Source organism: Oryctolagus cuniculus, chromosome 12 (genome assembly GCF_051225735.1).
Source record: "Oryctolagus cuniculus isolate XC-2025 breed Fujian yellow rabbit chromosome 12, ASM5122573v1, whole genome shotgun sequence".
NCBI classification, from domain to species: domain Eukaryota; kingdom Metazoa; phylum Chordata; class Mammalia; order Lagomorpha; family Leporidae; genus Oryctolagus; species Oryctolagus cuniculus.
This window is the reverse complement of record NC_142878.1, coordinates 5,149,690-5,221,778: the sequence shown is the minus strand read 5'-3', so window position 1 is coordinate 5,221,778 and position 72,089 is coordinate 5,149,690. Positions and strand designations below refer to the sequence as shown.

The 72,089-nt window shown below is 40.3% G+C and overlaps 1 long non-coding RNA gene across 1 annotated transcript; it reads left to right on the top strand.

Moving 5' to 3' along the window:
• The first annotated feature begins 29,059 nt into the window (after window positions 1-29,059).
• LOC149122922 (uncharacterized) lies at window positions 29,060-67,186 on the top strand. The gene is made up of 3 exons (XR_016218678.1): window positions 29,060-29,197; window positions 61,716-61,873; window positions 66,398-67,186. It is a non-coding gene; the product is annotated as an uncharacterized LOC149122922 (long non-coding RNA).
• Window positions 67,187-72,089: the final 4,903 nt, after the last annotated feature.

Genomic DNA, 72,089 nt, shown 5'->3' with positions numbered 1-72,089 from the left:
AGAAGATCTCTATCCCTTTCTCTGTTGCTCCCTGTCTGTAACTCTGCCTTTCAAATACATTAATTACTCTTAAAATGAAGAATAGAAAGTGGTGTGTGAGAAGTACACTTCTTTGATTGCTAAGGAGATTCGATTTTTTTGTATTTGTTTTCTGAGATTTACTTCTTGGAGTGCTTTACAAACTTCTCAGTAGAGTTCCCTCTTTTTCGAATGTTAATTATTTTATATGTTAATTATATTTATGTATTATATGACATAATATATTGGCTGTTTAAATGTTACAAATATTTCCTTAATTTGATTAAAACTTTATGCTGTTGTCAAACAGAAATTCTTTAAGTTATAATAGTCTGTTTTGAGATAGTTTTTATTGTGAATTGACTAACTGTACATACTTGTGGGATATGATGTGATGTTTCAATACAAGTATACAAGGTATAATAATCAGCTCAGAGTTCATGGCATATCTTTCACCTCAGACACTTGGATTTCTTTGCATTCGGAACATTCAAAGATAGGTTGCAATATACAATTAATTGTTTCAACCACAGTCTTACTACTGTGCTCTGGAACACCGGAGGCTGTTCCTGTCAACTGCATCCCAGTATCTGCCAACCATCCTGCTTCCAACACTCCCTCCCCAGGCCCGGGTAGCCCCTCTTCCATCCCCTGCCTCTCTGAGATCCACTTTTCAGCTTCCATATTTCACTGAGTACATGCGGTATTTGTCTTTCTGTGCCTGGCTTATTTCGTCTGATGTATGGTCCTCCAGGTCCATTAATGCTGCTGCAAATGACAGAATTTCATTTTTTTAGGACTGAATAATATACCAATGTGTACATATACCACATTTTCTTTATCTATTCATCCATTAAGGGACATCTTGGTTTATTTGAGAACTTGGATATTGTGAATAGTGCTGTAATTATTGTGAAAGTGCAGATATTTGTTTGACAAATTTGTTTTATGTTTACTGCATATTTAGAAAAAAATCATATTTTAATTTTACATGAAACCATAATTTCCAGTGACTTATTTTACAGTGAAATGTGAGGTAGATATCTTATTTTACCTCACCTCTGCCAAAGCTCTCTTTCAACAAAGCTTACTTAAGTCAACCCGTCCTAACGTGTATGCAGTTACCATTGCTATTGAACAGGAGCTAGGTGGCATATATATCTACTCCTGAATAATATAAAGCCAGTAATATCATGCATGAAATTAAATGGCATTGGGAAGTATGCATGAAGTTACTTTCAATGCAAAAAAAACCAGATAATATATATGAAACAATACAGTTCCATTTATGTAAAATCAGTACACATACAAGTATTTGTAAGAAAGATTAGCAAAGAAGTCCAGAATGATAAAGATGCTTATCTCTGAGCAGATGGAGGGAAATGAAGAGTTTCTATTTCTTCTTCAATGTTTTCTGTGCTTTGGAAATTATCTACAGTAAACATGTAATATGTTTATAATCAGAAAAGAGTGAAGAGAAAACCTACAGAGTGGGAGAAAATATTTGCCAACTATTCTTCTGACAAGGGTTCAGTATACATAATATAGAAGATACTAAATAAAAAGCTAATAATAAAGAATAAAAGACAAATAATCTAATTTTTAAAAAGAAAATAGCCTAAATAGTTAATTTCTCAAGAGGAAATATGCAAAAGGCCAACAATTATATTAAAAAATGTTCCACATCATGAACTATTGGGGAAATGTAAATCAAAACTACATTGAGATGTCATTCGCCCAACTTAAAATGGCTGTAATAAAAAAGACAAAACATCAAAATTCTGGTGAGCATTTAGAGAAAAGAGAAATCTTACACATTCTTACTTGAAATGCAAATTAATTTAACTACTATCAAAGACAATTTGGAAAATCCTAAAGAAATTGAAAACAGAACTCTCAGAAGCAGGTCGTGAGTTTAGCAGTCAAGATTCTAGTTAAGAAGCCCGTGTCACAAACTGGAGTGCCTATACTTGATCCCCGGCTCCATTTCCTGGCCCCAGCTTCCTGCTAAAGCAAACCTGGGAAGCAAGCAAGCAAGCGATGGCTCAAGCAGTTGGGTTTCTTCCACCCATGTGAAAAAACAGAGTTCTTGGCTCCTGGGTTTTGGCTCAGCCCAACTCCAGCATTAGCGGGCATTTAGGGAATGAGCCAGCAGATGGGAAATTTCTTATCTATCACTCTGTCTCTCAAATAAATGAACACACAAACTAAGTGACTAACATATAAATAGAGCTACCCTATTATCTAGCAATCCCACTATGGGGTATATAGTCAAAGGTAGTGTGTCAAAGACATACCTGCACCTCCATGGTTATTTTTACAAAAATATGGAAACAACTGAGATGCCCATCAGTGGATGAACAGAAATTGTGGAATGTGTGCACAACGGATATCATTCAACCACAGGAAGGATAGGCCTTGTCATCTGTAGCACTATGGATGCACTTAGGGATCCTAATGTCGGGTGGAGAAAGACAAATGCTGAATCACTTCAGTAGATGCAGAATCTAAAAACAAGTTGAGCTCATCGAAGTGTAGAGCAGAATAGAGGCTGCCAGTGTCTGGGGAGGGGTGAATGGGGAGAGTTTGGGTCACAGGTACAAAGTCACAGCTAGATGGGAAGAATGAGCTCTATGCTCTATTACACAGAAAGGTGGCTGTAATTAGCAACAATGCACTATGTAATTCAAAGACAGGACTTTGGATATTCTCATCATGAAGAAAAGGTAAATGTTTGACAAGATAACTAAGCTAAGTACCATGAATTGATCATTGTATAACGTATAAATGTGCTGAAACATCATACTGTACGATATTAACAGTTATCTGTTAATCATAAATAATTTTAAAAAAACAGTAAAACTAATAATTTGAAAATATTTACTAATAGAACTCCAATTTATTGGATTAATTGTATTTTAAATAAAATAACAAACTATTATATTTTATTAGTAAAATATTAATCAGTTTTTACCTAGCAAGAAAATTAATTTAAATTGTCTTCCCTTTTTGCTCAAGAAAGCCATTTCCTAACAATCTCACTACTGTTCCCAGGAGTAGGATCTGTGCTTTGTTTACGAAGCATAATTCTTGATGTCTTCGTAGAAATAACGGAAGACCAAGAGCAGCTGCCTCCCACCCTTTGCTTAGGGAAGTTGAGAATCAAACCACGGCTATGGTTATGCAGTTTTGCAAATTCTCAAGACAAGGTGTGGAGGGGCCAAGCTACTCAGTGACTGCACTCTGGAAAAGGACATGTCTACCATGTGGGTGCCATGGTCTGAGTGCCCCTCCAAAACACCACTGGAAATTAAATAGCCATCTAATGTGGCAGTATGAAGAGAGGGGCATGTAGAGTGGATTAATGCCATTGTAGCAGGAGTGGGTACTTTCGCAGAGTGAGGTCCCGATAAAAAGGATGAGCATAGCTCCATTTTTCTCCCCCTGTTCTGCTTTCTACCATGGCTGATTTAGTGCAGAGGTCCTTGCCAGATGCTGAAGCTTGTAGACTCCCAGCCTACAGAATGGTGGGTCACATAAACTTCTACCACTTGTAAGTTCTCCAGCCTCCAGTAGTCTGTTATGCCATCATGAAACAGAGCAGCAGAGTAGATAAGCATCACCTGATGTCTTTGCTCAATCCCAGAAGCACATCTCAGCACATCCAAGGCTCTGAGGTAGCAAAGACAGAAATTTACTATGGTCTGTTCTGCCAGGGATCAAAGTTAATTCTACTCTAAGTGAGTCTTAATTATGATAGTGAAGTTTTGAGTTTAATAGGAAGAGCTTGTTCATGGAAACTGTAACTTGCATTGTACAGACTAACAAAGATTTATGGTCAACGTTGTTTTAATAGTGGTGAGCATAATTTGAAGCTACAGTATCACTTTGTGAGGCAACAAACCCTACATATCTCTTTAAGAATTTTCAGGTCATTGTCATTTCCAGTCTGTGAGAAAATTTGCCTTGGGGAAAATCCACATCTTCTAGGAAATAGTTAGCTCTGGTTTACTGAACTTGCTGTCTTTGTATACTCAATTTGTAATTCACACTTATTCTCTATATGGAGTATATAACATAACAACCTTGTCAACTGTAGTTTTTCTCATGGCCAGAAGCCATCATTTTCTGAATGCCTACCATGCACCTGGTAGTAATCATGTGTTTTGCAGAATTTCATTTTAATTATTGTAACTGTCTTGTGTGGGAGATGGAAGCAATTCCATGACTTAAGATGATTAATCTGAGATAAAGAGAAGTTAAGCAATATGTCCAATGTTATACACTATGAACTGGGCTTCCAACCCAGCTATTTCTGATGATTGAGCTGGACACTGCTTCCAATATTTTATCATCTCCTGCAAGGAAACCAAAATCTAATTTCACTCATTTATCATTGGGTTAGATTACTCTGGTAGATGTACAATTATTGATAACTACTTGTGATCTTTGACAAATTTGATCTAGGTGCCAGTGCTCATGTGTGGACAGGACTATCCTATGTTTACATGTTAATAGGCAGACAGGTGTATAACAAACACAATTTTTGTGGGTTACTAAATTAACAGTGTGTTCTGTTAGTCCACACTGGGTTTTAATTTTCATCACCAGTAAATTCATTGGTTAAGATTTTTATTTCATAGTAGCCTACTGAACTGCAGAAATATAAAACATGCCTTGGATAATTACACTGTTAATACGTGGTAATGCACCTGCAGTGCAGTTTTTCAGCTTAGATGGTTTTCAGCTTGAGAGGAAGGTAAGAGGAGAAAAGAAGGGGAAATAATTATCAAAACTGGTGCTGTGTGGTAAAAATTGAGTAGTTATGTTCTTAACCCAGATGACTGGAGTGACTTGGAGAAGAGAGAGTCAGTACGTGACCAGAAGGTGACTGAAAAGGAAAAAGCAGCAATGGCCCGGGTTCCTGAACTCCAACTTCTCAGCTGAGCCAGAAAAGGAGCTTTTTGAGTGGAGAACAGAGTGGGTTTCACTGGGTGGTCTTGATTAAGTCACAACTTCGCTAAACATTTTGCTTCCTCATAGGGGTGTTAATAATAACAATACAGACATCAAGGGGCTGCAGGAAATGTGGCTGAGGCCCTGTGTTCAGCAGTGTTCCAGGGCTGATATTGTCAATACCATGCAGCAATGTTATGATGGTGCTCCCCTCTAGGAACTGAAGCAAGAGAGAACAAAGGAAATGCACATAGCTGAATAGTCATTCTAAAATGCCTTAGAAATCAAATTCCATTAGTTAATCTTCTGAAATCTACTTGCTGATGTAGGAGACCACCTATTCTCTGTTACCTTCCAGTCCTGATTATATACTTTGCAGGAGATAGAATATAGTAACTGACTCACCAGCTGGAAGGAGACCACCCCACACACCTGCCCTTCCTATTGGGTAATGAGAAGCACCCTTCCTTCTCTTTGAAGTGGTGGATTGTCAAAACCATCAATAATTTAAGGATCTTTCTGAAGAAAACCTCTTCTTGAAGAGGACCCAGCATTAGGTTGACAGCAATCCACAGGTTCCATCCACGAAAGGAGCAGTATTAGCAGCAACAAAATGCTTCTAAGCAAGGAAGAATCAAATGAGAATTTCTCTCTCTGTTTTTTTAATCTTCATGAAACTGATGGAAACAAATCATTGACATTTTTCAAATGAGGCATCAGCAGGGGCAAACAGGTGGGAGTAGATAATCCTGAGCTAGGTAATTTCAAGGAAGCATCAGATTCAGCAAGAAATACAGGAGACTTGAAAGCCCAAGCAGTCGTCACTTAATCTTCACAGGTATCTATTCCTTTAAGGGGCTTTGTTTTGGTTATTTTTTACTTTGAAAAAAGTTAGTGTTTTCCTTTTGAAATAATTAAAGGGAAAGGAAGTCTAAAGAGAGTCTGAGTGACATTCAATATTCCCTAATGCCCTCCTGTTGCTCTAGGTGATTTGGTGTGCTTAATTAAGGAGGGTCCTGAGTCTATCCACCACCAGGGCCTGACCCTGGTGAGAAGGAGTGGGCTGAAACCTGACCCGAGCCCAGGTGCGTGCCTGCAGGTCACACACTGAGAAAACATGTGGCCTCTGTAAACCCTGGCCAAGTCTGGCCATGCCTTTAACTCTTTCAGGTCCTTCTGCAATGCCCACATTCTCTCGTGCTTAGACAATGTTAGCATGCTTTCCCCAGCATGAAGATTTCCAAGTTGGAAGAGGAATTATGTAAGATTAAGGGACTCACTTAAGGCCATAGAATCAAAGATGGCAAAGGATATAACTCAGTTCCTCTGGCTTTTAGTTACTGTACGTCATGAAATAGGATGTAGCGCCACTTAGCAGGCCAACTCTTCTTCATTCACAAACAACAGTGGTTTTAAGAAAGGCTTTCTTCCTTTAGAGAATCACCTTCCTTCTTCCCTCCCTTCCTCCCTCCCTCCCTCCCTTCCCTCCCTCCCTCCCTCCCTCCCTCCCTCCCTTCCTTCCTTCCTCCCTCCCTCCCTCCCTCCCTCCCTCCCTTCCTTCTTCCCTCCCTTCCTCCCTTCCTTCCTTCCTTCCTTCCTTCCTCCCTCCCTCCCTCCCTCCCTCCCTCCCTCCCTTCCTCCTTCCCTCCCTTCCTCCCTCCCTTCCTCCCTCCCTTCCTTCCTTCCTTCCTTCCTCCCTCCCTCCCTCCCTCCCTCCCTTCCTTCCTCCCTCCCTCCCTTCATTCCTTCCTTCCTCCCTTCCTTCCTTCCTTCCTTCCTTCCTTCCTTCCTTCCTTCCTCCCTCCCTCCCTCCCTCCCTTCCTCTTTTCCTTCCTCCCTCCCTTCCTTCCTTCCTTCCTTCCTTCCTTCCTTCCTTCCTTCCTCCTTTCCTTCTCTCTCTCTCTCTCTCTCTCTCTCACGCACAAACTACTTTCCCAACATTCCAGGAAACATGGTCCTTATGCATGCAGCCCATGGCATTAAATAAAACCCAGTGGCAGATGGCCTCTGTCCCCTATGGATTTTCCAGTCCTACAGAGGTGTTTTTAATAGAAACACTGGATATATGGGGGAGGCTACAGAGTCCTCTACACACAAATAGAATTAGTCCTGTAGACACTTCTTATTAATTTCCCATGCTAGGTGAATGCTTACTCCTTGGGCCACTGCTCTCTGTGAGGAGCACTTCCAGTCTCGCTGTTCCATGTGTCCCATTCCACTGTCATCCTTCAAAGCCCTTTCCTTTCTCTTTTTCCCTTTGGTGTTTTCTGTTTCTTGCCCCCAAGGAATATTTTCTAGGAAACACAGCCACCAATTAAAATGCTCTGCCCCTCTGGTTAGAGAGCTGATTATTTGGTGCTCTGATGCGTCTTTACTCACTGACTGCTCCAAGAATCTACTCTGACCACCAGGAATGCTTTTACAATTCCCTCACCCACACTCCGCACCTCTCTCTCTCTCTCTCTCTCACACACACACACACACACACACACACAACACACACACATATCTATCCTTGGGGAATGCAACAGATTTTTAATCTTTCTCTTCTTGAACTAATATACCAAAACAATTCAGATAACCTGGATTGCAAACATTTTACAAGAAGAAAAAAATGCTGAAAATTTACTTTCTATTCATATCAAGAAAGTGGTCATAGCTCTGGAGAGAATTATTCTTGATGGGGTAACTGCAAGCAAGAGCATGCATCCCATGGACCTGCAGTCATCATTATTGATTAGAGTCCTCTGCTGTCTACATCTGGCTGCTTCCACTGCAAACATTTTAAAAAGGGACAATGTTAGACCTTTCCAGTTTTCACCAAAAATTCAAAATGCATGTGCTATTCAGGGTGCATGCCTTTAACTCTGTCTGAAAGTAAGACCAAGGGTAGATCAGCTTTTTTCTTCTTTAAAATCAGTTCAAAGTCATGAAACAATTGCTTGGATTGTAGCACAGAGTAGAACGTTTACTTGCTTCAGTCTCAGAACCTTGAGTCACTGGGTATTAAAAACTTTCCTAGTGAGAGTGGAGAAACTAAAAATCAATGCTTGAAATAAAGTTTCACGGACAAGGAAAGGAAGGGAAGGTGGGAAGAAGGGAGGGAGAAAGGAAGGAAGGACAAGAAGAAGGGAGCAAGAAAAAACATGATCATTATTTGGACAAAGGGACTTTTATGAGACACCCAAAATCAGAACACACTCATCCAATTCCATATTGTCTTCTGGTTGCCTTTATAGTACAATGGGAGAGCTATATGATTGCTGCAGTGACCACATGGCTGGGAAAGACAAGATTAATTATTTTCTGGCCTTTTAAAAAACATTTGCTAACACCAGGATTAAGCCACCTTGTGTAGGGTAGTGAGAGGAGATCTGAAACATTTTATAAAGTATAATGAGTGTCCACACCTACTCTGAGGTTCCAAAGCCAAGGTCACTTGGAAGATTCGGTTGCAAGCTTCCTTCTACCAACTACAGGGTTGTGATACTCAGGCAGTCACTCACCTTCTCTGAGTTTCAGCTCCCTGTGCATGAAACAAGGCTGTCAACAACACCTACTTTTCAGACTCCCAGTGAGTGTCCTAGTATATCTGAATATAATCTATAAAATTTAACCTACTTCTTTTTTCCAAAAAGTTATTTATTTGACTCATTCAAGTGACAGAGACTTATGAACAGAGCGAGGAGAAGTTCCCATGTGTCCCATGTGCTGGTTTGCTATGCAAGGGCCCACAACATTTGAGCTGCACCAGGCTAAAACTAGGAGCCAGGAATAGAGTCATATTATTCATCTTAATAACGTTCTTAGGTTCTTCTCCTTATCATCACTTCTTTGTTATATTTATTTTATTTTTAAAGACTTGTTTAATTATTTGCAAAGCAGAGCAACAGAGAGTGAGTTCTTCCATCTACTGGTTTATTCCCCAAATGGCCACTATCCAGGTCTGGGCCAAACAAAAGCCAACAGCTGGAACTCCACATTGGTGGCGGGCACCTAAGTATTTGAGCCATCTTCCATTGCCCTCCTAGGCACAATAGCAGGCAGCTGGATTGACAGCACAGTAACCAGGACTCAAACCACACTGTGATATGGGATGCTGGCATTGCAAGCAGCAGCTAATCCACTTGGACATGAAGCTGGACCCATCTTTAATCATTTCTGTCACAGAGAAGGTGAGGAGGAGTGAGAGAGAGCTCTCCCAAGTGCTGATTCACTCCCCAAATATCCACAATGGCTGCAATGGCCAGGACTGGGTTAGGGTGAAGCCTAGAGCTAGGAACTCAATCCAAGCCTTCCTCATGAGTAGCAGGAATCCAAGTAATGGAGTTATCACTGCTGCCTCCAAAATTCTGCACTGACAGGAAGTTAGGGCCAGGTACTCTCACAGGGGATGCAGTTATGTTGACCATTAAGCTAAACACCCACTCCAAAAATTGTCTTTAATTTTAATGAGGTGAATCTCACAGTTCCCCCAAGTACATTCTCATGTCAGATATGGAATTACTTTTAACCAATTAATTAAAAATCTAGGGGCCAGCACTGTGGCATAGTGGGTGAAGCTGCTGTCTGCAGGGCCAGCATCGCTTACGGGCACTGGTTCTCTTCCCAGCTGCACCACTTCCAATCCAGCTCTCTGCTATGCCAGGGAAGCAGTAGAAGATGGCCCAAGTGCTTGGACCCCTGCACCTCTGTGGGAGACTCAGAAGAAGCTCCTGGCTCCTGGCTTCAGATTGGTTCAGTTCTGGCCATTGAGGCCATCTTGGGAGTGAATCTGCGGATCTCTCTCTCTCTCTCTCTCTCTCTCTCTCTTTTCTCTGCCTCTGCCTCTGCCTCTCCATAACTCTGACTTTCAAGTAAACAAATAAAATCTTAAAAAAAAATCTAGAGGTCCTTGTTCCCAGATTATTTTAGAAGAATATTATTTTCATTTGCATTTCTACATTTAGCAATTGGAAATTCATCTATTGAATTTCCTTGATAATAAAGAAGGCTTCCCTTTGTATCCTACTTTATATTATCTTTCTGTAATTCCATTTAACATCTTGTTCTTTCTACTTTTACCTTTTCTTCCTCCTTCCTGTTTTTCAAATGCTGTCAGACCTACTATTACTTTTACCTTATTAAGATTAATAACATGATTCTATTCTGTTAGAAATATTACAGAGCCTATATTTTTCCAAATAAAAAGCTTTTTAATAGAGTAATTGAATATATACATTTATGATATATTATAAAATGGTCAACGGGCTACTTAAAATATTTAATTAGTAATGGAAAATCTATGCAAGCATATAATGGAAATACCATTAATTTAGAAATATTGCCTTACTTTCCTGTTTCTTGGGAATGATTCTTCTCACAGTATTCACTCACAATGTCACCCTTTCCTGGACCACCTGTGTAGCAGCAAAGGCCGCTTTCAGAATCCTCCTTGCTTCTCCGTTACCTGTTTGGATACAGACACATTTTGAATCTCTACAGTACAGTCACTGTAATTCTATCCCACACTGCACATTATCAAAAACAAATGTGATTATCTCTATAATAAAACCACTCACCATATTACTTTTGAGAGTCACCTTCAAAAGGTTTGCTTTCAGAATCTTTCATCACTTGCACATGTGAGATCCATGAGTGATGGCTTTAAGTCTGGGATAAATTTCTTCGCCTCTACTGTTGCTGGCATGATGTTTCATCCAGAGTAATCATAGCAACAGTAACAGTAAACAGATCTTCCCCTGTTTCTCCTCTTCCTCTTTCCATATTTTTTTAAATTTTTTAAAGATTAATCATTATTGAAAGGCAGAAAACACTAAGAGACAGATGAATAGAACAAGAGAGACAGAGGGAGAGAGAGAGAGAGATCTCCCGTCCTGTGGTTCACTAACCAAGTGCTTCGGCAGCTAGAATTAGGACAGGCTGAAGTCAGGAGCCCCGAACTTGATGTGGGTGGCACAGACCCAGGTACTGTGCCATCATCAGCTTCCTCCCAGGTACAATAGCAGGAAGCCAGGACTTCAACCAGGTACTCCAATAGACATGTGGGCTTCCCAAACAGCTTAATCCTTTGTGCACAATGCCCATCACTTTGTGCATGTGTAGATCACCTAGAATCTTCCAGTCTGTAAACTTCTAAAAAGTTACATTTTCATCTCTGGTGATCTATGATTTCACATGTGCAGATCTATGTTTTACTGTATTTTTATTATTCTTGTTTGCCATTTGAAAAATGCATGTCTTTCTGTCTTGAGGTAATTCTCCTTCCTTTGATTTCGTAATTCTCTCACTCTTTACAAAAGGGTACACTTTCTGAGGCTACCATTTTTTGCACATTTTTGTCTTTGCCTGTTTCCTGTTCCAAAACAAGGATTTATCTTCCTTACCTTCATCCTTCATTCACTTTTATTTTCCCCAGATCATCTATTAAGTTCCAAGAATTCCAGCTTTCCATTGGTTCATTTTTCATAGCATACTGTTCTTGTTTGATCAATACATTATCTTCTCTCATTTCTCTGAGGACAATAACCACACTTTTCTTTTTTATCTGCTTCCCCAAACGATGGTCCATTTTAAATCGTTATGTGCCTGTTTGTTTTTGCATCTGCATTGGTACACATCAAAATATTCCCAACTTGCTGGAGATTTACCTGAGAGCTACTCAAGCATGAGGAATGAGTAAGTTTGACCATAAGCTGAGCCCACAAGTGAGGCTTGTTGACTGCTGGGCTTTGGCTGAGGGCCATAAGCAAGACTGCTATGGCTACAGAAACTTTTCTGTCATCCCAGACATCCTCGGCTCCCAAGTTCTTCCTAGACAGTCTCATTTATTTAGTGACTGACTCTGTAATTTTTTAGAATTTATTTTAAAATTCTGGATTAACATGTAATGCTTGTACATTTTAAATACATACACTACTTTTTAACACTTGTACGTAACTCAAACTGATATAAGGCAACCAGCATTTCCATTTCTTTATTTTTTCTCTGGTTGGAGCCAATCTACTCCTCTGATCCAGTTCTTTCTACAGAATATTACAATCACCATGAGCCAGTGTCACTCAACTGTTCTGCAAAACAGAACCTATTACATTCAGTCTACTATATTTTAGTGCCCATGATCCAATATCACCCATCCACTCACCCCTCTATTTCCTTTTTTTTTTTTTTTTTTATCTTTTATTTAATGAATATAAATTTCCAAAGTACGACTCATGGGTTACAATGGCTTCCCCCCCCCATACCGTCCCTCCCACCAACAACCCTCCCCTTTCCCACTCCCTCTCCCCTTCCATTCACATCAAGATTCATTTTCGATTATCTTAATATACAGAAGATCAGCTTAGTATACCTTAAGTAAGTATTTCAACAGTTTGCTCCCACACAGAAACATAAAGTGAAAAATAATAGATGATTTTTTTAAAATGATGATGAAATCAGATCAGACCTATTGTCATGTTTAATCCTAGTGAGAGTCAAGTTGGGAATTGAAAATTTCTTTTTTTTTTTTTTTTTTTTTTTTTTTTTTTTTACAGAAGATCAGTTTAGTGTACATTAAGTAAAGATTTCAGTCGTTTGCACCCCCATAGAAACACAAAGTGAAATATACTGTTTGAGTACTCGTTATAGCATTAAGCCTCAGTGTACAGCACGTTAAGGACCGAGATCCTACATGAGGAGTAAGTGCACAGTGACTCCTGTTGTTGACTTTACCAATTGACACTCCTGTTTATGGCATCAGTAATCTCCCTATGCACCAGTTATGAGTTTCCAAGGCTATGGAAGCCCCTTGAGTTCTCCGACTCTTATCTTGTTTAGACACGGTCATAGTCAAAGTGGAGGTTCTCTCCTCCCTTCAGAGAAAGGCACCTCCCTCTTTGAAGACCTGTTCTTTCCACTGGGATCTCACTCACAGAGATCTTTTTGCCAGAGTGTCTTGGCTTTCCATGCCTGAAATACTCTCATGGGCTTTTCAGCCAGATCCGAGTGCCTTTAGGGCTGATTCTGAGGCCAGAGTGCTATTTAGGACATCCGCCATTCTATGAGTCTGCTGAGTATCTCACTTCCCATGTTGGATCACTCTCCCCTTTATTTATTCTATCGGTTGGTGTTAGCAGATACTAGACTTGTTTATGTGCTCCCTTTGACTCTTAGTCCTTTCATTATGATCAATTGTGAACTGAAATTGATCACTTGGAGTAGTGAGATGGCATTGGCACATGCCACCTTGATGGGATTGAATTGGAATCCCCTGGTATGTTTCCAACTCTACCAATTGGGGCAAGTCAGCCCGAGCATGTCCCAAATTATACATCTCTTCCCTCTCTTATTCCCACTCTTATGTTTAACAGGGATCACATTTCGGTTAATTTTCAACACTTAAGAATAACTGTGTGATAATTACAGAATTAAACCAGTCATATTAAGTAGAACAGACAAAAAAAAAATACTATGAGGGATAATGTATTAAGTTGTCCATTAGCAGTCAGAGCTACCCCTCTATTTCCAAACTCTAATAATCATTGTTTTAAATTTGGATGGAACGTGCTGGTGTTGTGGCACAGTGGGTTAAGCCTCTGCTTCTGACACCAGTATCTCATATCAGAGTGTCCTCTTGAATCCCAGCTACTCCACTTCCAATCCAGTTTCCTGCTAATGTTCCTGGGAAGGCAGCAGAAGATGAGCAGGTAGTTGGGCCCCTCCCATCCAAGTGGGAGACATGGATGGAGTTTGCAGCTTTTAGCTTTGTCCTGGCACAGACATGGCAATTGTAACCATTTAGAGAGCAGACCATCAGATGGAAGAACTCTCTGCCTCTCCTTGTCTGTCACTCTGCCTTTCAAGTAAATAAATCCTAAAAATTATTTATAATAATTATTTATTTATAATAACAACATTATTTTAAATTTCCACATATGAGCAAACATGCATTATTTCTCTTTCTATGTCTGGCTTATTTCACTTAATGTGATGATCTTCACTTCCATCCATTTTGTGGCAAATGTAAGGATTTCATTCTTTTTCATGGCAGAATAATACTCCACTGTGTACACTTAACATATTTCATTATCCAGTCATCTTTTGGTGGACTCCTAGGTTGAATCCATATCTTGACTACATTAGAATATGGTTGTCTCTTTGATTTGCTAATTTCCTTTCCTTCAGACATACACTCACCAGGGGATAGCTGGGTCATAGGAGGAGAGATGGTTGGGGGAGAGAAAGTTTGATTCAATGAATACATGTATCTAATTTTTCTTGTCACAGTTATTGAAGAGGTTGTCTCTTTAGCTCTTTTGCAAAGACTGATTGTAGATATGTGAATTTATTTCTGGGATTTATTTTCTGTCTCATTGGTCTCTGTGTCTATTTTTATGCCAATTATATGCTGTTTTGGTTACACTCTATCTATATTATGTTTTGAATATGATATTGTGACACTGAACTTTGCCCCTACTGTTCATGATTATTTTAACTTTTCTGTATCATTTGTGTTTACATGTGAGTTTTAGGATTGTTTTCTCTGGTTCTGTGAAGAATCTCATTAGTATTTTTATGGGGATTGCATTAAATCTGTGAGTTGCTTTGGGCAGTATGGACACTTTGACAATGATTATTCAAATCTATGAACATGAGTGGTTTTTTCATTTTGTGTGTGAGTGTTGTACAATTTCATAAATATTTCATAATTTTCACTGTAGAAATGTTGCTCATCCTTGGTTAAATTTATCTCAAGATATTTTAATTTTTTGGTAGCTTTTGTGAGTGGTATTACTTATAATGCCTTTCTCAGTGGGTTCATTATTGGTGTATACAAGCAACACTGCATTTTCAGCATTCATTTGGTGTACTCCAAGTTTCCTGAATTTGTTTATCAGTTCTAAATGACTCTTGCTGCAGGCTTTTGGTCTCTACATATGGAGCCATATAATCTATAAATATGGATAGTTTGACTTCTTTCTTTCCTATTTGTATGACTTTTATTTCCTTGTCTTGCCTAATGCCTCTGGCTAAATCTTCCAGTACTTTTGTTGTATATGAGTGGTGGGGCTATTCCTCCTTGCATGGTTCCAGATCCTTAAGGAAATGTTTTCAGCTTTTCCCCATTTAATATGATGTTGGCTTTGGAATTAGCACTTAGAACCTGGATTGTGTTGAGATTTGTTCCTTCTATGCCTGACTTGTTAAAGATTTACATATGTACTTTTTTTTTTCATTTTTTTTTAAAACCCGGAGTAAACACCAGGTCACCAGGTTATGTAGCTGTGCCTGCCAGCGTGTAGGAGGAAGCTGACTGCTGACCTTCATCTACTCGCTCTCTTTCAGGCTGGCTTCTTCCTCACCATCGAATGCCAGGAACTCTTTGGAGCCCTTGCCAGCCTGACAGCTCCCCCAGGATTCCTGTTTTCTAGAGTCATTCTGAACTGTGCCATCCCAGTGTAAGACATCAACCGTCCAGTGCACTTTCTGCTTTCAGAAATGTGGCAAAATGTCTATCTCTCTATGGCCCAAGATTTTGTAGACTCAAATTTATTTCATTCCTTCCTGTCATCTACTAGATGTTTGGGAAGTGGAGTAATATGGACAGGGCCAGTATCCTATACAGAAAGAGAACTTGACTTTCATTTTATGTAGAAACCTTTAGGTATCATTTTAGTTATTTCCCAGTTCTCATCTTTCTACAAACAATAAATGACAGAGTTGCTACAGGAAATAAAGGAAAGAGGTGCCAATCCCACCTCTTCAGATGTTTAGCTGTGATGACCTTGACTCACACAACACTCACAGTTCCCTTTGGCAAGGCTACTTCTGCCACCATATTTTCTAGCAAAGATTTAATAATTAAGCAAAATGGTTTTCAACTTCTTTCTTCTCTATAATGACACAAAAACACTCAGAGCCCTTTGTCTCATTGTTTACAAAAGATGTTTGAGTCATCATCTCTTTGAATCTTTCTAATTGCGGTCTATTCTATCATATGTTCAAAGGGTCTTGACCTTGCCAGTGAGAAGGGAGCATGAATGTTCTCTGGCCAGTGAAGGGCAAATGGGACTTGGTGTTGGAGTTCCAGGACAGCTACCCAGGTAGCCCTCTCCTTGTTCACTGCTAACACCAGCTGTGGCATGCTGCTCTGAAGGGTGCTCACTTCTCTTCCCTCTGCATCTGCTTCAGCCCTTATTCATGTTATCTGATAATCAAAGGGATTTCTTTTTCTTTTATTTGAAAGTCAGAGTTATACAGAGAGAGAAGGAGAGGTAGAGACAGAGAGAGAGGTCTTCTATCAGCTGGTTCACACCCCAGTTGGCCATAACGGCCAGAGCTGTGCCGATCCGAAGCCAGGAGCCAGGAGCTTCTTCCGGGTCTCCCATGTAGGTGCAGGGGCCCAAGGACTTGGGCCATCTTCCATTGCTTTTTCAAAGGGATTTTTTTATCCTTTTGTTTCTTCCTCCCTACTCCCATCTCCTCCAACATATCACTTTGTAAATACCAGAAAAAGAGATCTAGATAGAAAAATACAGATGTTTTAAAAGCAAAACCAAAACTCTCAGACTTGTTGAATAGGGGCATGTATCACAAAGTCAAAAAAAACTTGGATATAGTTTTTCTCTTCTTTACCTCCTCCTTCCCATCCCTCTTTCCACCAATTCCTTTTCTTTCATTCCCTTCCTCCTCCTCCCCTCTACTCCCCCCCCTCCTCTCCTCTCCCTCCCTTTGCTTCTTTTCCCTTCTCCTCTCCCTGTCTTTTCTCCTTCCCTTCTTCTAGAATGGAGTTCACCCTGTGTCAAAGCCTCACAAAAGCTGCCCAGTTCCTGATAAGTGTCTTCTGTTGATTCTCAGCCCAGCACCACTGTAATCTGATGTTATCACTAGTGGGACACTTTAACAATGAGAATTCAAAGAGTTGCTGAACAAATAGGTGTTGAAAACTTCCACCTTGGCAGTCTAAGCACAAGCCAAGTGACATGAAATGATAACTGGCAGTTTCCACTGAGGAAAACCTCTGAGAAGCTGTTTTGAAGACCCCTTGTCTCCTAAAGAGACAAAGCTATTCTTTTGGTGCACACTCAGTTCATACCTTAACTTCTCTGGAAATGCTTAGTTTAGACTGTTTTTCTCAGCCTCTAAAATGAACATTTCCATAGTTTCATGGTTTCCAGAGGTGTGGTCAGTAATTCTCAAGCCAAATGCTACTGAGATGGAAGCCAGTCAATGCAAGTCTTGGGCAAGACAACTCTTTGTACCTGTCTCAGCCCTCTGGGGACCATGTGCTCGTTGGCATTGAAGTAAGTATATCAAGGGTCTGAACGTAGTCAACAAGAACCTGAATGGTCAAGATTCTGCTTCAAATTCCACCACAGATTAGTTAAAAGGAACAACTGTGGCTAGGGTTCCCAGACCAGGTAAGGCTAATATATGGTTGATCCCTAGGGAAAATCATTGAGACTAAGTGAAAAACTGAGTTCAGACTGTGATGGAAATGGCAAAAAGCTACTTGAAGCAAATATGTTTCACTGATGCATCTGTCCTACCACAGGAGATGTGTCCCCATTTGCCAAAACTGAAAAGAAAATACAGCCTGATGCTATCAGGTGGAAGAGGCCTAAGGGTTTGGGACTACACAGGTAAACAGATTTGGGCAGAAAACCAAGGCAAGGCTGGGATGTAGTTCCAACTCCATGGACTTCATTATTCTTCTTGCAAAGAGTTTGCAGTCCAGAGATTTTTTATTTTATAATTTCACATGCTTGAGCATTTTTGAGTGCTATTAAGGATGCCCATAGAAAATGCAGGTCACACTGACTATTTAGACTTCACTTGCCAAGCCATATTTCTGAAACTTCACTTCTATTTTTGCAAGCTAAAATTTTGCAGGTGGTAAGGTGCTTGATGCAAATATCACAATGTGAATATGAGCCAATTAACCAACAACCACATTTTATGAGGTTGCAACCACCTAATTGTTTTGTGTCTGCAGCTAATTATTTCTGGGAGATATTTCTGCATATGGAAAAGGAGGCTGCTATTATAATTGAGTGTACTGCAAAACAAAAGTTCTGCTGTAAGTACATCAGGGGCAAGGATCACATCTTCTCCGTGTTTCGTAAACTTCCATAAATCACTTTGGGCCCATGCACTCTAAATGAATATGAACTGCTAATGGCGACATGATTCTAAAGTTTGGAAAACAAATTCAATAGCTGACTGCAGTGAATAATAGCCCAGATATAAAATATCAACAAAATTCTGGATAGTTAATTTTAACTCATTGTTGCCTTTTCTTGTGAACTAGAATTTTGGGGCTGGAAACACCTTATCAAATAACTTTATCTCAGAGTTTGAAAATATTAGCCTTGATGAATGATGTGACCTCCACAAGGCCTAATTCCCAATGGCTTCCCGGGCTTAACTCCCAAGATGCAAAATCTCTAAACCAATGTTTCTCACAATAGCACTGCCCTTGGTCAGTTTCTACTTTGAGGGGTTAGAGGCAGCCCATGTCAACAGAAAACATGTTTATTAAATCCTTCATGCTAGGACTAATTAATTTGATGGCAGGAGGCTAAACTTGTTCTTATAAATTGGTCTGTTCAGACAAAATAGTGGGCAAAGTGTGTACTTTTATGCAGATAGATTTTATTTTTGTTATTATTGCAGCTGCTCATTGATATTTTAATGCAAGTTTTTATTGAGTTATGCCCCAGGGCTTTTTAAATTGCGGGCTCAATTATTTCTAAAATCTAATAATTAAGTAAATTAATGAGCCTAGTCAGAAATCTGGCAACCTGACTATAAGGATTAGACACAAGAAATATTAATGGGAGGGGGTTTGTTTTTCCTTCACAGGAAGATCTTTTACAATATTATAGATGGTGTTTTATTGGAATGCACTAAAAATCTGACACTGAGGGCCATAGTCAAGTTGGGTACACAGGTAAGTTAGAGACCTAAGTATAGCTTAACAACTGAGAGGGGAGGCAGGGCAGGCCTTGTGGGCCAAGTTGCCCCTCTCCCCCTTGCCAAAGCAATTTTGAGGTTTGGCATGTACAGCCTTCAGAAATACAGGAAGAGCCAGCATCCATGCTGCTTCACGTCAATCCTCTTTAAGATCTGTAATTGACAACATGATATGTCAAGAAGATGGTAGTCATAATGGCAACTCACAGACTTCATGATGAGACCAAAGCTAAAGAAGCTATGTGTGTTGATTTGGAGAAGAATACTTCTTGTAGTACATAATAATCTTCTTAAAATAGCTACAAAGAGAACTCCAGATGATCCATAATTCACAATGTTTCAAGTTAGGATTTTTTGATTTCATGATGGTATGGAAATGATTCACATTTGGTAGAAACTGTATTTTTTTTTCATTTTCAATTATCTTTATATACAGGAGATCAATTCAGTATACATTAAGTAAAGATTTCAACAGTTTGCACCCATACAGAAACACGAAGTGTAAAGTACTGTTTGAGTACTAGTTATAGCATTAACTCACATTGTACAACACATTAAGGACAGAGATCCTACATGAGGAGTAAGTGCACAGTGACTCCTGTTGTTGACTTAACAATTGACACTCTTGTTTATGGCGTCAGTAATCACTCGAGGCTCTTGTCATGAGTTGCCAAGGCTATGGAAGCCTTTTGAGTTCACCAACTCCAATCTTATTTAGACAAGGTCATAATCAAAGTGGAAGTTCTCTCCTCCCTTCAGAGAAAGTTACCTCCTTCTTTGATGGCCCATTCTTTCCACTGGGATCTCACTTGCAGAGATCTTTCATTTAGGTGTTTGTTTGTTTGCCAGAGTGTCTTGGCTTTCCATGCCTAAAATACTGTCATGGGCTCTTCAGCCAGATCCGAATGCCTTAAGGGCTGATTCTGAGGCCAGAGTGCTGTTTAGGACATCTGCCATTCTATGAGTCTGCTGTGTATCCCGCTTCCCATGTTGGATTGTTCTCTCCCTTTTAATTCTATCAGTTAGTATTAGCAGACACTAATACCATATCACATAAACTCTTAATCCTATCATTATGATCAATTGTGAACTGAAACTGATCACTTGGACTAGCGAGATGGCATTGGTATATGCCACCTTGATGGGATTGAATTGGAATCCCCTGGCACGTTTCTAACTTTACCGTTTGTGGCAAGTGTGATTGAGCATGTCTCAAACTGTACATCTCTTCCCTCTCTCCATCTCTTATTTTTCAGTTAAATTTAAACACCTAAGAATAATTGCGTGTTAATTAAAATACTAAAAGGAATAAAGTATTATGTTGTTCATCAACAGTCAGGACAAGGGCTGATCAAGTCACTGTTTCTCATAGTGTCCATTTCACTTCAACAGGTTTCCTTTTTGGTGCTGTTAGTTGTCACTGATCAGGGAGAACATATGATATTTGTCCCTTTGGGACTGGTTTATTTTACTGAGCACGATGTTTTCCAGATTCCTCCATTTTGTTGCAAATGACTGGATTTCATTGTTTTTTACTGCTGTATAGTATTCTATAGAGTACATATCTCATAATTTCTTTATCCAGTCTACTATTGATGGGCATTTAGGTTGATTCCAGGTCTTAGCTATTGTGAATTGAGCTGCAATATACATTAAGGTGCAGACCGCTTTTTTGCTTTCCAATTTACTTTCCTTTGGGTAAATTCCAAGTTGTGGGATAGCTGGGTTGTATGATAGGGTTATCTTCAGGTTTCTGAGGAATCTTCAAACTGACTTCTATAGTGGCTTCACCAGTTTGCATTCCCACCAACAATGCATTAGGGTACCTTTTTCCCCACATCCTCACCAGCATCTGTTGTTGGAAGATTTCTGTATGTAAGCCATTCTAACCGGGGGGAGGTGAAACCTCATTGTGGTTTTGATTTGCATTTCCCTGATTGCTAGTGATCCTGAGTATGTTTTCATGTGTGTTGACCATTTGGATTTCCTTTTTTGTAAAATGTCTGTTGAAGTCCTTTGCCCATTTCCTAACTGGGTTTTTTGTTTTTTGTTGTTGAGTTTCTTGATCTCTTTACATATTCTGGTTATTAATCCTTTATCAGTTGTATAGTTTGCAAATAATTTCTCCTATTCTGTAGGTTTCCTCTTCACTTTGCTCAGCATTTCTTTTGCAGTGCAGAAACTTCTCAATTTGATGTAAGCCCATTTGTCAATTTTGGCTTTGATTGGCTGTGCCTTTAGGGTCTTTTCCAAGGAGTCTTTGCCTATGCCTATAGCTTGCAGGGTTTCCCCAATGTTCTCTAGTAATTTCATGGTATCTGATTGCAGCTTTAGTTCTTTAATCCATGTTGAGTGGATTTTTGTGTAAGGTGTAAGGTAGGGGTCTTGCTTCATGCTTCTGCATGCGGAAATCCAGTTTTCCCAACACCATTTGTTGAATAGACTGTCCTTGCTCCAGGAATTGGTTTTAGATCCTTGATCAAATATAAGTTGGCTGTAGATGTTTGGATTGATTTCTGGTGTTTCTATTCTGTTACATTGGCCTATCCATCTGAGAAACTGTATTTTGACCTTTGAATTTGGATCTAGTTCTGGGCTAGTCCATTTGATGTGAATTTCTCTGGTGATGCTGTACAACAGTAAAGAGCATGGTTTCCAGTCAGCTGCATGGCCATCAGGCAAACAACTGGTGCTCTACATGCACTGTGTTGTCGAGTTAGGGGAAAGGGTAGGCTAGTTGGATTAAATGCATTTTCAAATACAATATTTTCAAACTAAGTAGGAGTTTATTGGGACATAACCCCACAATTAGTGGAGGAACACTGGGTTACTAACTGGGTGCCACCATTGAAAACACACCTGGAGGCAGAACAGCTCTGCAAATCCCCCTGCTGTTGCTTTGCTGCCGGGGTTTGCTGCTCAGATTTCTAAATTCTATCTGGGAGAAGAGGTTATGGAGCTCACCTCATTCACATTTCAACCCAGTCATAAATTGTGTGTTTTACAGTGGTTCCAGATCCTGAGGTTTGAGTTTGCTAACTTGCACAGCTGTCCCACACTCTCATGGGACTGACTGGGCTTTGTGCCCTCACACCAGCTAAACTGCCTCATCTTCAAGACATCATCCATCTTATCTTCCCCTGAGCTTTTTCTCACCCACCTGTTTGTGCTCTACATTTCATTTGATCTGTACCTGGAGGTAGCCAGCCACAAGACTTGAAGCTTGGTAGTGTATGGGTACTACAGGTGCTTATCTGGAGATTAGGGATTTGAAAAGGTAGAGAAACACCAGCATGGCGCCTCGTATATCATCATCATCTGCATTGCTTGATTCGTGATCTTAAGGAGCTACAGCAGGATGCAGAGTTGTAGACACTGAGGCCCCAAGGCCTTAAATGACAAGCCAAGGATCCCCAGTGAGTCAAGGGTTATCTGGTGGCAAAGCCCACATTTTTTTTTCCATTCTAACTCCCTCCCCTCACCATTCCACACTCCTGATTATGATTCATTTTTATGCAGAGACAGTGAAAACTACAACAGGACTCTTTATGAAATATGGTCTGGTCTAGCCCAGGTGTGTTCATTATTCACACAGGACATAATTATTAAAACCAGCATTCCAGAAATATCTAAAGTTTAAAAGCTCTTATAGTCTTTACTTAATTCCTTATTGAACAAAGGGTGTTTTGTCTTGGAGATTCCAGATGAGTAAAACCAATGAAATGGAAATTTTTTCCACAGGGAAATCAAATGATGAAACCTACATATAAAACTAAGACCTTAAAGGTGGAGGAAAAAAACGGAGGAATGTGTTCAGACACACAACAAGTGCATGGGGGCCCTGGGCACCCACATACTGGCTTTCTCTGCAGCTCCCTGCTGCCAACAGCCTTGCTCAACATTTTGCTGATTCAGGGTGCTCCTCAGTGCACTTCATATCCCTGGTGGGCGGGCTGATGTAAATGTTCTGCAGGGAGAGTGATGGTGGTGGATGTGGAGAGCTCTGCCTCCTGGACAAAGGTTTCTGTCTCAGCAAACTGTTTTCCCAACTGGACGAGGTGTGAAGCAAGAAGAAGCTCACACCCTTTGAGTCAGCGGGTCTCCCTCACTCTCAGTGTTATTTGGGCCACGTTGTTTTTCACCTTTCTCCAATCCCCAGTTCCAGCATCTGTAAAACAAACAATGCACTCATCTTGTCAGTTTTGATGCCATAGTAAATAATATGATAGGAAGTGCTTTCCATGAGATGTTCAGTGAACAGTTTCTGCTTTCTATACCACTGGCTGCCAAGAGTGTCTTCCAAATTCATATGTGCTGGAGAAAATAAACCATGCCACTTTAATTCATTTTCTCCAAAGATAGGAGAATGTTATGATTTCATTACTAGCATTCAGCATTATCTGTGCTGACCAATCATCTTGACTGTTACCTCTGATGCCCATGTGACTTAAAAGGAAGATTGATCACCTCCGAGGCTTCTCTTCGTATCTGCTGCACTGTGGGTCCTCGTAAGGATTTGACAAGAGGAGCTGCTCTTCAGGAAGTCCAAGCAATGGCATGAGTTTGCTTGGATCCCTTGTACAATTTCACCACTTTAAGCTTGATTGTAAAAGTGGCTATTGATTCATTAGTATCAGTGTTAAAGTACAATCCGAGGGGAAGAAAATTCCTGGTAAGAAATTGATAATCGTTAGTTTCTTTCAGTCGTTGGCCAGAGTTGTTATCAATTCCAAGCACTAAGGTTGGGTTCACATTTGTTAGAAAAAGGGTCTTCATACTGTGGCAAAAAATGTTCTACATGAAGGACCTCTGTGGGCGAGACACCAGTGGAAAGAAGGTCACCAAAGGATGTGCTTTCTTCTGAGGGAAGGAGAGCGCTTCCACTTTGCCTATGGCCTAGTTGAAATATTGAAGAAGTTTGTGGATCCAAAAGGCTTCCATAGCCTAGACAATTCTTGTCAAGAGCCTGGTGTGATCACTGGTGTCATACAGAAGAGTGTTAATTGTTAAATAAACAACAGGAGACACTGCACTAACTTCCCATGCAGGGCCTCTGTCCTCAAAGAGTTATATTATGAGACTTAATAGTAAAAAATGTCCTCAAAGAATTAGCTCACTTTGGTATATTATGTCACACAAATTATAGTGATGTCTAAGGGCTCACAAAAGATGCATCATTCTTGGGTTCCTCTTTAAAGATAACTAAGTTTCAAACAACAACAACGACAAAAAAAGCAAAATTACGATTGAGATGTGATGACTTTGAGCAGGCCCTGACTGGACTGTTGAGAAACAGCTTTTCTTCTTTTTATTTTGTTTTTAGTTTTTCTTTTTTGTTTATTTGTTTTGATTTTTTTTCTCTCTTTTTCTTTTTCTCCTTTATACAAAGTGCTGAACTCTTTACCTAAAATAGAGTTAACCTGTGTATAAAGTTAAATGAAAGTAGATCTTAGTTAAAAAACAAGACAGGAGAGGGAAGAGGTAGAAGGGTAAGAGTGTGGGTGGGAGGGCGTGTATGGTGGAAAGAATTACTATGCTCCAAAAGTTGTATTTGTGACATGTATGCAAATAAAAAAATTAAAAGAAAGAAAAGGGGTCTTTAAAAAATTCATGAAAAATGTGTATTATTGAGAAACTTTGCATGGACTGCAAAATTTCCCTAGGCAATTAAACATATATATATATATATATATTTTTTTTTTTTTTTTTTGAGAGGTAGAGTGACATAGGGAGAGGGACCGAGCAGATAGATACACAGAGAAAGATCTCCCATTCACTGGTTCAATCTCAAATGCCCACAGCAGCCAGGACTGGGTTAGGCTGAATCCAAGAGCTGGGAACTGAATCCAGTTCTCCCACAGGCATGACAGAGTCTCAAGGCATGGTGATATTGGATGTGAGCATCCCAAATGGTTCTTAGCAACTATACCAAATGCCTGCCCCGAAACTTACATGTACTTCCTGACACTTTGACTTTTGGTTCCATGTTTATGCACAGGGGCTCTGTTTAATTTGTTTGTAATTACAGACATTTGGATCAGAAATTCTCATTGTACTATTTTGTTCTTCCTATAGGTAATATCAGTATAAGCCAAAAGCACACTCTTCAGCTAAATGTGTCATCTTCCCAAACCGAGGGCATCATACAGCTATTATCTACTACAAAGAAGGAATTAGAGGAGAACCCCACCGGCTACAGTCTTGTAAATGGAATGCAAAAGACCCAGAAACTAAAGAAAAGAATGAAGTGGCTTTCATTAAAATTAAAAAAGTCTGTGTTCAAGCAAAGTCACAGCATGAGAAAAGATACACAAAAACATATTTAACCATCAAGGAAAAAATACTGATGGCAGTTGTTAAATGTGGATTATCTAGAGGGACTATCACCACGGGGTTTTGCTGTAGGGGAGAGAGAGTAGGCCCAGTTCCTAAGGCTTCAAGGAAGAGTGGGGATTGACAGAGGAGGATGGGGCAGGGATCCATGTGAAGTAGGCAGGCATACAGGTTCAAATTGTTAAATTTGTGAACTGGAAGACCACGCCTTTGCCACGCCCCTGTGTGACCTCATGCCCCTACCTGATGCCTTTGCAATGCCCCTGAGTGGCCTCATTCCCCTACCTGGCCACACCGGGGTGCCCACCAGCCAATCAGGTTAGTTAACCACTCCCCTTTGGAGTGGGTTAAAAGCCTAGGGCACAGTGTGCCAGGCCTGCTCTTTTTCCCTGGCCTCTTGCTAGGAAGGGGGCTTGCTGTAGCCCCGCGCGCCTCCAGGGCGCATGGCCTTTGGGCCATGCGTTCTAGGCTTCCTGGCCTAGATGCTCTTCCATGTGGCTGGTTCCTGGTGCTTGGTATGAACCTTTAATTACCTCTCACTCTCTTATGCACCTTTCTTACTAAATAAAAGCCTAAAATGTACCATGCTGCCTCATTTATCTGTGCCGGTATTTAGAATTCTTCTCTAAATATTAGCCAAGAACCCTCTCAGGCTTATTGATATCGGGGATTTAGTAATAAGCCCGTGGTGAAATCGTAGGCACCCCAAATTCCGGTAGCACATGTGGCACCCCAGATAGCATTTCTAGGGAACTGTAAGGGGCCACATTTCAGGATAAATTTTAGGGGGTCTTGTCTGGTTTCACATGGGCAGAAAACTACTAAAATAAACATCAGTGGTAAAGGAAATTCTGGTTAGCTGACTTGATAGGATCTTTAGGTGATAAGATACTGAGAAGGGACGAATAGAAATTCAATGAGATAGCAAGAGTATAGAGCTTTTTACCAAATACACCCAGCAGAATTGTTGCTAGAACAGGACTGATTAGCCTAGAACAGGCCTCATAATTAAAACCTAGTCATCCCACAGCCTAGACAGCTCATGGCAAGAGCCTCGGGTGATTGCTGACGCCACAAATAAGAGTGCCAATTGTTAAATTAACAACGGGAGTCACTGGGTACAGGCTCCCCATGTAGGATCTTTGTCCTTAATGTGTTTTACTATGAAACTTAAAACAACACTACTAGTCGAACAATGCCCTATACCTTGTGCGGTTGTGCGAGGGCAGCCTGTTGAAATCCTTGCTTAGTGTAGACTAAGTTGATCTTCTGTATATGAAGGTGATTGAAAATGAAACTCGATGAAGGGAGGGATGGGAGAAGGAGTGGGAGAGGGGAGGGCCGCGGGAGGGAGGGAGGTTGGGGGGGGAGCCACAACAATACAAAAGTTGCACTTTGTAAATTCACATTTATTAAATAAAAAAAAAGCCTAGTCAGAGAGAGGGCTGGGGACCCTGGATGAACCTTGGGCACAGGAAAGAATCTTTGTCCTAACAAAATACTCATTTCCAGGCTATGTATAGAATCTCTGCCAATCAAAGAGCAAGAGATGGACTGACCTAATTCACTAATTGGACAGAACACTTCACAAAAGAGGATGTCCACATGACCAATAAATATGAAGATGTGCTTGCTCTATAGCTTTAATCAACAAGAAAATATAAATTGAGACCACCATAAAAATATAATTAAATAAACACAATAACGGCTAAACCAATAGTCAGCCAACCAGTTGACCAAACATCTGACAATGTCAATTGAGGGTGAGAGATTAGGACAAGTAGAATTTTCTGTTCTTTTTTTTTTTTTCTTTAAGATTTTATTTATTTATTTGAAAGGCAACGTATCAGAGACAGAAGGAGAGACAGCGATCTTCTATCTGCTGTTCACTCCCCAGTGACTGAAACTGGGGGGAAATGGGCTGGGCTGAAGCCAGGGGCTAGGAGCTTCCTCCAGGTCTCTCCTGGGGGTCCAGGGGCTTAAGCACTTGGGCCGTCCTTTGCTGCCTTCCCAGGCAGATTAGCAGGGAGCTGGATAGGAAGTTGAGCAGCCAGGACACTAACTGGTGCCCATGAGGTATGCAGGCTTCACAGGCGGTGGCTTTAGCTGTTTCACCAAAATACCAGTCCCAGGGCAAGTAGAATGTTCACGTTCTGATTGTGGAAATATGATTTGGTACAACCACTTGAGGAAATTTTGTCAGAATCTAGTAAGACTGGAAATATGAATGCACAGTGCAACTCTAATCCTCAAATTTCACCCACAAAAAATCTACCCATATGTTCTCCAAAGGCTGTGATTCCACCAGCATTATCCATAAAAGTTCCCAAATCAAGTAACACAAATAACTAGTAACAGTGGAATTAGATAAATTGTGATGCGTTCATTCTGCAATTAAAAATAAGAACAAACTGCAGCATGTAGCAGCGTGGAGGGGTCTGCAAACATAATGTTGAGTAGAAGAAGCCAAATCCCCAAAGTCCATGCCATAAAATCCATTTATGGTAAGTTCAACAACGAAGCAAAACAGAAAATTCAGGCTTTGTTAGAAAAGTGGTAGTTTTGAGGAGCTAATGATAAAGTGCATTAATAAGATAGATTTCTAGAAAGCTAGTCATGTTCTATATCTATGCTTCACAAAATTTAGAAATCTCGTTGAAGTATAGATTCTGATTCAATGGATTTTTTTTAAAAGATGTATTTATTTATTTGAAAGGCAGAGTTACAGAGAAAGAAGGAGAGACAAAGAAAGATCTTCTGTTTGCTGATTCACTCCCCAAACAGCGACAGTGGCCTACACTGGGCCACACTGACTCCAGGAGCCAGGAGCTTCACCTGAGTCTCCCAAATGGGTGCAGGGGCCCAAGCACTTGGACTATTTTTCACTGTTTTCTCAGATGCATTAGCAGAGAGCTGGCTAGGAGGTGGGGCAGCCAACACAAGCCAGCGCCCCTGTGAGATGCTGGTGTCATAGGCCCTTGATTCAACAGGTCTTGTAGGGGCTTAAGATTCTGCATTTCCAACAAGCTCATAACTAATACCAAGACTGCTGGTAGTGAGTAGCATTCTGAGTAGTGAAGTTTGAAATCTTTTTCTGATTGGTGAAAATAAAAGTTGATTAGTTAAATTCCACTCAACTGTGAGCTGTCCACTTTCTGTATTCATACTTGAATTAATAGTTCTATAGAGAATATATCCCTTTCAGAATGAAAACCTGAATTGAACATTTTAGCTGCACAGATGCCCCTCAACTCAGGATGGAGCTATTTTCTGACAAAGGCATTCTAAGTTGAAAATGTGTTCATTATCTCTCACCTCCCACCCACCTCAATTTAACAGCACGTTACACAGCAGAGGGTTGGTTGTTTCCAGGCATGATCATGGGACTGACTGAGAGCTGTGGTCCCCTACCACTGCCAGTATTGTGAGAAATATCACACTGCATGTCAATGACCTGAGAAAAATACAAATTTGAAATTCAGCCTATAGTTTCTATTAAATTCACATCACTTTTGCACCATCAAAATGTCGAAAAACTGTTAAGCCAAAAGCTCTGTAAGTTAGAGATAGCATTTTTGTAAGTGGTGAAGACAGATCTTAGAAATTACATCCATAAACTAATTTTGAAGGACTTAAGTCAATATTTAAGATATTTATTGAAATTATAGGACAAGAGGGAAAACTTAAAGACCATGCTCACGAAGGAACAGACTGAAACAGCACCAGCAGAAATTGACATCAGAAACTCAGAAAGCTTGTCGGTGCATCACAGGTGGACTAAATGATCTGAAACAAATTTCAGTCTTTTTGACCTCTTCACAGTTCACATTAAGGAGAGAGTGTCCAGCTGACCTAGCTTAAGGAATGCATCTGCCCATCCCCTAAGGGAAGTCAAGCTACCTGCTCAACATGGGCTCCTCAGACTCCAGCTAAAGTGAGTGAACTATTTTCCAGGAGGCAACTGGTGTGTGTGTGCTTTCCAAAGATGATTGGGAAAAGATAGCAGTGTGGAGTCAATCAAAAGATTCATTGAAGGTGCCTTCAGCTCCAAAGCCAGTCTTTGTTGCCTTGCATTTAATTGGTGATGGGAATGAGATGGCTTCAGTAACTTTTGCAAACATACCCTCCTCACTGAGCTCAAGTCGATGGTGTGTGTGTGTTTGTGTGTGTGTGTGTGTGTGTGTACCAGGGGAAAGCAATATGGTAGGGACAGCCATAGGAGGGTGTTTATACAAGAGGGAAAGACATGGAGTTGACAATGCTTACTTGATTCACTCTAAGTGTTTAAACAAGTGGATTTCTACACGAACTCTGGAAATAACAACAAGTAAACATTGTGCATAGTAGTGTTAATAGGAATTCCTAGTTATTTCTAAGACTGATTCTAAAGGCACATGCTGTGTCTGGTGTGAATGAATATGGACTGCTAGTAAGATGCTTTCTTTATTCAGTTTCTTTAATGCGTGGGTAGGTTTCAGCAAAAGTGGCCTATTATGTTCCTTAAAACACTCAGGTAGTGATCAAATCTAGTTGTTAGCCTATATTGTTATTCCAGAAGGCATTACTTTATAGCAATTGTCAATTGTCTATGTCCCACTTTTAGGAAACCTGGAAAAATGTTTTGGATGTGTCTGGTTAGAAAGCACAACATAAACATAGGATCATTATCATCCACGACATATTCAGGTCATGTTTGGCCCACATTTTGTTAGTTTCAATGAACCACACACTTATAATGAATGACTTCCATTAGATAATTTTGTTTCTTCTGTTTCAAGTTTCTAGTTGCTTGTCTGGATTTCATTACTATCACACTCATTGACCCAGGAGGGTTTGTTTCTCAACTTGGTCAGGAGTGGAACATGGGAGGGTGGCTGTCTCTGGAGGAAAGGAGATTGTTTTTTAAGCCAGTGGCTACTGTGAATTGTATGCCAGAAGTTCAAGCAGTGAAATTTTCATTTGCAATTGACTTTGTTTAATGTTCCTCCAATCATGGTCTGCATAAATTGCTTAAAACATTTTTGCCAGTCACATATCAAAGTCATGAGCATTTTATTACACAACAAAAACTACTGTTGGAAAAGCAAAAATAGTTAACAGGAATGTTAGAAAAGTAATGCCAACAAAAACAATTTTTCAAATTAACAGTTATTTTTGCTTATTTATTTATTAGCACTTACGTTGACTGCTTAGAACTCCAGTACTTAGCTCTTTTTGTCATGGTCATTTTGTTTCTAGCTTTATGATAATGCTTTCCCAGGTACAACTAGTTAGTTCAAAATCAGACCAAGTCATTTCATCAAGTTGGTAAAATATGACAAAATAATTGACATGACCTTACTTATCTCTGGATTCATGTGAACTTTTGGATGGCCAGTGCCACAGCTCTCTGCCCAAGGGTGTTCATCATTGCTCAGAGTGATTCCATGTGGCTATTCTCACATAGCCCAAGGGTGCTTGGGACAAAATAAAAGGCTTATTGACAATGGAAAATAAATGTGATATTTTACCATCAGACATGAACTTCATATGATCATCTGTAACATTCCTGTGATTAAAAGGAGGGGCAGGAATATATTGGAATGTGGGGAGGATAGGTAATAAATATTCCTAGAAATATCTAAGCCTTATGCTTTACAAAGGAGTGGGAAAAGTTGCCATGATTGAAATATTCTCATTTATTGCACTTGAAAAATGACCAAACATTTCTCCTTTGGGGAAGAAAAGGATGATATCCACCTATGGCTATTCAAGCCAAAGGATTGCTTTGCTTTTTTTTGTAAAATGCTGATTTTGCCCACAGATGTGGAAAATAAAAACACATCTTATCTCCTTTACCTCACCCCTGGCTGACTCTTTTGCAGGTGTTATTGACTTCTCAGGGTGTTGGTCCTCATGACTCCACAGGGATGTAGAGGATCAGAGAATATGTTGCACCAGGTCTTGCTTGCAGCACCACGGATCTGGAAGATGAAAGAAAGATAACTTTTTATTTATCTGAGTTTTCTTAGAGTTTCTTGCTTTCTAGTATATCATACATTGTATAATACTGTAAGTTTTTGTTTTGTTTTTTATTTCGGCATATATGAATAACAATGACAGTTAGGAAAGGTTCAGTAAAGTCAGAATGTATTTGTTTCATGAGCTATGTTTCTTCTTATTTTTAATTTCAAGCCTTTGGATGTTTTAGAAATATTCCTAAACTTCTACAGAATTCTCCTATCACTACAAATTTTGGTAATTACATAACTTGGCAAAAAAAGCCCTGATCCCTCCCACATACAGACTAGGGACTGAGGACAGTGAAAAATAAATGGTATTTTGCTTTAACTGATACATTTTGCTTTTGTCAATCTGCATTGATCTAGTTACCCTGATCCATGCAAAAAAAAAAAAAAAAAAAAAAAAAAAGCATTTCTTGCTGAAGTGGCCAAAAGATGAAATTCTTTTTTCCTAACTATACTACAGTTAATAATAGATACCGAGAGCAAATATTCACCTATATACAAGGGAGCATGACTATTGTTGCCCATATGTCTTTTTCAGAGTGTGTCCCTATATGTCAACAGCATAGCACCAGCTATCTCGATGCATCTGACAGGGTTAACTGCCCTCCTACATACTGTTTTGTTCAGTGCTGTAAGCTGTAAGACAAATATCTTCTTGGTTTTCTCCTTTAATGTGAGATTTGGAACTCACAGGGAGGAGAAGGGGGACATAGCAAAATGCACTTTGTCTCAGCTAGAGCTATAATGCAAACAAGACACACAACAAACTTCATGCTTGATTTTTTTCTTCATACTTCAGAGAACATCCGCCTGGGGGGTCTGGCGTCTAATGGGCTGCAGAGGAGGACTTGGGTCATTGTCCAAATTCGGTAGTCCTCATGTGATGTCCCGTTGATCGGTGATTCCAGAACAGTTCACGTTGTTCTGGTCAGCTTCTTTCAGGACTTCAAAGAGTTCTCACACCCCCAACCTCCCTCCTACCTCCAGTGCCTTTTAAGATAGTAAAAAACAGTGATGCGTGTGGAGTAGATAATCTTATATCAAGGTGAATTCTGGATAACCAACTTTGGTCCCCCTTACACCTCTGAACACTATGAACATAGTAACTGAAAGGAGCTTGTGGTCGAAGATCGTGGGAGAAAGCCTTTGCAGCCAGGACCAGGCTTTGCAGGTATAATTCTTTCCAGTCACTTCCTGGATCTTTTGCTAGCTGGCTTTTGAGCTTCCGCTGAAGCGGGAACATCAGGACATGAAGCCTCTCAATAAGTGCATTCAAAAAACCAAAAGCAGACACCACAGAGAGCTACCTCTGCCATAGACAAGCCCAAAGTATGACTTTTCCTCTTCTCGGGCCATTTTTAGCAACACAATAAACATGAGTCTAAGTGATGCCTCTTCTTTAGCCATAATGGAATTCTCACTGGGATTCTTGTTAGGAGAACTTGGTTTCCCTTCTGTGTTATAAAAGATTTTGTTTTTTTGCAAAGTGTCCACAATGTAAATGCATACTTGTTGGAGGCTAAGCTCACTCTCACATACCATTGCAATTGGGGAGATGGCCACCAGGCCAGATCTGCACTGCACCACTACTGCCCTTTGGGAAAAAAAAAAAGTTATTTATTTATTTGAAATACAGAATTGCACAGAGAGAGAGGGAGAGACAGAGAGAGTGAATGAACTTCCATCCCCTGGTGTAATTCCCAAATGGCCTCAACGGCCAGGGTTAAGGCAGGCCCATGCCAAAACAGGAGCCAGGAGCTTCTTCTGAGTCTCCCACAAGCCCCTTGTTTAGAAAGTCCATGAATTTTCTGTTATTTCTCTGTGTTTTTAAACACTCAGACCATGCTACATCCAGGTGAAGCTAAAAGACTGAGATCAAGGGCAAACGTTTCAGGGGTTGTAGATCACAAATACTTCTTCAAGTGGAAGAGTAAATTTGTCCTAGAGGGTCCTTGGAAAAAGGAAAAAGGAGCCAAACAAATGGTTTCCAACCTGAATGTGCCTCAGGGTCCTCCAGAGCCTTGACCGGTGAGGTTCAGGCTCCTCCCATACCTGCTGAAGCAGAATCCTCAAGGGCCTGGAAGCTGCCTGGCGAGTATAACTGTCAGCTGATCTGGAAATCACTGCGGTAAATGATTGGCTTTGGTTTTCTTTTTTTTTTTTTTTTTCTATAAAGAACACACACGAGTTCCTCAAGAAATGACATACTCCAGCACTTACACCTGCATGATGGTGAAGTTTCAGTGTCACTTTGGATTGAAAAATACCCAGAGACCTGGGAAGACATTGCTTTGGCTATGTCTGGGGGAGTGTTTTCAGGGGAAGTGAGAGGATTAAGTGGGAAGACCCACCCTTAACAAAGGTGGGCACCATCCAGAGGACTAGGGGCCCAGAGAGAAAAAAATGCACAGAGGAAAGTGGTGAGTCTCCCTGGGTGCTGAATGCACTCGTCAAATGCCTTGGACAGCAGAACTCCAGCCTGCCAGGCTTAGGGCTACAGGACTCATGGCAGGGCCACCCCACCCCCAGCCCAGCCTTGCCCCTAGTGTTAGGGAACCATTCATGGCGAAAGTAATTGTAGTGCCCAGTTCTTAGCTAGGAACTCAATCTGAGTCTCTCATATAGATGACTGAAACCCAATTACTTGAGCCGTCACTTCTAAGGATTCACATGATCTGGAAGCTGGAATCAGGAACCAGAGCCAAGATTGAACCCAGGCACTCTGATGCAAGACACAGATTTGTAACTTCTTTCCTGAATGCCTACTCCCAACCCCCATTCACTTTTGACAGGTACATTGAATTACTATTTTTAATTGTCTTGTTGGTTGTTTGGCATTCTTACCATCTATTTGTTAAGGCCTCACTGTCTGCTTCTCTCTCTAAGATGGGGATTCTGAGCCCCGAACTTTTCTTCTTGCACTCATTCCCGGAAGGTGCATTGCTCTTTACGTCTGTATGCCAACACAGACAATCCAATATTTAAGTTTCCCCAGATATGCTATAGGTTGATTATTAAGAATCTAATATGCGTTGCAGAACCAATAGGTGCTGAAGTTGCATTTTCTCCTTTATTGAGTTTTGAGTTTCAATTATGATGCCTATGCTAGTGCCGAATGCTCCTAATTCCAGGTAGAATATGTTCTTTTTCCTTAAACTCTGTATGATGTGCTAACAATTATAACTTAAAATCATCACATACATTTTGTAATTGTCCCAATATAATTTTTGCATGCTCTATTTATTTCTAAGCATCTAATTATCTTTTTGTACTTTTATTTATTTTTGAAAGATTTATTTATTTTTTGAAAGGCAGAGTTGCAGCAAGAGAATGGGAAGACATACAGAGAGAGAGAGAAAGAAAGAGAAAGAGAGAGAGAGAGAGAGAGAGAGAGAGAGCACTCTTCCATCCATGGTTCATTCCCAAATGGCCAGAATGGCAGGGGCTGGGCCAAACCAAAGTCAGGAGCCTGGAACTTTATCTGGATCTCCTTTGTGAGTGGTAGGGACCTAAGTACCTGGGCCATCCTCCAATGGTGGAGCAGCCTGGGCTCCAACTGGTACCCATATGGGATGCTGGCACTGCAGGCGGCACCTTAACCCCCGTGCCACAGGATGCCTCTCCATCCTTTCATTGATAACTATTGGTATTGTCTACTTTTTGGCTACTTCTTGAGACTAATTCTTTTGTTTTGTCCAGGAATCCATGGCTATCCTCTTTTGTTTTTGGCCAGCAACTTTTTATAGGTAGCTCTGATCCAGGAAATTATATACAGTAAATTCTCCTGGGATATTTCACTCTTTCTTTTCAGTATGTACCTCTCTTTTTTAATATCTACTTTCATTTTCCTGAAGAATATCAAAAGATATCATCAAGGACATAGAACATTACATTTTATAATCCTTACATATCTGCAAAAGTACTTGTATTTTCTAGATCTTCTACACAAATAAGTGTCAATGTTAAATGAAGTGAGTAGATTATAATACAAATATTGAGATAGTGATTTTTTCCTCTGTAAATATGAATGTCATGGATGTATTAAAGTAATATTGCCAATAAACCTCATTGTCCACATAGACTCACAGGCACATATATTTAATCATTCAAGGTAAAAGGATTATTATGCTCTTTAATCTAAGGCATGTGAAAAAGAGAAGCAAGCAGCAAATTGTTTTGATAGACCCATGTAACATTAACATCCTAGGCTTACAAACCACAAAACTAGAAATATATACATATTTAATTTTTAATATTAATGAAGGATTATAACAAAATATGAATGCTGGCAAATAAAATTCAGCTTGGTATTGGAAGAATAAAATGTTCTGATCATGTAGAATTTATTTCCAATGACCCAAAATAGGAAACTCATTCATAAAATATATAACTTTTTAAATGTCAAAGGAGAACATTAGATAAGAATATCTCAATGAATATGGAAAAACATTTGACTACATTCAACATCCATCCTTCATTAGAGCTTATTTTGACAAGATAGGCACAAATTATACAACTATAATGTATTATATAAAGAAATATATAGCTTTACATATATAACAGTAAGGATAAAAGAAACATGTCAATAGAACTAAATAAGTGAGAGAAATAACAGGTACATATAATGGGATTGTGGAAACAAAATTTTAATTATTTGTATCTGATATCTTATATATTTGAAATTTTGGGGGAATCATCCGAAATTATTATCGACAAGATTTAGTAGTGAGGTCAGTTTCAAAGCTAAGAGTAAAAACTTTCCATATGGAGATGCTTTGAATATATAATGGAAGGAAGCAGATAATGTAAAGCATTTCAGTAAAAAGCCAGATAGTAAATATTTTGTGCATTTTAAGGCTTCGTAGATGTCAATTGGTCTCTGTTCCCACAACTCAACTCCAAGTCAGGTAAATGAGTGGGTGCTACATTCCAATACACTGTATTTAGAGAAGCAGACACCATCCTGTGGACGCAATCTAAAGTAACAAGACAATGCATGAGATGCCTGAATTCTTTAACGAAAAAATCATGGAATAGCTTTGTAAAGAAAATCAAAACTATTAAGGAAAGAAGAAGGTTATGCTGTGCTGCTTCCTTTCTTTTTTCTTTTTAAAGATTTATTTATTTGCTTGAAAGGCAGAGTTATAAAGGGGAGAGAGAGAGAGAGAGAGAGAGAGAGAGAGAGAGAGAGAGAGGTCTTCCATCTGCTTGTTCACTCCCCAAATAGCCACAATGGCAGGAGCTGAGCCTATCCAAAGTCAGGAGCTAGGATCTTCTTCCAGGTCTCTCATGCGGGCACAGGGGCCCAAGGACTTGGGGCATCTTCTACTGCTTTTGCAGACCATGAAAGAGAGCTGGATGGGAAGTGGAGCAGCTGGGACTCAAATCGGCACCCATATGAGATGCTGGCACTGCAGGCTGTGGCTTTACCCGCTGCGCCACAGTGCCAACCCCCGTGGTGCACCTTTACAGTAAGTTTCAATACTACAACAATGTCAATTACCCCAAATTAGTTTCTAAATTTAAATCAGTCCTTTCAAAAGCAACTGAATTCTATCTAGAATCCAAAAGAGAAATGAAGACAGGATAGGAAAGACAAATTAAAATCTCTTCCTCTACATGGTACCTACAGCTTAAAATAATGTATTGTATATATCAAAACTATTAAAATGGATTTTAATTAACATCTTCATCATAAAATCTGATAAACTGGTGAGATGATTAGGCATCTTTAGTAGCTTTACTATTTCTGTAATGTATACAGATGAAAACATCACCTTGTATTACTTACACATATGTGATTATTATTTGTCAATTAAAAGTAAATGAACCTTTTTAAGAGAATGAAGTCATAAAATCAAATATATACAAAGAAAAGCACTTTCATGGAATTATGAACTGCTGTGTGTTTTTTGAAGGATATTTGTAACATGTCTAACGTGTGTAAAAGCATGAACTTTGACCTGGTGGCTCTGCTAATAGGAGCTCACGCCGCTGTACTGCCTGCAGATACCTACCAAGATACCGGTGCTGTCTGGTTCTTCCAGCCATGTCCACACTTCACTTGGCTTCTGTTTTTAATGTCTTCAGTGTTAGCCACCCAGCCTATTAAAAGCCTTTTCATTTGTTTTTACACTTGTCTATTTTTGTTCTAATACTTAAGAGGACATCAGAATACTCTGGAAATGGATCAAAAAGCAGCTTTTGACCTTTTCTAAAATTGTGAAATATTTAGACATTCTTGGTCATGAAATAAAGCAAAAGCACTCATTTGACAAAATTTTGGGTAATATAATTACTTGATAGAGCATATTAACAAAACATGACGTGGTTGGAAGTACATTTTCCTAACTATGTGCTCTGAACAGTGCGTAGTAATCCATATTAACAATCTTCTGATGGGGAAAAAAGAGCTTGGCTGTCCAAATAGTTTGGAAATGTGCATTACTGGAACCTACTTAGTAAGAAAACACTTTTCCTTCCTCCTCACGAACAGTTTGGGAACTACGGCTCCAGAGGAGTTACAGTGGCACCTGGACTTCTGGGAAGATGGGCTGAGCTATAACATGGCTGTCATCATTGGGGCCTCCCTTGGCAAGATGTCAGGTGCCACCAAGGCCCAGACAGAAGGGATGATGGCAAAAGTGTTCACTTTCCCCCTTTGGTTGGCAAGCACAGGGGGTTGAGGAGGAAAGCTGACTCTCACATTAACCCTTCAGAAAGGCCGGGTTCTGTGGCCTCTGTACTTTTTTTCCATGAATCTAAAAGAAAAAAAAAAAGCTCTGAGTTCTAAAGGACAGATCCTCAGAAAGGCTACTCAGAGCCAGAGGTGATGCTACGAGGAACACAATGGGTATTTTTTGCAGACGCCCAGAAATGCACACTTCATCTGAAAAAAGAAAAGAGATTTCTTCTGCAAACAGATTCAAATATTTGCCATCCATGTGCCTTGCGTAAGGAGGAAATGGGAAAACTGCAGGACTTTCTCAGCATGGCTCCTGACGTTTCTGTGTCAGGGTTTGGGGGTGGGAGTGAGGCCCTGCGTCTCCACCAGGAGCCCAGCTGGGAGTGCAAAGGCTGCGTGTGCATTCTGACTTTCACAGCCTTGCCCTGTGCGGCTCTGCCTTTGACACCACCGCCTCTCTTCTGCATTCTTCCTCGGTGCCCCTTCCCCACCCCCAGCTTTGCTTGATTTTTCTTCATAGCCTCTGAAAATGCAACAGAGAATAAAAATGTGGTAAGACCTGCCGCCAGCACCTATGCCCTCCAGTCCTAAGCTGACAAAAATGTCAAGAAACTGACAGTAAAATATGCGAAGAAAGAGCTCTGCAAACAAGAACAAACCCCAGACTATTTGGTGCTCTCGCTACACTGTGTCATGGTTTTCAAACAGAAATAGCAGATGTGGGATTTATTATCTCTAACATCACTTGTTAAATTTTACACCACGCGAATGATATGGGGAATACCAAAGGGGAAGCACCTGACTGGCCAGGGGAGGCACACAGGGGAGCAGACAGACAGACTCCACAGAGTGCCAATGGATGGCTTAGCTTACAGGGAGAGCTGGGTAGCAGGGAGCCGCAATGGGCGCACCAACCCCGGCTCTGCCCACATGAGCCAACGATGTAGTTGAAAAGTTGAAACAGATGTTTCCTTGACTGGCCAACCTGGTGGCTCATCGCCTGGTCTAATGCCCTGAACACACCGAGTGTTTCTTCAACATGGCTCTAAGCACAGGGTCTTCCCTAAGAGAGGAGTTTTGAGAAGCTGAGAATATTGGCCTTCCCTGTCCTCTGAGCTCCTGATGGAGGCGCTGTTGTCCACATAGTTTCTTATTTAATTGGTACAGCAACCTTACAGGGTAAGTGTGGTGGAATGAGAAGGCCATGCCAAGGTGACCGCTGGCAAGCGAGCGTCACGGGATGAAAATCTACAATTGTCTGATCCTTGGAAAATAGTAGTGGTTTCAGTTCTTTCAAAATGCATGAAAAAACCATTTTAAACAGCCTGCACAATTCTGGGTAAACTATAAATGAGAACTACAAATATTTTGTTTTTCTAAGTTTGAAATTGCATCTTAAAAAAAAAAAAAGAGTTACAGAGACAGAGAGGGAGAGAGAGAGAGAGAGAGAGTCAGTCTTCCATCTGCTGGTTCACTTCCCAGATGGCCTCAATGGTTAGGGCAGGGCCAGGCTGCAGCCAGGGGGCAAGACTTTCTTGCAGATCTCTCATGTTAGTGCAGTGGCCTAAACACGTGGGTCATCCTCCACAGTTTTTCCAGGCACATAAGCAGGGAGCTGGATCAGAAATGGAGCAGAGGGGACAGGAACCAGCACCCCTATGAGATGTTGACATTGCAGGTGGTGGCCTAACACAGGACACCACAATGCTGCTCCCTGAAATTGCATCTTAGCCTTTCTCCTTTGTTACAACTTCAGACTTTCATAAATGAGCTTCATTTTCTTATCTTTTTTTAAAGTTTATTTTTATTCGAAAGGCAGAGAATCAGAGAGAGACAAAGAGACAGACAGAGGGATTGTCCATTCGTTGACTCACTATCCAAATACCTACAATAGCCAGAGCCGGGCCAGGCTGAAGTCGGGAGCCTATAACCCAAACCAGGTCTCCAATGTTGAGTCACAGGGATCCACAAACTTGAGCCATCATCTGTCACCTCACAGGGTGTGCATTAGCAGGAAGCTGGAAGGGAAGCCACACAGCCAGCACTTGAACCAGGTACTCTGATGGGGGTGCTGGGCATCCCAAGCAGTGACTTAACCAATGCTTCAAATATCTGCTCCTTATCTTTAATGGACTGAGAAACCAAGGCACATAGGAATAAAATATTCTAATTTGGTCACACTATAAACCACAGGATTCTTGTAAAAATAGGGCAAATAGTTGGATAAAATAACTCCATCAAGGAGATGGTTAGCCTAGCAGTTCTGATGCTGTGTGACACATCAGAGTACCAAGGTTTGATTCTAGCCTCCTGCCAGTGCAGACTCCGGCAGGCAGTGGTGATGTCTCAAGTGCGCGGCAGGCAGTGGTGATGTCTCAAGTGGTTGGCTTTTGCCTCCTACAAGGGAGACCTGGATTTGAGTTCTCAGCTATAGACTCCAGCCAGAGCCCAGAGCTGGCTGTTGTAGGCATTTTGGGAGTGAATCAGTGCGTGAGAACTCTCTCTCTCTCTCTCTCTCACTCCCCCCCTTCCCCCCAATCCTGTTTCTCTCTGTCTCCCTTGCTCTCTCACTCTGTCTTTCCCTCTCATTTTCTCTTTCCCTGCTTCTCAAATAAAAATAAATGAATCACTCCACCAAAGCAGAACTGTATTACTCCCTGCAATACCAGATACCGAGGATATGTTTTCAACTGGTGTTTTTAAAGTGCAGCTGAAGTACCCTACTTAGCTGGGGATTTGCACAACACAATTGCACATAAAATTGGCAACTCGTGGCCTTAGGAAAAAGTGAATACAAAAGAAGACAGAAAGAGGAGCGAGGAGGGAAGCACACAGAGTTCAGTTGTCCTTGAAATTTTCTTGAGGCATTTGCCACAGCAATTAATCTGCACAGAGAAGAAAGGCAGGCCCTGGCAATCCTCTGCGATTCACCCAGTGGCATCCACTAGGTGACTGGCAAAGCCAACACAGGAGCCAGTGTGTGTGGTTCTCTGCCCCATAGCAGGCAGGGGCTGGTTACACACCTTGGCTCCCATCACAGCTATAAAGACGGTCATAAAACTGCCACCGAAATCTGAGTGTCATGTCAGTGGAGACGGCTGAAGCCCTTAAGGGCTCTAGTGATCATCCCATAATGTTCATATAGGTCCCAGGGGAAGGTGGGCAGACTTCTCCACAGTGGGCACTGTGGGCTTGCCCCTGAGCCAGAACCTCCCAGTGTCCACAGGCACTCACCTCCGCAGCACTCTTCCATAAATGTTATTATTGCTTTAAGAGCACATTGTGGGGAAGAAAGAATGACAGCTGAAATTCCATTTACATATGAATAGAAGAATCTGTGCAGGTATTGGAAAAGAACTCCAGTGAAAATATGAGCAGCAGAACAAAGACGTCCTGATTAGAAGGCTTCGTGTGAGGTTAGGGCACACTGGTTATCTCAGCTCGGGTTCAGAGTCTTTGCGAAGGGCTGTGACCACTTCCCTGAGAACTTTTCAAAACCTATTTTCAACAGTTCTACTTTTCTCCCCATTTAAGTGATTTCAGTTTGTGTTTTACAGAGGGACAGTACTTTCTTATTTTGAGTTAGACATAAAAATGTAAATAACTTTTATTTTAGAGGTAGGGCTCTTGTATCTTAATTTGGGCGGTCAATTGGTGGAGAATGATAAACAAATTTTAACCAACTGTAATGAGGCTATTGTGTTACATTCCTACTCCACTGAGCATTCTGTTTTGCAAACTGAAAACAAATCCCAAAACTAAACTAAGGGGCGCTTGCTATGTATTTTACCTTAGTAGAAATCTGTGTATTTATATTCTGCCTACTCAGAAATCTGGAGACCTAATTTTTTGTTGTTGTTGTGGTTGTTTTTGTTGGAAATAGAAAAATAAATTTATAGTGAGAAGCATGTACTATTCTCATTTTCTTTTTTTTAAGATTTATTTATTTGTTTGAAAGTCAGAGTTACGCAGAGTGAGGAGAGGCAGAGAGACAGAGAGAGAGAGAGAGGTCTTCCATCTGATGGTCCACTCCCCAATTGACCACAAATGTCCGAGCTGCACTGATCTGAAGCCAAGAGCCAGGAGCTTCTCCCAGATGTCCCACGTGGGTGCAGGGGCCCAAGGACTTGGGCCATCTTCTACTGCTTTCCCAGGCCATAGCAGAGAGCTGGATCGGAAGTGAAACAGCTAGGTTTGGAATTGGCACCCATATGTGATGCCGGTGCTTCAGACCCACTGCACCACAGCGCCGGTCCCATATTCTCACTTTCTATCTGGACTAAATGCTAAGTGTAGAATGGAAGAAACATATGCAACTTGCACAGTGAAGAAATATTGCGGCTTATAGGAGCTTCCAGCATCTAGAACCTGGTGTATGCACTTTGAGTTTTTCTCCCTAAATATTCCTATGCAGGAATCTCAGTCCCCAGTATAATGGTGCTGAGACGAGGTAGAACCTATGACAGGTGGAGCCTGGGGAGAGATGAGTAGGTCTTCAGGAGGGATTGGGGCTTTTTTTTTGTGAGAAGTCCTGCAACAATAGGTTGTTACCAGCCACCCTGCCCCTGTCCTGATTCTGACCTCCTCTTTTGCTATGTGATCTCTTCCCCTGGGACCTCATCACTGTGATGCCATCAGCCATGAGGCCCATCCCAGAACCTAGCAAATGCCAGCACCATGTTGCTGAACCTCCAGACTTGCGAGCTGACTAGATCTCTTTCCTTTATAAAGTGTCCACCATCAGGTACTGTATTATAGCAACAGAAAACTACTTGGACAGCCATTGACCACCTTCAGTATTGTTTGATCATAATCTTGTATGAATAGTTTTATCATTACTCTTATATTAGATATACTACTGTTAAATTATTCTGATTTCAGTATTTTTATTTCAATAACATTGTCATCAGAGAGTCTGTTTTCTCATTTCAGGTTATGGATGTTAAATTTGGCAACTTTCTGGAAATGAAGGCATCTTTCATTGACATTTCAGGTGTAAAACTGTGTTTATAATTTTCATATAGCAATGGAAGCATTTTGTTTTTTTCAACACACAACTAATACACTACATAGTTAACTGAGTTTCACTGACCCTTTAAAACCACGTCTTAAAAGCTTTTCATCTTCTTCCTTGGTAGCACATGGTATGACTTAATTAAAACTTGAAAACTGTGCATTGGAGTACTCATTCAACACCCCACTATTCAGTTTCTGATCCAGTTTCCTACTAATGTGCCTGGAGAGGCACAGAAGACACTTCAAATAATTGAGCCTCTGCCAACCATGTTGAAGACCTGGATAGAGTTCCTGGCTCCTGGCTTCAACCTGGACTAGACCTGGCTTTTATGGCCATTTGGGGGTAAACCATAAGAGGAATAATCTCTCTGTCTCTCTCTTTCTCTCACTGGTTTTCAAATAAACAGTTTTTAAAACAGAAAACTATGTACTTTGGATTTTCAATCATAGGCTTGTATTTTCCAGGCCTATAGGATACTTAAAGGAAAAGTGAAATTATTGAGAGAACAAATTTTTTAAAAATCAGATTTTCCTACAGTATAATTTTTGAATGGTATTTACCAGCTAAACATCTCAGTACGTTAAGTTAGTTTGCTGAACTTTTTAGAATAGAAATTACGAACATAGCTGTGACTTAAATTTAGACCACATTTCTGGCTCTTCCACCTGCTAACCATGTGAACATGTGGAAGGTCAATCACTTATATGCTAAATGCAGATACACATACTATTAATTCCTATGTATGTGTGAGCACATTTAGTGCTTAGCCCTACAGAATAGAGTATGATCTCATATACTAACATTATTACTGATAATAACAATAGTAGTATCAGAAGAATTAGAGATATTTAATATCCATCTCTCTCTCTCTCTCTCTCTCTCTCTCTCTCTCTCTCTTTCTAATTCTCTTTCACATTTTCTCCGAACAGCACTGATAACAAACTTTCTGGAAACTAGTGTGGTCTAATCTTGTCCCAGCAGTCTAGGATATAGCACTTACTAGTTAGTAGAGATGTTCTCTATTTTTGTCCCTTGCTCAATTCTCATATCTTCCCCCACTATTTAGTTGTTGTTGTTTTTTTTTGCAAATTTTCCTATTAATTTTATTAGGATTAATTTCTGCTGCTTGTATGCAAAAGATATTGTCTGATAAGACAACTCATATATGGTCTTTATCTTCTAAAAATTCTCATATTCAAATGGTATTACCAGTTCAATGGCAGAATACTATCCATGTGATGTGAAGTAGTTAATAACAACTTGAATGCATAGTTTACATCCTCTAGAGAGATAACTCACTGTGGTTACATGGTACTGCCTTCTGGTCAATTCAGTCCAATGGCCAATCAAGTTCATAGAGCAAAATCGACTAAATTGGTTCTTTGGCTGCCTTGATCACTCTTGTCATTCTAAGAGCATGACCACACACTACTTTTCAGTCACAGCTCATACAGCCATGTCCCTGCATTGAGTCTAGATTAATTGGATAAAATATGAAAAAAAAGTATTTAAAAGTGACTTTTTTGTTAAACTGAGTTTATTATTAAACTGAGTTTAATAATAACAATAATAATGATAGCAGAAGATTCATGTATCTACTCATATTATTTAAGGCTACATAAGGCACAGCTGGTATAGTTGAATAGGGGAAATTAGTTATTGGATTTTGGGTGTGAGTATCTGGATTGGAATCCTTATTCTGTCATGTGGGAGCAGAGCCACTTACATTGAAGTAGGTAAGAGTCTCTGAACCAGTTTTCTCATGGGTAGTAGGTTAAATTGAAGTAGGTAGGAGTCTCTGAACCAGTTTGCTCATAATATTTAGTATATGTGGAATGTGCTGTGGAGCCCATCTGCTCTTGCTTGCAGGTTTCAATACCTCCTTTGACTAGTCCTGACCTGCTGCCGACTCTCTCCATTTCCTGCTTCCTTCCTTCTCAATTTCCTATGACCATGATTTATCAGTGTTCTTTATATGCTCCTTTGTTCTACCCTTGAAATGCTGGGGTTCCTGAAACTCAGTTCTACACATTTTCCTTTCTTTCTCAACATTTTCTTTGATCTCTGCAATTCTTGTGATTTTAAACATCATCTATACTCTGAAAGTTTTCAGGGTGGTTGTCTCAACTGAGCTTCAGATCTACTCACTGGATTGCCTCTTGGTATCCAAAATGTTCCATCCGTAAAACTCAAACAAACTAAAAATTAAGGATAATGATTTGTGTATTCATTTTTCTACCTCTATAAAAGCATCTTCATTCACCGTGTCTGACAATTGTCTCATCCTACATATCATCAATTACCACTGATCCTCTCTCAAAAATAAATCACACATTTGCCTATTTGTGCCCATTTCCACCACAACCACTGAATCCAGCCACCAGCCTCTCATCATTTGATTGTTACAAAAGCCTCTTCACTTCTCTCCCTGCTCCAAATATCAACCACTCCAGTTTATTCTCCACACAGCAAATGAAATTGGAGTGTAATAGTAATGTCCTCTATTTAGAATTAAATCTGGACTTCTTGTCTACCATAGTCTACAAATCTTTGATGAATCTTGCAAGATCTTTGTCTCTAACTTCATCTCTGGTCTCCTTCTTTTATCTATTACACTCAACCAACCCCTTCAGGGCAACAAGGTCTTTCCCATTTCAGTGCCCTTGTATGAGCTATTCCCTGTGTTTAGAAAACACTCACATTCGAGTTTTGCCTGTATCAATGCTTATTTTCATTGTTTCTCAACTTAAATGTCTTCAGTACTCAGCTGGGACTATCCTTCTGCTCTTCTTTTTCAGTACCACATTCTTATATCTTCGTAACCCTTACCAAGAGCCACAATTATCTATTTACTTCCATTTGTTTATTTTCTACTTTTCCAAGTATAATGTAAGCAACAAGAAGTCATATTTTACACACATTTTATTCTCTACTGTATACTTACGTTGGAAAATAATCCATAGCATATGGTCATAGCTTAATAATGTTTTGTTGAATGAACACATACATGAATGAATTCTTCATTGTGCTCAAATTCTGTAGCTCACTTTCTCTTTCTTGTTCATGCTTGAATTGTTGATATTTTTTTATGACTACATTTTTTGAACATTTTAAGTACATGCAATAAGGATTTCTATGTAAGATAACATCTACCAACTATGTGAAAGGTATTTTATTTTCTGCCCAGATCAATTTAAATGTGCAAAACCATTTTATGACATAATGTTTAATACCTTAGATTGAGCAAAAAAAGTGTAAATGGACTCTTTGAAGAAAAAGAATCTTCCAAGCTGATCAGATTCTATATTTCATCAATTATCTCTGTCAAAAATTTGAAATGTGAATAATCTTCAGAAGGTCTTTTATCTTTTTAGCTTGCTCCCTAATTTGTCATTTCTGGAATGGATGTCCTAACTCTACCGATGAAAGGGAACTTGCACAGACTGTAAACTCAATGAGCCATTAAATAGGTGACAATAATCTTGATAGAAGTTTGGAATATTTAATTAGCACAAAAAATACTCTTAGCCAGTGCACTCAATTACTTCCATGGATACTCCCCAAAATATCAACCAACTGTTCTGCATGTCCATGAAACACTTTGAAAGACATTTAAGATGGAAAAAGGAGATAATATTTCATCTATTAATTGAGGACTTGACACGGTTGTGCATGTCCAGTAATAAAGTTTCAAAGTGAATTCAGTTTAGATCCTTGAGATATTTTTAAAGGTGACATTTCTATCCTTAAGGCTAACATTACATGAAAGTAACTGAAAGGCTAGAACGGAACTCTTTGGGCTAGAGAAAGGAAACGCACTGGTGTACCCCGTGCTCTCATTACTGCTTCTTTTGCACATTACCTGAATCGGCCAAAGACCAGCAAAAGCAGAAGAAACCAGAAAATCATTATCTTGAAAATCACAGTCGTGATAGAAAAAACATCTCGGGGAAGAACTGATGAAGAAAAGTTAATAAGAAAGAGGAAGAAGATGATATTGCATGATTAACACGAAGTTTGACTAACTTTTATACAAGATCCAGTCTGTATCTTTGTCTGTTCTCCAAAAGGGAAAAATATGTTTTGGTTTTAAAAGACAAGACTTTAAAAAGGGTTCCATCAGTCCTTTTCCAGGCTCAACAACATCTCATGATTATCAAACGGTAACAAAACATGTGTTTTTCTTCACAGCCTCAACGTTTAGACAAGGCTAAAGTTTGGTAGATGCTTTGCAGAACTCCATTGTTCCCAGTCAGTAGTCAAGCTTCACACACCTGCTCACATGCTGTGAGAAACAGGGAGATGTCTGCTTTCTGGGTTAAACCAGTAGAAGACCAGCCCTCTGTATGTGGTTCTCACTGAGCAATCAAAGCCTCTTCAGTAATCATAGCCAATACTGTAGCAGAGATCAGGCATAGAGGTTGATATCGAAAGGCACAGACAGGTGCTCAAAATCTCATCCACAACTGAAGATGATGTCGGTGGGAGTCCAGCAACAACATAAATCCCCCCTTGTCTCACGTATTTTGGCGTTTCTCAACCGGCTTGGTTCCGTCCATTGACAATGCATTGTTTCACATAAAAGATACCAGTAAAGTAAGAATTTATTGATGGATTTGTTTGGTTATTCATTTTCTGATCTATTAAAAGACAATGATTGAATGTATAATAAGAGCCAGGCACTTTATTTGACTGTGGAGTTATGAGGATAACTCAGAATATCAAACAGTTTAGTCTAATCTCAGGAGTAAATGTGCTAGCAAATGATACAGGGGACTGCTGTTGATGCTAAAATTAATGTTTAAAACAGAGACTATGTGGGCATAGAGGAAGTTTAAAATTCATCAGGAGTTAAATCAAGAAAAAAGTTCCTAGAGAATTTTTGGGAGTAGAGTTGGAAATAGGGCAGTAAGTATCTCTTTAGCCAATGAATTAAAATAAATCTTAATTAACTTATTCTTTTACAATTATGGCAGCAATTTTTCCACTGTCATTTTTAGTTTTTAAAATGTTTCTTGAGGAAAATAACTGTTTATTTTTAAAGATTTATCTATTTATGTGTTTGAAAGGCAGAATCACACACACACACACACACAGGGAGAGAGAGAGAGAGAGAGAGAGAGAGAGAGAGAGAAAGGGAGAGAAATCTTCTATCTACTGTTCTATTGTTTACTCTCCAGCTAGGGCTGGGCCAGGCCAAAGTCAGAAGCCCAGAACTCCATCCAGATCTCCTATATGGATGGCAGATGTCCAAGTACTTGAGTAATGATAGGATGCCTTCCAGGTGCAGTATAAGGAAGGTGGATCAGAATCAGGGTGGCCAGGATTTGAATCAGCACTCCAATGTAAGATACAGGCATCACAAGCCACAGCTTAACCTGCTGCACAACACCTGCCCAAGGTTATTTTTAAATCCATAGGTATTTTGACATTCTAAATACAACAAATACATTGCCCATTTTGTATGCTTCTACTTACAACTTGAGACTCATCACTCAAAAATAAACAAAATTGACTGTGGAGAGTCACTAAGCTTCATTGTGACACACACTGCTCTAGGACAATTTAATAAGTAGTTAGTTTGTTTTCTGAAATGATCTTCCTCTCATCAAACCTTGTACACAAGTACATATAATTCAATTATTCATAACTCTTGAATCATGCATTTGAATCATAGATCAATGTATATTCTACAATTTAGTTGTTTTTCATAATATAATAATATAATAAGCATCATTGATCATCATTCTAAAGGAGAATCTAAAACTCAGATAATAACACCATCCTGTGGCTCATCCAGCAGCCTTGTCAAAACTTTAACACTTTTGCTAATTTTTCTTTAAATAATTAGGCTTTTGAATACAAACAAGTTAATCATTTGCAATAAAGACTATTTTATTTCATCTGTTTCAATCACTTGCCTAATATAGATTTTCTTTGTTTTATTTCACTTGCTTGGAATTCCAATAGCTTTTTTTTTTTTTTTTTTTTTTTTTTTTTTTGACAGGCAGAGTGGACAGTGAGAGAGAGAGACAGAGAGAGAAAGGTCTTCCTTTTGCCGCTGGTTCACCCTCCAATGGCCGCCGCTGCAGCCGGCGCACCGCGCTGATCCTGGCAGGAGCCAGGAGCCAGGTGCTTTTCCTGGTCTCCCATGGGGTGCAGGGCCCAAGCACCTGGGCCATCCTCCACTGCACTCCCTGGCCATAGCAGAGAGCTGGCCTGGAAGAGGGGCAACCGGGACAGAATCCGGCGCCCCAACCGGGACTAGAACCCGGTGTGCCGGCGCCGCAAGGTGGAGGATTAGCCTATTGAGCCACGGCGCCGGCTTCCAATAGCTTTTAAGGAGAGAGTCCCAAGTATTCTCTCTTAGAATGTTTTTAAACTTTTTTTTTTACTTTTTGTTTAATTAACGTCTTTATAAACTATAGCACTCTTTAAGCTTTTAATTGTTCCATGGGTTAGATATTGGTCACATTCATTTAAGTTTTCAAAGCTAGTAACAGATGATGTTTGCCTGTTATATTATTGAGATAAAATTCACAAAGCCTACAACTCACCAGTATTAAGTGTAAAACTTAGTAATTTGCAATATATTTCTGTAACCACCAGTATAGTCTAATCTTAGAATATTTCCATTCACCTCCAAATAACCCCATACTCATTGTCTGTCATTAGCCATTCTTTCCCACTCCATATTCTAGACCTTGAGGCAAATATGAGGGGTCTTCAAAAAAATCCATGGACAATGTGCATTATGAGAAACTGTATGTGACTTTCCAAAAATTTTGCACCAAAATAACTTTATCTTTTAATACCATTCTCCACAATCTTATCTTTTTTCCCCAGAAATCTTTTAATTTAGGAATACAAACTTCATACATTTCTTTTTTTTTTAAACTTTCATTTAATGAATATAAATTTCCAAAGTACAGTGTATGGATTACAATGGCTGCCCCTCCATAACATCCCTCCCACCCGTTACCCTCCCCTTTCCCACTCCCTCTCCCCTTCCATTCACATCAAGATTCATTTTCGATTCTCTTTATATACAGAAGATCAGTTTAGCATACATTAAGTAAAGATTTCAACAGTTTGCTCCCACACAGAAACATAAAGTGAAAAATACTGTTTGAGTACTAGTTATAGCATTAAATCTCAATGTACAGCACACTAAGGACAGAGAGCCTACATGAAGAGTAAGTGCACAGTGATTCCTGTTGTTGACTTAACAAATTGACACTCTTGTTTATGGCATCAGTAATCACCCTAGGCTCTTGTTATGAGCTGCCAAGGCTATGGAAGCCCCCTGAGTTCACTGACTCTGATCATATTTAGACAAGGCCATGGTCAAAGTGGAAGTTCTCTCCTCCCTTCAGAGAAAGGTACCTCCTTCTTTGATGACCCATTCTTTCCACTGGGATCTCACTCACAGAGATCTTTCATTTAGGTGTTTTTTTTTGTTTTTTTTTTGTTTGTTTGTTTGTTTGTTTTTGTTTTTGTTTTTGTTTTGCCAGAGTGTCTTGGCTTTCCATGCCTGAACTACTCTCATGGGCTTTTCAGCCGGATCTGCATGCCTTAAGGGCTGATTCTGAGGCCAGAGTGCTGTTTAGGACATCTGCCATTCTATGGGTCTGCTGTGTATCTCACTTCCCATGTTGGAGCATTCTCTCCCTTTTTTATTCTATCAGCTAGTATTAGCAGACACTATTCTTGTTTATGTGATCCCTTTGGTTCTTAGTCCTATCATTATGATCAACTGTGAACAGAAATTGATCACTGGGACTAGTGAGATGGCATTGGTACATGCCACCTTGATGGGATTGAATTTGAATCCCCTGGTATGTTTCTAACTCTACCATTTGGGGCAATTCAGCTTGAGCATGTCCCGAATTGCACATCTCTTCCCTCTCTTATTCCCACTCTTATATTTAACAGTGATCACTTTTCAGTTAAGTTTCAACACTTAAGAAAAACTGTTGAAATCTTTACTTAATGTATGCTAAACTGATCTTCTGTATATAAAGAGAATTGAAAATGAATCTTGATGTGAATGGAAGGGGAGAGGGGGTTGGAAAGGGGAGGGTTGCGGGTGGGAGGGACGTTATGGGGGGGAAGCCATTGTAATCCATAAGCTGCACTTTGGAAATTTATATTCATTAAATAAAAGTTAAAAAAAGAATAACTGTGTATTGATTACAGTATTCAACTAAAAGTATTAGGTAGAACAAACAAAAAAATACTAAAAGGGATAACATATTAAGTTGTTCATCATCAGTCAGGGCAAGGGCTGATCAAGTCACCGTTTCTCATAGTGTTCATTTCACTTTAACAGGTTTCCTTTTCGGTGCTCAGTTAGTTGTCACCAATCAGGGAGAACATATGATATTTGTCCCTTTGGGAGTGGCTTATTTCACTCACCATAATGTTTTCCAAATTCCTAACAAGGATCACTTTTCAGTTAAAATTTAAACACCTAAGAATAATTGTGTGTTAATTACAGAGTTCAACCAATGGTACTAGAACAAAACAAAGAGAAAATACTAAAATGGATAAAGTATTACATTGTACATCAACAGTCAGGACAAGAGCTGATCAAGTCACTGTTTCTCATAGTGTCCATTTCACTTCAACAGGTTTCCCCTTTGGTGCTCAATTAGTTGTTGCCAATCAGGGAGAACGTATGATATTTGTCCCTTTGGGACTGGCTTAATTCACTCAGCATGATGTTTTCCAGATTCCTCCATCTTATTGCAAATGACCGGATTTCTTTGTTTTTGACTGCTGTATAGTATTCTATAGAGTACATGTCCCATAATTTCTTTATTCAGTCTACTGTTGATGGGCATTTGGGTTGGTTCCAGGTCTTAGCTATTGTGAATTGAGCTGCAATAAACATTAATGTGCAGACAGCTTTTTTTGTTTGCCAATTTAATATCCTTTGGGTAATTCCAAGGAGTGATATGGCTGGGTTGTATGGTAGGGTTATCTTCAGGTTTCTGAGGAATCTCCAGACTGACTTCCATAGTGGCTTGACCAGTTTGCATTCCCACCAACAGTGGGTTGGTGTCCCTTTTTCCCCACATCCTCTCCAGCATCTATTTCTGAATGTGAGCCATTCTAACCGGGGTGAGGTGAAACCTCATTGTGATTTTGATTTGCATTTCCCTGATTGCTAGTGATCTTGAACATTTTTTCATGTGTCTGTTGGCCATTTGGATTTCCTGTTTTGAAAAATATCTATTGAGGTCCTTGACCCATCTCTTAAGTGGGTTGTTGGTTTTGATTTTGTGGAGTTTCTTGATTTCTTCGAAGATTCTTGTTATCAACCCTTTATCTGTTGCATAGTTTGCAAATATTTTTTCCCATCCTGTCGGTTGCCTCTTCACTCTCCTGTTTCTTTTGCAGTACAGAAACTTCTCAGTTTGATGCAATCCCAAATGTTAATTTTGGCTTTGACTGCCTGCGCCTCCAGGGTCTTTTCTAGGAAGTCTTTGCTGGTACCTATATCTTGCAGGGTTTCTCCAATGCTCTCTAATAATTTGATGGTGTCAGGTCGTACATTTAAGTCTTTAATCCATGTTGAGTGAATTTTTGTGTAAGGTGAAAGGTAGGGGTCTTGCTTCATGATTCTGCATGTGGAAATCCAGTTTTCCCAGCACCATTTATTGAAAATACTGTCCTTACTCCAGGGATTGGTTTTAGATCCTTGATCAAATATAAGTTGGCTGTAGATGTTTGGATTGATGTCTGGTGTTTCTATTCTGTTCCATTGGTCTATCTATCTTTTTCTGTACCAGTACCATGCTGTTTTGATAACAACTGCCCTGTAGTATGTCTTGAAATCTGGTATTGTGATGCCTCCAGCTTTGTTTTTGTTGTACAAGACTGCTTTAGCTATTCGAGGTCTCCTGTGTCTCCATATGAATTTCAGCATCATTTTTTCCAGATCTGAGTAGAAGGTCTTCGGTATTTTGATTGGTATCTCATTGAATCTGTAAATTGCTTTTGGGAGAATGGACATTTTGATGATATTGATTCTTCCAATCCATGAGCATGGAAGATTTTTCCATTTTTTGGTATCCTCTTTTATTTCTTTCTTTAAGGTTTTGTAATTTTCATCGTAGAGATCTTTAACGTCCTTGGTTAAGTTTATTCCAAGGTATTTGATTGTTTTGTAGCTATTGTGAATGGGATTGATCTTAGAAGTTCTTCCTCAGCCGTGGCATTGCCTGTGTATACAAAGGCTGTTGATTTTTGTGCATTGATTTTATATCCTGCTACTTTGCCAAACTCTTCTATGAGTTCCAATAGTCTCTTAGTAGAGTTCTTTGGATCCCCTAAATAAAGAATCATATCATCTGCAAAGAGGGATAGTTTGAGTTCTTCCTTCCCAATTTGTATCCCTTTAATTTCTTTTTCTTGCCTAATAGCTCTGGCTAAAACTTCCAGAACTATGTTGAATAGCAGTGGTGAGAGTGGGCATCCCTGTCTGGTACCAGATCTCAGTGGAAATGCTTCCAACTTTTCCCCATTCAATAGGATGTTGGCCGTGGGTTTTTTATTAATTGCTTTGATTGTATTAAGGAATGTTCCTTCCATACCCAGTTTGCTTAGAGTTTTCATCATGAAAGGGTCTTGTATTTTATCAAATGCTTTCTCTGCATCTATTGAGATAATCATATGGTTTTTCTTCTGCAGTCTGTTAACGTGGTGTATCACGTTGATTGTTTTGCAAACATTGAACCATCCCTGCATACCAGGGATAAATCCCACTTGGTCTGGGTGGATGATCTTTCTGATGTGTTGTTGCATTCTATTGGCCATAATTTTATTGAGGATTTTTGCATCTATGTTCATCAGGGATATTGGTCTGTAATTCTCTTTCAATGCTGCATCTTTTTCCGGCTCAGGAAATAAGGTGATGCTGGCTTCATAAAAAGAATTTGGGAGGATTCCCTCTTTTTCGATTGTTCTGAATAGTTTGAGAAGAATTGGAATTAGTTCTTCTTTAAATGTCTGGTAGAATTCAGCAGTGAATCCATCTGGTCCTGGGCTTTTCTTTGTTGGGAGGGCCTTTATTACTGTTTCAATTTCTGTCTCAGTTATGGGTCTATTTAGGTTTTTGATGTCTTCCTGGTTCAATTTAGGTAGGTTGCATGTGTCCAGGAATCTGTCCATTTCTGACAGGTTTCCCTGTTTGCTGGCATACAAGTCCTTGTAGTAATTTCTGATGATTCTTTTTATTTCTGTGGTGTCTGTTGTTACGTTTCCTTTTTCATCTCTGATTTTATTGATTTGGGTCTTTTCTTTTTTTAGTTAGTTGGGCCAATGGGGTGTCAATTTTGTTTATTTTTTCGAAAAACCAGCTCCCCATTTGGCTGATTTTTTGTAATTTTTTTTGGATTCAATCCTGTTGATTTCTTCTCTGATTTTAATTATTTCTCTTCTCCTACTAGATTTGGGTCTGGTTTGCTGCAGATTTTCTAGATACTTGAGATGAATTGAAAGTTCATCTATTTGGTGCCTTTCCAATTTCTTGATGTAGGCACCTATTGATATAAACTTTGTGTTAAAGTCTATTTTGTCTGATATTATGATGGCAACACCAGTTAATTTTTGGTTTCTGTTAGTATTGAATATCTTTTTCCATCCTTTCATTTTCAGTCAGCATGCATCTTTGTTGATGAGATGTGTTTCTTGTAGGCAACAAATAGGTGGGTTTTGTTTTTTAATCCATTCAGTCAATATGTATCTTTTAAGTGGAGAGTTGAGGCCATGTACATTCAAGGTGACTATTAATAAGTAAGGACTTTGCCCTGCCATTTTTCCATAAATATTCCTATTATTTACTTGGGATTTCATTCATACTTTTACTGGGAGATTTGCTGCCTTCACCTTCTTTGGCAGTGCTGACCATGTTTCTGTCAGTAGCAATTCTAGTGTCTTTTGCAAGGCTGAATGTAGATGACAAATTCTTTCAATTTCTGTTTGTCATGGAAGCTTTTTATTTCACCTTCAGTCATAAATGAGAGCTTTTCAGGGTACAGTATTCTGGGTTGACTTTTTTTTTTGTCTTAAGACTTGGAATATATCTGACCATTCTCTCCTAGCCTTTAGGGTTTCTGATGAAAAATCAGCTGTGAGTCTAATTGAAGATCCTCTGATAATAACCTGGTGTTTCTCTCATGCACTTTTTAGAATTATTTATGGAGAATTTGAATACAACGTGTCATGGTGAAGATCTTTTCCGGTCATTTCTGAGTTCTATGTGTTTCTTGTACTTGAACGTCCCTTTCTTTCTCTGAATTAGGGAGGTTTTCTGTAATTATTTCACTAAAAAGGCCTTTCCACACCTTCAGGAACTCCTAAGACCTGTATGTTTGGTCATTTGATAGTATCCCGTATATCTCCAAACATTTTTTAGTTTTCTAATTCCTTCCCCTTCCCACTCCCCTTCCCACTCTTTTTGGTCTGACTGTAAAATTTCCAGAAATTTGTCTTCTAACTCAAGTATTCTTTCTTCTGCTTCAAGTTTGTTGTTAAGGCTTTCCACCCTGCATTTTTAAATTTGTTCTATTGAATTATTCATTTGCAATATTTCATTTTGATTTCTCCCTAAGGTCTAAATTTCATAGGAGAAATTTTATTTCATGTCATATATGGATTTTATTAGTTTGTGGATTTGCTTCTGATTACTTCTAAGCAATCCTATGATCAAATTTTTGAATTCTATTTCTGGCATTCATCTTCATCTTCATCTCTTCATCTTCACATTCTAATATCGAAGTGCTGTGCTCTTCTGGGGCAGCATATTATCTTCCTTATTCTTGTTTCTTGAATCACTGCATTTATTATCTGGCATTTGTGGAGATTCATATTGGTTTCTTTTTTGTTTTGTTTTGTCTTTTCCCTGTGACTCGAGCCAGTGCCCATATGGGTTGCTGGCACTGCAGGTGGTGGCTTTACCTGCTAAACCAAAGCACTGGCTCCAATTATAATTATGTAATGTAATCTCCTTTAAAAATACTTACATAATCTTTTAAAGACAGTTGGTTATGAGGTATATAACTTACCCTCAAATGGTTCAGAAAGAAATTTTGTGAATTTGTATATTGAGCAACATCCCTTAATACAGAAGCACGGAGAAGAGAAGATCATAGAGAAAAGGCTATTTGTATAAAAAAAAAAAAAAAACAGGGTAAAGTGTGAAGAACAGGTGAATGTGGGTCAAGGGAATATGAGTGTCTTTGTGTGAATTCTTCTAAATTTTCCCTGCACTTGAAAGCATTTCTGAAAAAGAATTTCAAAGTCAAAAGAAAGAAAAACACTTCCTAGTGCAGCCACCCTCCGCTGACTGAGACTATACCTGAGCACCTTTGTCCTGGAGGCTGCATATCTGTGACACCCTTGCCTCATCAAGGGGATATCATTATGTTAGAACTATATCTACAACCTGTATTGAATCTTCTAAAAACTAACTAAAATCAATTAACTAATTAAACTAACTAACTAAAAAAGAAAAACATAGCCTTGGCTCACTGTTCAGTGCTCTGTGGTGGTAATTTTGGGTTTTCTGTCCTTGTGTATGTCAGTTACTGCTTTCCTCCTCCTTCCACAGAAATGCAAGTATCGAGACAGAGAGAAAGGTCTTCCTTTTTTGCCATTGGTTCACCCTCCAATAGCTGCCAAGGCCGGTGCACCACGCTGATCCGAAGCCAGGAGCCAGGTGCTTCTCTTGGTCTCCCATGTTGGTGTAGGGCTCAAGGACTTGGGCCATCCTCCACTGCACTCCCTGTCCACAGCAGAGAGCTGGACTGGAAGAGGAGCAACCGGGACAGAATCAGGCACCTCTACCGGGACTAGAACCCTGTGTGCCGGCACCGCAGGCAGAGGATTAGCCTATTGAGCCACAGCGCCGGCCAGTTACTATAATTTCATAGTTACCAACTTTTGTATTTTGGGACACTTATGATGCTTCTAATCTTTCCTCTGATAAACAGGGAATCTGTTGAAAAAATTTAATAGGATTTTGGTTATGCCTAAAAGTTTTAGAAGAATAATTCTTAAAGTAATGGTTATGAAGCTTTTCTTAAAAGAAATTAAAAGAAATTCCTGGATTAATTAATCTTCCAGAAAGAACATATTTTATTAAAATAAAACAAATTTGAATATAACAATGGGAAATACCTTATGGACAAAAAGAATTGCAGTGAGAAAGATGTTGCTGTTTCGACTCAGATTTTTGGTGATCATATTGGTATTGCTGTCCTGAAACAGGGCTGGCGGTAACACAGAATAAGAAAAGTAAGCAAGTGTATTCTAAAACTGTCATGGTTTATGATACTGAGAATCAGAATACTCAGTGTGGAAAAGAAGGAACTTTAAAAGATTAACTAAAAGCGGTATAACCTTGAATTTGAGTAGGAAGCATTAATATGAAATCACACTGTATTCTACTTTAATACTTAACCATATTCTTAGTTTCATGCTGGAAAGGCCTCGAGACAATGATCAGCCCAGTAACAATGAGCACTCCCGGATCATTCTAAGTGTACTGAAAGGACCCAGCTCTCCCTGGAGAAATGTCTGATCCCATGACGGGGACAGGAACTATGCAAGATGACTCTAGAGCATTTTGTCATGCCAGATAAGCAGGAAATACTGAACACTGTGAGGGTCACGTCACAGTGACTCATGAGCCTAAATAACACTTTCTTTTCAAAAAGATGCAGAAATACAGCAATCATTAAGAATATGAAAATTATCAACCAGCATGAAGTCACCTTGGCAGAATGCAGAGACCATCTCTTTATCTGAAACCTCGTTAGCAAAGTAAAGGAATCAACCACTTAGCCTGAGTTACTTTCCTACAAAACCTATACCACCAAACAACTCATTATTCAATTAAAGGAGATGTTTATTTATGGTGGTATTCAATACATGAAAAATTAGTATCTCCATTTTGCAATTCATAAGGATTTTATGGTCTAGGAATTAAATATTTGTAATTGTGAACACTACAGAATAATATACAAATCATTTTGATGGGGCCGGGTGCTGTGGCATTGCAGGTAAAGCCACCACCTCCAGTGTCAGCATCCCATATGTGCGATGGTTAGTGTCCCAGCTATTCCACTTCAGATCCAGCTCTCTGATTATGGCCTGGGAAAGGAGTAGAAGATGTGCCTCTTTGTAACTCTGCCTTTCAAATAAATAAATAAATCTTAAAAAATAAAAAAAGAAAATCATTCTGAAAGAAAGAAAAAATTAACAAATAATAAAAGGAAGGAAAAAAAGGAAGTGGGAGGTAGATGGAGAGAGAATAAGAAAGCCATATGAATCGGATCAAAACTATAGATTTAACCACCAAGATATGGGAAATACAAACAATAACAACAAAAAAAGCATGGTGAACTTCCCTAAACTATTCAATCAGAAAAATACAGATTTCTGGGAAACACATGAATGATTTTTCTTTAAGTTTCATAGAAATACAAAGACGCAGAAAGAAAAATGGACAATGAATATTAGCAAGACTTAATATATTAACCTTATTTGGATCCTTATAAAAAAAAAAAAAAAAGGCTGGCGCCGCAGCTCAATAGGCTAATCCTCCACCTTGCGGCAACGGCACACCGGGTTCTAGTCCCGGCCGGGGCGCCCGATTCTGTCCCGGTTGCCCCTCTTCCAGGCCAGCTCTCTGCTGTGGCCCGGGAGTGCAGTGGAGGATGGCCCAAGTACTTGGGCCCTGCACCCCATGGGAGACCAGGGTAAGTACCTGGCTCCTGCCATCGGATCAGCGCGGTGCGCCGGCCGCAGCGCTCTGGCCGCAGCGCGCCGGCCTTGGAGGCCATTGAAGGGTGAACCAACGGCAAAGGAAGACCTTTCTCTCTGTCTCTCTCTCTCTCTCTCTCACTGCCACTCTGCCTGTCAAAAAATAAAAATAAAATAAAATAAAATTAATTAAATTAAAAAACAGTTCCACTTTCCTGCTAATGCACATTTTGGAGGCAGGAAGTGATGGCTCAAGTAGTTGGATTCTTGTCATCCATACAGGAGACCTAGATTGGGTTCCTGGATCCTGGTTTTGACCTGGCACAGCCTCAGTGTTTTGGGTATTTGAGGAGTAAGCCAGCAGACAGGATATGTCTCTGCCTGTCTCTGTCTTTCTGCCCTTCAAATTGTTAAATTAAAAATATTATTAAAAAGTTAAAACATGCTGCTGAATACTGGAGGAAAGAATTACACAACATGGCAGATACTTCTGGGACGAGGAACGAGGTTTTGAAAAGTGGTAAGTCAGGAAAATACTAAATTTTTTCTTATGAACTTTTTGGTGTTAAGGTTTCTTTTTTCATTATAAAAGTATGTGCTAGGGCTGGCGCTTTGGCATAGTGGGCTAGGCCTCCGCTGGTGGCACTGGCATCCCAATTGGGTACCAATTTGAGTCCTTGCTGCTCCTCTTATGATCCAGCTCTATGCTGTGGCCTGGGAAATCAGAAGATGGCCCAAGTGCTTGGGCCTCTGCCCCCGTGTGGGAAACCCAGATGAAGCTCTTGGCTTCTGGCTTTAGCATGCCCCAACCCTAGCTATGGTGGCCACTGGGGGAGTGAGCCAGCAGATGGAAGACCTCACTCTCTATGCCTTTTCCTCTCTCTATCTGTAACTCTCTCAAAAAAGTATGTGTGATACTGCTTTGTGAAAAATGAAATTAAATATAAATAAAATGCTCTTAACTTTTTAACTTATGGATTATAATTCTAACAGTTTATTCAGCAAAAAACCTTAAACAATATAGCCTATTTAAAGCAACCCAAAGTACATAAATATGTTCACTGTAGCATCATTGTAAGAATACAGAATTGGGAACAACCAATTGCCATGACTAGGGCATTCATCCAGTAAGACCCTAGACTGTGATTAGACAGAATGAGGTTGTGCTTGATGTGGAGACCCGGGAAGAGCCCCAGTGCATTTACAGCGTTAGGTGGACAACCTTAATTCATCAAACATTACATAATATCTGAAAATATAATATTCTAATTTTGCTTTCTTGTAGTCGGCAATAAATCTATTTATAGTCAATATGCTACAACTTGTATTTGCTAGTATATATTCTCTTAATTCAAGACAATTTTCATAATAACTATTTTCAACAGTTTTAGCACTGGATTTGGAGCCCTTGGTAGACACGGATTATGCACATTTCATGTGTCATTTGGCATTTTTAAGGGCTCTGTGCTAATAAATATATAAATGATTTTAGTAGATATGTTGACAAAAATAGAGAAGCATTTTAACAGTATTTATTAACACAGTATTAAAAACTCTTCAATTATGTACACCTTTTCTCCATCCTTGTATCAGGATCATGTATTCCCTTTATAATTAGAAAAAAATGGTAAAGAAAAAAATAGAAACAGAAAAATCAAGATAAATTTTTAAAAATCTGCCCAGTATGCATCACCATCTGGAACAAAAATGTTTCCACCATGCCAATGTTCATTGAACCAATAATTCTCTCTTGACCAAAATGTGAGTAAAATGTGTAACTTCCCACGAAGTTGCTTCTGGATCATTGGCAAACACAAGTCAATTGCACAACTAACGTCTGTTTTACTCCCACCCCACTTTTATTTACAGAACAAGTACAAAGTAGTTTGCTGCTGATCACAAAAAATACCAAGAAAGAAAGCAAAGGAAAGGAAATGCCAGACAGCGGTTTCTCAGAACGACTTTTATTTTGATGGATATTTTTTAATGAACTTAATTTATGTGAAGGTTGTTCTGTTAAAAGGAAAGTTCACAAAAATATGATGCATGATTGATCTCAAGACTGTGTCTTGATCCAAAAACAACACACAACAGCAGTCAAATATACGTTTTATGGGCTTTTGTCTGTTTTGCAATAACACCGGAAAACATTCTTTAATTAAAATTTAAAACCGTAACTGATTAATTTTCTGAATAAACAATCTCTGTAAACACGGAATGTCAGGGTTTTACGGCTGTGTAAAAATAAATTTTAGTTCCTTTGCACAGTCATTCTGGGGAGGACCTTGGCACAAGCAAAAGGTGACGGTGTGACCCAGGGAAAAAGGATTTTGAAACCTAGCTTGTTCTGTAACTCCATTCCTGCCCACCACGATGAGGCCCCAAAAGGGTAGGGGAAGGAGTGTGTGTGTGTGTGTGTGTGTGAGAGAGAGAGAGAGAGACAGACAGACAGACAGACAGAGCTGGTGTGCACCCGATTGTCCTCCGTTCCATAGTTTCTTGCTAGCTGCAGATTGTCCATGGGTTCCAAAAACCCCATGCAGTCGCTGAACCTGCTGCTGCCTGCCTGGTACGATGAAGAACTTCCCAGGATCTTGGCTGCTGACATGGCTGGGTGGAATTTAAACTGAGCACTCCCATTTGGTTTCTGTTGTTAAACATCATCCCCGATTTTTTACAGGAGCCAGAAACCAATCTCATTTATCCTCAACAACTTTAGGATTTTCATTTTTTCTTAAAAACAGAGGGGAGGTTTCAAAATGTTACTTAAAATACTCTTGAGTGACTTTTCAAGGAAACATGGAAATACACTGCCAGGAAAACGGGGAGTACACTCAGAGTAAGGGATCTCAAAGTCTCTGCCTGGATGTTGTTTAAATCTTGAAATAAAAATGCTCATAATCAAGTTATTTTTATTAGACATTTATGTCTTGGCAATAATAAATGACAATGACCTCTGTTCTTCTAGAGTCCAGAAAAAGAACCAGAATGAAGTCCTCAGAGCTTGTCTAGGTGACGCTCACAGCTTGGGCTTGGGTTTCCAACACGGGTCAGCTGCTTCGAACTCACTTCAAATCCTCAGCTTCCTGACCCAGAGCTGTTCTACATGACTAATATCTGCCCAGGGTAAGGGGGGAGTAAAAACCTTCAAGATAAATACTTTCACACTTCTAGGCCCTGCTCAATTCCCCGTAAATTTATTTCGCCCATAATTACGCACTAAAGCTTTTTAAAAGAAAGTTTCCACACAAATTAATTATACTATTATCACTACAGGAAGTAGCTGAAATGTGAAGACAAGTCCCCAAGAGGATCTTCAGTCTTCTACTCTGTCTCCAGGGGAGGTCACCTGTGAGCACATTGTTTAAAGCTGTACATGCGTCTATGCAGGGATTTCTCGGTTAATTCTTGCATCTGTTCATCCACAAAGTGTTTATTTAATGCTTGATTTTTATACTAAATGGTATAGGAGAGAAAGGGTTTGTATCTCAATTGTGGAAGACATGGAGAACAAAACAAATTGTCTGTGTAAGCTCTGCACAGAGATAGTGAAGAGGCGAGTTCAAGAGAATCCACTACAAGCAGTCCTGTCCATGCCTTCTGCTATATATGCAATTTCCATTTCCCCATGCCCTCGTCAGAAGGGGGGATAGAGTATTTATATCATTAGAAAACTTGGCAAAGGACACAAAACAGGACGTTACAGAACTGCGACTTCAGGCTTTCAACTGAAGCGTAGTTGATAACATGGTTGTACTTCCCATCGTAGCTGGCTGCTTCCTAGCGATGAAACGACTCCTGCACTGGGAAGACACGGGTCTTGACCCATATTCTAGAAGAAAATTAGACAGGAACCTTCAGTTAAGATATATAAAAAGTCACAACCCAGGACATTATAATGGGAAGCATGGCAAGGGGTGATGTAGCTGGAGCAGAGGAAGTGCAGATGAAATGGACAAGGCGCACACAGGGGTTGGGTTTTTCTATTGAGCAGTGACACCCCTGGGCATGTTCCAAGGTCTCAGCCATTGCCCTTAGACAATCTGAACCCCTTCCCAAGACTCTGAGACTTGGATCTTCTTTTCTAGATGGTATTCTTTGAGGCACGGTGAGCTGGCCAGGAGAATGACATTGCTCTTACTCACATAGCTACTCACCACAGCCTGAACCTATAGGTCTGTAATTTGTAAAATTCTTATTTATTTTATTTATTAAAAAAGGCATAGGGTAAAGAGACAAAGACAGATGAACAGAGGTTTAACATCCAAATGTACATTAGCAGCAACTGGAATTGGGAGTGGAGCCACAAGTTGACCCAAGCACTACAATGTGGGGTGCAGGCCTTCTAGGTGAGCTCTAAACCACTATACCAAATGCCCACCCCTGTGTGTGCCTGATGGAGAATGTGGATCGACTTTTAAGAAACTCTCGAGGATTATGAGATGACGTCCTCCCATAGTGGAGTTAGCCTAGTCCTTACTTGGCAAAAATAAAGCACACATACAAATGCCTGAAATACTTACTTGTTCCCCAGTATTAAGCCCAAAACAGATGGATGGCATTCCTCATGTGTTCTGTCCCACGTGACCAACGTTTCTGGGATACCCACCAATAACAACCAATATAAAACAACCTGAATGCCCACTCCCTGCCCTGCTGCCCTGTTCCTATTCAGAACAGTGCAACTACCTAATTAAATAGAACCACTCTAAAACACATATGTCATTGGCAATACTGGAAGCTGTGCTATGACAAGGTGCTTTGGTAACCTTGTTGAGGGGCCTGGTTTACAGCTGCCAGGTGTCCCTGTAGTCATTTGAAGGCCATCTGGACCAAGGAGCACTGGAGAGCATTATTGCCAGTATCATGTTTCAGAAAAGGACATAGAGAAAATACAATTTTAATGTCAAACAGTAGAACCCGTCGAGCTCACAAATGAGTCCAGAATTGCCAGAAGAACATATGAAATTTCCCTGAAGAATGTGGTCCTCATCTCTCCTACTGCTGAACCTCACATGCTCCAAGCTCTTGTCTTCAAACACATGATATGATAGGGAGTCAGACTGAGATTTTCATATTGACTTCAGCATTCTCGAAGCAAACAGACTCAGACGAGTCACAAAGCCTCTCCAAATCACAGCTTCCTCATCTGTTAAATTAAAACAAAATCAAATAAAAACTGGACCTGCTTCCTAGGGTTGTTATGAGAATTAAATAAAGCAATGCATTCCAAGTGCCTTAACACAGAAATTGGCACATTTGTGGTTCAGTAAGTATTAACCAGGGCTGGTGTCACCTTTGGGATTCCTCATTTCCAAGATCTTTAAACAGTTTGTTATTTTAAGCCCATATCTGCGCAGTGTGAACAGAGCCTTGCCCACAAATGTCATACTCCTCCCCCAATGAATGCCGGTGGGATTAGTTAATAGGTTCTCCATGAAACTCTCAAACCAGGGGACAGGCACATAGAAATAATAGCTGGTATTTAGCTCTCTTCTCACTTGGTTCGTACAAATCCTTCCCACCCCACCCCCTCGCCCCCCGTGTCACAGGCACACACAGGGCATCATATTTCTTTCTGTTGGGCTGGAAGGGGTGTTCACATCGATAAGGAACCTTCCTCCCACCCCACTTTGTCTGCCCTGCACTTAGGAACCAAGGTTGAGTTCACACAGGGGTCAGAGAGATAAAAGCTTGAGGCTTAACCACCAATTCACTAGTCTGGGCCTAAAACTTCCGTCATTTATTTATTGCCCTAGAAAGGATAAGCTGGGCCCTGTGTCCTGACGGTTGTAGGCTGAAGCCCCTGCCATTTATTATCTCCCCTTCGGGTGGGAAACAGAGCAGGCGGATGCCGATTCCCCAGCGCACGCAGCCCTGCCATGCATGGCTGTCTAGATGGAAAGAGAGAAAAGTTTCCTCGCACTTTAGGGGATCTCTTGTTTTTCATCAAGAGGCCGAGTACAGACATTTTGAAATAATTGTCCAAGACAGAGCACAAGCAGAGCCAGGAGGCAGAAGCTAGCCAGCCCTGGGAGAGAGAAAAAAAAAAAAAAGGACAAACACCCCAGGGCTGAAGCTTCCAGACTGAAAGAGATTTACTGCAGCCGCTGCAGAGACTGTTTGTTAAGGAGCAGAAGATAAACAGGAGGCCCCTTCAGAACCAGTGGTCATGTGGAAGGCACTAGAAGCACTCCTGGGCAAGCACAGGGCCCAGCCTTCGCGCCAGCTGGTTGCTGCTGACTTAACGTCTGCTATGCACAAACCTTCATTCCCTGTTCAGTTCTGGGCACTGGCTCTCGTCAATGTTAGTGCAAGGGAATAGCAGCCAGGCACAGAGAAAGGACAATTGGCACCGCAGATTGGAGTTAAAAAGCCAGTCTGGATGCATTCAGGAGAAACCTGGAAGGCACCAGCCAGGGGCGCCTGGACCAGCAAAGGTCTTAAGATTGCCTGATCCGTGCCCTTTCCCGCCTGCTATATGCATCCCCCACCCCCCTCATCCCGACTTTGGCAGAGCAAGCAAGATGACAAACGTCAGCTGTGGGCTTGTGGCGGTAATGATCTTGTGGCTATGAATAAAAATGTCCGGGTAACAGATTTGTGAATCGAATCGCCTTTCTGTGCAGCGGAGCTGTGTGGGCTGGTGCTGCGGCTCCTGTTATCTGGGCGTGCGAGGGCTGCTTCATACTAAACCTCGAGCCATCGCGAGCCCACAGGGTTAAGCCTGGAAGGCTAGAATGATATTTTCACTGCTTTTGATGACACACTAAAATAAAGAACGCCTCATTTTGCAGAACGTTGAGGCTGGGAAGCCAATGTACATGTGGTTACTATTTGCAGAGTTTGGCATTTTCTATGAATAGTATAAAACAGGCATTGGATCGGCTGTCATGTTTTGACAGGGTTGTCCTTTTTTTCCAGAATGCCACTCTCCCCGCTCCTCCCCCCACGCAACACTTATTTGAGCAGCAACCCTATCACTTTTTTTTTTCCTTAGGTGGACTAAGAAAATTGATGAATAATGAATTAAAAGCTGGAGTGGGTCAGCTTTTTTGAGGCTCCGGGAAGCGATCATCCTGCTGAGAGCAGAGCCCCTAAGGGGAGCCCGAGTCTCTGTTCTGGCTGTCACTTGGATGTTGGATATTCTGCAGACGGGTCCTCATCCAGCCCCAGAATGGGGCAGGCCAGGGACCAGGGCAGTGGCCAGAGTGCAGTGGGAGGTCCGAACTCTTGAGCTGACAGCAAGCTCATCCTCTGTCCACTCTTCTGCTCCATGTGCGAGATTCCTTCCTGGCTCCTGAGCCTCTGTCTTCAGTGCCCACAGCCTGCACAGGAATGAAGCCCGACAATGAGAAGTAATTCTAGCTCTTCACAGTGAGACCCACCCATCAGTTTCACCCCCAGGGTGTCAAATGGGTGTGAGGTTTCAACTTCTCAGGGAGAGATGGGGTATGCGGAGTAACCTGTAAGCCACTATTACACACACACACACACACACACACAAGAAGACTTCTCTGAACCACTTGGGAATTTGGCACTTTAGGTTTTCAATTTGAATCCTCCAGTGCTAATTAAACTTGTATTTCAAACATTGGATTTAACTCTTTGATGACCATTTCTTGTATGTCTGTTTCTTTTGTCTTCAAGGGACCAAAAGCCAGAGTGGAGCCACGTTGAGTCACTTTCCTGATCAGTCCTTAAGGTTCACATCATCTGGGCCTCGTTGAGTATTCTTTTTCAATATTGGCAGACGTAACTGATCTGGCATTAGAAAAATTGGTTTTACATGTGTTGTGAGCAAGCAATGGTTTTCTGATTAAACAGAATTATCTTGCATGTATAAATGAGGGACATAATTACACTCAAAACTGAAACCAATTGTCAAGATGTCTGTGTTTGGCTTGGAATGGCTGTAGCGTAAATCCAGCCATGGAACTCTCGGAGCAGTAATGAGACTATCAAACAGGCCATGCACTGTGTCGTCACTTCATCGGCATTTGTGTTTGTTATGACTTGACTCAGAGTCTCAGGAACTTGTTCCTTCTTTACCTATTCGATCAATTTATTCTTCTAGGAGCCTACAATATAAATCTTTTCTTAACTAAAATAGGTTTTGGACTTCAGTTCACATCATTCATCCTTGATTTGTGTCGAGGTCACCACCTATGAGCATACGTGAGTCAGGTGAAATGAATTCATTTAGCCATTCATTTGCTTTTCATCAAACGTATTGATATCATGTTGATAATTTCTAGGAACATGAAGAAAAGCTGTTCTAAAAACTCAGTTCTCAAATTTCTCATGACATGAGAGAGGAAATAATGTCTATACCCAACAGTGAAATATACTTTGTAGAAGTCATATTTATGCATTATATGTGTGCGTGATTGTTTTTGTCTTTTCAGGGAACACTATGAATAAAGCTATTATTATCACCCATCACCTGCTGAAAGAACACTTCTGGGCGTGTCTTCAGGATAATGCAGCTTCATTATTATATATAATTAGTAAAGATAATGTCCTTACTACACTATCTTACTCAGATTATCCACTCCCATAATACTTTTCACATCACAGTTCACAAAACAATGCACAACAGAAGTTCCTCATTTAGGGTCGTAAAAAGTGCAAAAATTCAAACTATGCAGAGCATTCATTATTAGCAAATGTGTATATTGGGCTCCTATCTTGTGTCATGCAAATAGGAATGAGCAGTTCTTCCCTTGCACATCTAGAGAATGCAGGCATGAGGGGAGAGAGGTATTATACAAACAACTACATAATAATTAAATATTGAGCAAGATGAACAATGGAAGTGTATAACTAAGGATAGGGGAAAAGGGACAGCCTCCCAAGGAATACCATGGTGAATAGTCTGAAAGGTGAGTGTGATGTTGTCAAGGAATGCCTATGTGAAGAAAGTGCCTGGCAGGGAACAACACGTGCGAAAGTCCCAGAGCAGCCACTACAGCTTTCTTTATCAGGAACCAGAGGAGGCTGGTGTGTTGAGGTTAGAATGCCAGTGTGGAAATGGTGTACCCTGGGCTTGGGAGAGTAGGCAAGAAGCAGGTCATGGAAGGCCCTGCAGGCCCAGTGAGTAGGTAAGGTTCAGCACGGCTATGCTGCAGTAATAAACAGTAATAAACAGCCCCCACACCTCAGGGACATGGGGAAGCCACGTGCTCTAGCTTACATACTGGACACACTGAAATGGGGTTATGATGGTGCATAGAAGACTTTGGCCCTTCATAAATATTCATGGGAGCTGGGATGTGGAGAGAAACACACGGGAGGACCTCATGCTTCGAGTTGCCATGACTTATCACTTCATTGTGATTCCATCGATGAAGATCAGTTCATAGGGGGCATCTACCAGGATGCCAACACATTTTGAATTATATCTTAATTCTGTGCCCAACAGAGACAAATGAGGTGGTGGGGCTCTATCCAGTCTCTACGAAGCCTTGGTTGGATATGAAAAGACTTTATATTTTGTCCTACTCTTAGCTGAGCAGGGAGGGCAGTGATTTTGCTATGTTCTCAATTTTCGTGTCCTCCCCAAATTCCTATGTTGAAATCCTAGCACAGAAAATAAAGGTTTTAGCAGGTGAGGCCTTGGGGGAGCTGATTAGATCCTGAGAGTAGAAATCTTGCGAGTGTGGTTCGTGTTTCTACAAAGGAGTCTCCAGGAGCTCAGTTCTGCTTCTGCGTTGTGACAACAAGTCAATAAGGGTCTGGTATGAGCCGATAAGTAAGTGCTCACCAGAAATGCACCTGCTGGTCTTGGGTTCCTGGCTTCCAGTCTCCAGAACTGTAAAGAATCAATGTATGACTTTCAGAAGCCACACATTCTACAATATTTGGTGATAGCAGTGTGAATGGACCGAGAAAATCCAATTCCAATTTTCATGTAATTGCTCTACCATTAGGGTGAACAGCGGAATTGACTGGCATCAACCAACCTCTAAAGAAAAATCATCTAGACCAATTTTACTTATTTTTCCTTTCAGGAAACAACTAAGTCTTATGTCTCCATCTTCCATTTCTGAGAAACTAAAACTTGAAAATGACTTTGTTATAAAATCCCACAGGAGGATAAAATAATTCTTGTTGAAATTGAGTCCACAATTTGAAAACAATAACAAAATAGATAAACAAAACTCTCCTAGTGGGACAGGCATTTTCTGCTCTGATAGTTGGGATGCCTAAATCCTGTACTTGAGCCTGGGGTTGAGTTCTGGCTCCACTCCTAATTCCAGTTTCCTGCTAATGTGCTTCCTCGGAGGCAGCAGGTGACGGCTCAAGTACTTGGGTCCCTGCCACTATCTGGGAATTCTGGGTGAAATTTTTGGCTCCTGACACCAGTCTAGCCCAGGGCTAGCTGTGGCAGTCATCCGAGGAATGAACCAGTGGATGGGAAATCTTTCTCCTCCCTCTCTCTCTCCCTGCTCCCTTAATCTCTCTCATTCTCTGCATTTCAAACAGAATGAAAAATTTAAATGCTTATTTATTTATTTGAAATGCCAGAGCTCAGCTCAGAGAGATAGAGAGAAATATCTTTCATCTGCTGGTTTATTGCTGAAATGGCCACAATGATTGGAGTCAGTCCAGGCTGATGGTAGGAATGAGGAGCTCCATCCAGGTCTCCTACATGGATGGCAGGGGACCAAGCCCTTGGTACATCTTCTATTGCTTTCCCACACACATTAGCAGTGATCAGGACCAGAAACGGGGAAGCTGGGACTCAAACTGGCACTCCAATGTGGGATGCTGCAAACAGTGGACTAACCCTCTGCACCATGATGGCAGCCCCACCTAAAACTCCACTTAGGTTAGGAAACACAACAAACAAGGTTTGGGGCCCCAGTAAATAAACAATGGTGCTTAAAATTTTAAACATAGTTAACATAGTTTCAAAACATATAAGTAAGGAATAAAATGGCAGACCAACCAAACACCGCTAGTATGCAAAATGTAGGCAGAAAGTACAAAGCAAAATTACAATTGTAAAATTTAATCCCTAGAATAAAAAATAGCATTCAATGGAGTTAATAACAAGTTGACATGAGCAAAATGTGCATTATTGACTTTATTGGATTATGCATGTCTAAAATCCAGGGTGAAAAAAGAGATGGAGAGTGTGAGGACCTGAGGAAGTACAGTGACAGCGACAGGAGTAGGGGCAGTGTTAGGGAAAAAACAACGCTTTGGCATCTCACAAAGGAGTGCTACTGGCGAGCATGAGAATGAAACGCAATAAATCAGAATGAGTGCTACACCGGACGTGTAGTAAAACTTCAGAACACTAAAGAAAGGAAAATCTTGAACACAACCATGGAGAATAGGCAAACCACCTGCAAATGCATACTCACCTGTTACATTGATCTTCAACTTCTCACAACAGAGGACGATAAAATTTTCTTATTCCTCTTTCTGCTTGTATTTCTTCAAGTAGCTACAGAACCCACAATTCTCATGGCATCTGCAGCAAGAAAGTGAAAAGCAGCAAAATCTCCAGAAAATGTGCTATTGAAGTGTAGAAATGAATGGGTATGCACTCACAGGCCCTAAGGTGTGTTATTTTTATTAACATTTGTATTGTCATCTAACATTGTCAATGTTTATTTTCAGGTTTTATGCACTATGGTTTCCGGCACAGCATACACCTATGATTATGTTAAGGTGTGTGTGTTTGTGTGTGTTTGTGTGTGTATTCTTTTCATATCTGAGAGCTAATGTTTTGTATTAATGGCAACGCTATAGAAAGGCATTAGATCTGATATTCATTAAATATTCATCACCATAACATCTCCCAGCCATTGTTCCCCCTTTTGTAAGCTTCTTTCAATGCCTCCATTTAAAAAAAAAAAAAAGTGTACCTTTTTTTTTTTTGAAAGGCAGAGTGACACAGAGAGGCAGAGATAGGGAGAGAAAGAGAGAGAGAGAGATCTTCCATCTGTTGGGTCACCCCCTAAATGTCCCACCACACCTTGCCCCTGTGTTAGCAATGACGTCCTCTTCTGAGTGCGAGTTCTGGATTGTTTGTGTCCAATCTGGAATGAATTAGCTGATGTGTGGCTGGGACAATTTCAGTGCAATCCCTTTTGATTGTCTCCATGGGCCTGGTAAGACATGACAACACCAAGTCACTTGTAAAATCCTATGGCCTAGAAGAGGGGATTAGCAGACAGGAAGAGGTGGCCAAGGAAAATTAGAAACACATTTTAAACTTCTTTCATTGTACTTCTCTTCTCCAAGGCTGAGACGGTGAATCACAGGTTATTTAATTTCCACTGCCAAGCAGGAGGGTGAATAGTGTGAATCAGTAGTGTTGAGACGAGTAACACACAAGGAGACAAATGTCTCAGGTGACAGAGTCAGTGTCCAACTTTCAAAACATTCTGTAATTGCCTCAAATATCGGATGCCTGAAACAGTGTCCCTTTTGGTGGCCTTTCTGCATACAAATTGTTGATCTTTACATGCAGTCACTGTCATCCCATCCTAGAAAACTGTTTTAGTAACTTTACCCAATGTGGTTCTGGATAGACTAGAAGAACACCAGATCTTTAGAACATGTAACACTTCGAATGTAACACTAACTCTAAATGGTGAGTTCATCCAGTGGACAGGACCGTGCTCACATAGCTGGGTCACGTCAGCCAACAGGGCTGAGGGCAGTCAGCATGTGTCATGCTGTACTCCGAGAGGGATACACACTGGAACAAAAATGCTCCTAAGGAAACATTTGATTTTTTTTTTTTTTGAAAGGGAGATGTAGGTGTTTGTGGAGACAGATACCTCTGCTGTTGATGCAAACTCCATTTCTCCTTTCCTTCTTTCTGAATGATTTTCCATTTTGTTGGGGGCACAGCATCATCAGATGAAAACTACATGACTCAGGTGTTGGCCGGCAGTTAAGATGCCAGTGAAGACATCCACATCCAAAGTCAGAGTGTCCAGGTTCCACTGCCAGGTCTGGCTCTGGATTCCAGCTTCCTGCTAAAGCAGGCTCTGGGAGGCAGCAGTAAGGATCCGGGAACTGGGCTCCTGCTCCTGTGTGAGGAGACCTGGATAGAGTTCTGAGTCTCTGGTTTTATCCTCGTTCAATTCTGGCTGTTGTGGGCACTTGGAGCAGTGAGTCAGCAAATGTGAGCTTTGTCTTTCTCTGTTTCTGTCTCCACCTGTCTCTCTGTCCCTCTTCCTTCCTCTCCTCCCTCTCCTCCATCTTCTTCTGTTTTTTTTTTTTTTTTTTTTTTTTCCCCGCTTTCTACCTCTCCCCCCCACCCAAAGCAATACATTTTGAAAATGCTATTTCTAGGGAGGCTAGGTGACTAGAA